Consider the following 72,089-nt stretch of genomic DNA (forward strand, 5'->3'; position numbering starts at 1 on the left):
GGAATGGTGAAGTGAAAGCGTGAAGAAAAATGTCTTCTTTCAGCCTTGGTGCTCTGTTCCTTCCTTTACATGCTGCTTAATGCTTCATTTCCCCTCCTTTTCCAGTTTTTAAAGACTTTTGGGCTTCTTAGCTTACAAAGGCACGCTCAGCGAGCATGTCACGCTGAGCAAGGGTTAGTGACTGGGCACTAAGTGGGCTTGGACACGCTAAGCGCGAGAAGAGACAAGAGCTTCGTTGGGCGGGCTGGCTGTGTGCTAAGTGTGTTGCTCTCTGACTTAACATTCTCTAGGGTTTCGTTCTCGCTGAGTGAGCTGGCCTTCTCGCTAAGCGGATGAGCCTCGCTTAGCCAATCTGGCTCATTGAGCGAGCCCTTCAGTAGCATTTCTAAATCTTCTCTTCTTTAGCCTAAAAATCCAAATAAGTTCAACATTAGTCATCCAAATGGAGTTTCCACTATATAAATTCACACAAAAATAAATTATTTACAAATCTCACCAAAGAAACCATAAAATTAAAGGTGCATTGCTACTTTTTGTCTATTTTTAATGCATTTAGTACACTTGAATAGCAATTAACATTATTACATACAAATGGAAGTAGGGTAACCTATTGGAGGCTCCCAACACACTTCCAATGAAAGGCTTTTTTGTTACAAAATTTAAAAGCAACAAAGGTAAACGTACAAGTGTCCAATTACAAGTAAATTGCCAATTACAAAATTACAAAAAAAAAGTCCTCAATTTTAGTGGTTGTTCTCTCTTTGGTGTTTCACTCAATTTGGAGTGCTTCTTGACTCAAATTGTTCGATTGATTGCACCAATCCTCCTTTCCAATTCTTTATATGACAACTCACAAAAAAGGAAAAAAAGAGACAAGGAATAACCAAAGACCAAAAATGAAATGAAAGCTAAATCAATAGAGTTTTAAAAAGACAAATTTTCAAGGATTATTCAATAATTAAAGCAATGAAAAGCACATAAAAGCAAGCTAGGACTCAAAGAGAAACTTAGAATGGCTCTAGAGTAGAGTAAAAAAAAAGACTCAAGAAACCACTAGTTTTAGCACTTGTTTTCACACTACTTTTCAATTAAAATTTTAGAACTAAGATTGGTCTAAAACAGACACTAATTATAGAATAAATTTTGAGCCAAAACAACAAGCACATTTCGTTTTCACTTTTTATTTTTATTTTTCCTAGACACTGATTTTCCTGCCAAATTGTATGATTTTTCTAATTTTTTCCTTTTATCTAAATCACTTGGTTCTTTTTTCTAATTTTTTTCCAGATGTCTAGAAAATTCAGTATAACTTTCAGCTCAAAATTCGCAGGGACCAGTTCCCAGTAATTTTTACAAGTTCGTACGTTCAAGTAGCCAACACCAGCGATTTCAAACTTCCAATTTTTTTAAGCATGGTATATTGATTGCCTTAGGTTTACTTTCAACTTTTCTATGCATGTTAAAATCACTAGGCTTGTTTACCACAACTTTAGGAGTTCAACATTCAATTAGGATCAAAATTTCAGCCAGCAATTCAACCACCAAAACTCAAATTCACAATAGACACAATCATAAGGAAACCTAAAAGTTCAAGAAAAGGTTCACAATCAAAGACTCTCTAAGAATTATGCATGAACATGTTAAGGACTAATTAACATGCAAGATTTGACTCAAATCAAATAATAGGATAAAAAAATTTCATACACTCATGAACAAATGAGTTAGACAAAGAAAAAAGAAAAAATAAAATTCAGCACAACATAAGGAATCTTATGTGACAAGTTTCAAGACTAGACATGACCTCTATGAAAAAACTATGATAGGTGAACATGCCACTCTAGATTTTGGAGATTTTCTTCTACTTGAATGTTTTTGTAAGAATTTTATGGTTCAGGTTTCAGCCACAAAAAATAGCAATACAAAACTCAAAGGAACCTAAACTCAACACAATTCATGGTTCAAGAACAAGAACAAGAAATTTGAACCATAGAAAATCAAATCTAGCTTCTATAGCAAGTTCAATCGGTGGAAATTCAAAAAAATCATGTTAACAACATTCAGCCCAAGACATGTGAGGAGATACACGGAGAAAAATGAAGAAACAACAATGGATGGAAAGGTAAAGCTAAATATAAATAGAGGTTTAAGGAGCACCTACTTGAAGCTCTGGTGCTCTGATATCACTTGATGGAAGCTTTCTTGAGAAGCTTCTATGGAGGTTGGATCTTTGAGCATCAATAAGGTCCTTCAATGGTGACTTTCAACCATGGAGAATAAGCGATGCAAGGAGAAGCTTCAACACTAAGGGAGTGTCTTGGATAAGAAGCTTAGAGAGGAAGCTTCAATGGAGGAAGAGAATGAGAGAGAGAGGGGAGCATGGAAATTGAAGGAGAAGAGGGAGAGAAGTTGAAATTTGAAGTGTGTCTCACAAGTTTCTCATTCATCAAAGTTATGACAACTGTTACACATGTTTCTATTTATAGCATAGCACATGGGAAGCTTCCTTGAGAAGTAAGGAAGGTAACTTCCTTGGGAAGCTAGAGGAAGAAAGCTTCCTTGAGAAGCTAGAGGGGGCTACTCACATCCCTCCAATAGCTAAGCTCACCCCCATGCCAAAATACATGAAAATACAATGGGAAGCTTCCTTGAGAAGCAATGAAGGTAGCTTCCTTGGGAAGCAAGGAAGAAAGCTTCTTTGAGAAGCTAGAAGAGGGGCTACTACAACCCCTCCAATAGCTAAGCTCACCAGAACGTCAAAATACATGAAAATACAAAAAAGTTCCTACTACAAAGACTACTCAAAATGCCATGAAATACAAGGCTAAAACCCTATACTACTAGGATATCCTGAACTTGTAGGGTAGGGTACTCTATAAACCTAAAATGGCCAAAATACAAGGCCCAAAAGAAGGAAAACTTATTCTAATATTTACAAAGAACAGTGGACCCAACCTTGGCCCATAGGCTCAGAAATCTACCCTAAGGTTCATGAGAAACCTAGGGCCTTCTTTAGTAGCTCTAGCCCAATCCTCTTGGAGCCTTTTGCTCATGGCTCTGGTGACTGGTCCCTTCGTAGGGAGGATTGCATCATAGTTGTTGTACTAGGGTGGGTGCATTGCACATGAATTACTCTTTGAATGTTGAATTTTTTTTTCCAGAATGATGTACATTGAGTTGTTGATTTATGTATTGTGTTTTGAGATGAACAAGTAATGAAAAACACAAAAAAAAATGACTTATTGGTTGCTATGATTGGGGAAACTGAAAGTGAAGAGAATTTGTGTTTAGTGAAAAATGATTTTTTTATGCTAATTTCAGTTTGGTAGTAAGTTTGTTGCAGATGGCTCCAAAGAAACTTGCAACTAAAAGGGCTAGGTAAACCACTGTAGGAGAATGATCTAGGACATCTCCTGCAAATTTTGTTTTGATAGACACAGATTTCGCAGGGAGGAGCACCAATACCATTTTAAGCTGATCAAACTAGCAGAGGGCAATTATCCCGAGTTCATGGAAGAGATCACTAGGAGGAATTAGAGACAACTTGCAGAACCAATGCCCAAATATGACCTTGAAGTTGTCTTATAATTCTATGCTAATGCTTGGCTTACTGGGGAGGGAGTTCTTGATAAGCGTTATGAAGTGCAGGGCCAAAGGATCCCTTATGACAGAGATACGATCAACCAATTTTTAGGGAATCCATTACTCTTGGAAGAAGGACAACAATGTGAATACACTTCAAGGAGAGACATAACTATAGGTTTTGATGATGAGGCAATAGGTTAGCTTCTTTGCTTCCCAGGCCGTGACTTTGTTTGTAGCATGGAGGGGAAGTGGTTGCGGATCATGCGTACAAATATGACCACTCTTACCCAAATTTGGATGACCTTTATTCTGAGTAATATTCTTCCAAGTGATCATAACTCTCATCTGACTCTACGAAAATGCCAATTGGTCTATATTTTCACGGAGCAAATCAATGTTCATGTGGCCTAATTGATTTTAGACGTCCTCCGCTAGTTTGTTATTACAAAACATTTTAGGCACCCACTGAACCCAAAAAATCAAACAAAGCATTGGGTTGTTTAGCTTTAATAACAAGTCTCTACAAGTTTTTTGGAGTGTTGGTCATACCAACCAAACTCATCCAACCTCCCATCAACAAATCATTCATTGAAAAATATTGCATGCCATGGCAGGTGTAGCAACTAGAGCAGTTTCAGTAGCCTCAGCTAGCAGCAGATGCTCCACCACCACCACAACAACAACCATCATTGGAGTCCATCTTAGCACACCTACAGAGGATGGAACTCCAAGTGCACACACACATTTGTCATTTGGCTAATCAACAGGCAGCCAACCATATGGCCAGATGTAGTTCAATGGAAACTTCTACCACTATACACTGCACCAGCATCGCCAAGATCCTAATCCTTACCCTTGGCCTACTACAGAGCAATTTAGAGCTACTGTTGTATGGCTTGGAGACAAGCCTATTTTTCATGAGGAGGTAGGTCATGCAGATGACCAAAGGGCTGCACATGACCAAGGAGGATGAAGACATGACATATCTTGTTAATTATTTCATTGGAGGAGACTGAGCTCTTCAGCCATGATCATCATCAAAATTTTGTGAATTTGTCTTTATGTTTCTTTACCGCTTTGTATTAAACTTCAATACTTTATTACCTTATTTACTATTTTGGATATTTACGCACTTTTGTGAATTTGACTGGTTTGTGCGTGCACTTTGATGTGTACATAGTGGTTTCCCTCTTTTTGGTAGTACACATTAGTGGATAATTTTGTTCTATTAGTGTAGTTGTAGAATATAAATAACTCTTTTTGGGACTTAAATGGAAAATTTTTCTTTGACATAACATGTTTTGGAAAAGAGTCAACAACTGGTGATTTTGAATTGGATCAGAACACAACAAAGTGATTTTTGGAAACAATGAGAATGAAAAACAATGAATTGCTTTCTCTTTTACCAAATGAATTTAGATGTTTTTTCATGGAGTTGATAAAGAACCACTTTCAAAATACTGATTTGATTTGAACATGGAAATAGGCCTTAAGCTTTAGTGATTGTGTGCAACCATAAATTTTACATTAAGTGTCCTCACTGATATGTTCTACAGTTGATTTTGCATGAATTTCTAATTGTCATAACATATGATGCATGAATATGATTTAGGCACTCTTTCTTTCTTGTACATTTTAAGCCACTGGCCAAAAAGTTATCCCAATGTATATTATTTTACCATTTGCAAGCCCTATGAGCCAAACACTTGATATTTTGTTTGAACACTAACCTAGGATAAAAGTTTCCTACCTTACCTTAGGTTAGGAGAGCAAAGGCGTTTTGTTGGGGATTTCTATCATTTGGTGGCTAATGTGATGTAAATACTTTGTTTTTAAACGTGTTTATTCATGTAAATTAAATATTGTGTAGAAGCAAGCTTCATGATGATGAATCAAGTTGATTCAAGTAGTTTTGATAATGACAAAGATGATGACAAAAAGCCCAAAGAATGATTTCAAGAATGAGTCAACAAGTTCAAGATCAAGTTTAATTTCAAGTTTCATGAGAAGAAATCAAGAAGATTCAAGAATCAAGAGAAGATTGATTTCAAGATTCAAGAGAAGATGAATTCAAGATTCAAGAGAAGAAATCAAGAAGACTTCACAAGGGAAGTATTGAAAATATTTTTCAAAAAAACAACATAGCACAATTTTGTTTTTCAAAAGAGTTTTTCTCAAAATTTTCTAAGTTACCAGAGTTTTTACTCTCTGGTAATCGATTACCAGTTTCTTGTAATCGATTACTAGTGGCAAAGTTTGATTTCAAAATTTTTTGACTGAATTTGCAACGTTCCAATTGATTTCAAAATGGTGTAATCGATTACAAGATATTGGTAATCGATTACCAGTGCATCTGAATGTTGGAATTCAAATTCAATTGTGAAGAGTCACATCCTTTCATAAAAAGCTTTGTGCAATCGATTACAAGGATTTGCTAATCGATTACCAGTGACAAGTTTTGAACAAAAATCAAAAGATGTAACTCTTCCAATGGTTTTCAGGTTTTTCTAAAGGTTATAACTCTTCCAACGGTTTTCTTGACCAGACTTGAAGAGTCAATAAAAGCCAGACCTTGATTTGCATTTGAAAAACACTTACAACCTTTACAAACAACTTTTTAACATATTCTTTTACAACCTTTGAATCTTTTTGAACATCTTCTTGAACTTCTTCTTCTTCTTCCTTTGCAAAAGTTTTCTGGTTTTCCAAATCTTGAAAACAGAAGTGTGCTATATCTTTTATTCTCTTCTCCCTTTGCCAAAAAGAATTCGTCAAGGACTAACCGCCTGAATTCTTTTTGTGTCTCTCTTCTCCTTTTTCCAAAAGAACAAAGGACTAACCGCCTGAATTATTTTGTGTCTCCCTTCTCTCTTGTCAAAGAATTCAAAACGACGCAGTATGAGAATTCTTTTGATTCGTCCCTTTTCCTTATACAAAAGATTTCAAAGGACTAACTGCCTGAGATATCTTTTGTATCCCCTTCACAAAGTTTCGAAGGACTAACCGCCTAAGAACTTTGTCTTAACACATTGGATGGTACATCCTTTGTGGTACAAGTAGAGGGTACATCTACTTGGGTTGTTGTGACTGAGAACAAGAGAGGGTACATCTCTTGTGGATTAGTTCAAGTGGAGGGTACATCTACTTGGTTGTTCAAAGAGAAAAAGGGAGGGTACATCCCTTGTGGATCTTTGCTTGTAAAGGATTTTACATGGTTGAAAAGAAATCTCAAGGACTGCAGGTCGCTTGGGGACTGGATGTAGGCACGGGTTGTTGTCGAACCAGTATAAAACTCTTGTGTTTGTTTTCTTCTTCCCTACACTCTTTAATTTCCGCTGTGCACTTTAATTATCACTTTTACTTTTGGTTAAGTTTTTATTTCTGTTCTTTACTTTCTTAACATTTTAGTAAAAGCTTAAGAAGGGTAGATTTTTAATTAGTAAAGGTTCGTTAATAATTAATTCAACCCCCCCTTCTTAATTATTCTGAGGCCACTTGATCCAACAAGTGGTATCAGAGCAGGTTTCTTGTAAAAAGTTTAACAACTTCAAGATTCATGGCCTCTTTAAATTCTTTGTTTTTCAAAAGTATTTTCAGGAATAGGTTATTCCAAGATCATGATGAAGACCAAGTCAACTTTTGTCTCATGACAAAATCTCATGAAAACGACAAAGAAGAATCTATAAGGAAGAAGTGGTACATTGACTATGGATGTTCCAAGCATATGGCAGGAGATGTATCAAAATTTACAACCATTTCTCCCAAGAAAAGTGGACATGTTGCATATGGTGACAACAACAAAGGCAAAATCATTGGAGTCGGTAAAATAGGTACGAGTTCCTCTACTCCTATTGAAAATGTATTACTTGTAGAAGGTTTAAAGCATAGCCTATTAAGTGTTAGTCAATTATGTGATAGAGGATATAAAGTATCTTTTGATTTTGAAAAATGTGTTATCAAGCATGAGCATGACAAAGATATTGAACATATAGGTTTCAGAGAAAATAATGTTTACATGATTGATTTAAAACAAAAATCTGAAAATAATAGATGTTTTCTAAGTAAAGATTGTGATCCATGGTTATGGCATAAGAGAATTTCTCATATTAACATGGATCATCTAAATAGATTAATTTCAAAAGATCTAGTTATTGGTTTACCAAAATTAAAATTTTAAAAAGATAAGTTATGTGATGCATGCCAAAAAGGTAAACAAACAAAAGTATCTTTTAAATCTAAAAATATTGTGTCAACCACTCAACCATTACAATTATTGCACATGGATTTGTTTGAACCATCTAGGGTCATGAGTTTTGGTGGAAGTTACTATGCATTAGTAATTGTTGATGACTATTCTAGGTATACTTGGAATTTATTTCTTACTCATAAAAATGATGCATATCATGCATTTAGAAGACTTGCCAAAGTCATCCAAAACAAGAAAAATCTCAAAATTATCTCCATCAGAAGTGATCATGGAGGTGAATTTGAAAACAATGATTTTGAAATGTTTTGTGATGAACATGGCATAGAACACAACTTTTTTGCACATAGGACACCCCAAAAAAATGGAGTAGTAGAAAGGAAAAATAGAGCCCTAGAAGAAATTGCTAGAGATGATCTTAATCACATTAGCTAGAAAGGACACCCCAACTTTTTTGCACCTATGAACATGGTTTTCCTCTGTTTGAGTGAATCAAGTGTTTTCTCTTATGTTCTTTAGAAACAAAGTGTGAATTGATCTTAATCACATTTGGTTCTGTGAATTTCATCTTTGTGCTTTCTTTTCTCATTGTTAAGTGATTGAAAAATGTTGTTATGATCACTTAGGAGGTTGATTCTTTACAAATCATGTTCATAGTTTTTGGTGTAGAAATATTGAAGCGCTTTTACTATACTTATACTATTGTTATTTATAGTTTTCTCTCTATACTTTGCTTGAGGACAAGCAAGATTCTAGGTTCAAGGGAGTTGATAAGTGTCATATTTTAGTTATTTTTTGGATTAGAAAGTTAGCACTTATCTTTTGATTTTAATAGTTTTCTTATAAACTTCCCTTAATTCTAGTTGTTTTATATATTGAAGATTCATCCATGCATTTCTTATGTTTTGATGGTTATTTGTTGGAACCAGAAACCAAGCTAATATGAAGAGAACAAAAGGTCAATTTGAAGAAATTCAGAGTGCCACTCACCCAGGCTAGAATTCAACTCGCTTAGGCTAATGAGATTACTTCAGCTTGAAGTAACCAACTTTCTTGGACGATTTTGTTTAAAAGTCATGCAAAAGGAGAAACCAGAAGCAGTGGAGTGCAGAAACCAGAAGAAGCAACACAAACAAGGAGAAAAAAGAAAGAAAAGTGGAGCTAGAGCTGCAGAGAAGTGACTATGAATCTCATCCTTCATAATTTCTTTTGTTGATCTTGTGCTCTACACAATGGTCGGCTAGTTTCTCCAAATGATTGGATGTAATCTTCATATCCTTCTGTATTTCTTTTGATATTTTATATATAAAAATGAATCTTTTTCACTCATTACTGGTGATTTCATTTTGTTCGTAATGCTTGATTCTATTTGGTCTCTAATTTCATGAAATCGGATTTTAAGTTTGACTGAAAAGCACTCTTAGAATTTGAACTAAATGAATTTACTCTTTACGTTACGTTGCTAGGAATAAAGCATAATATTTTGATTGCAGATGGCACGAGATTATGATTGTAATACTGAGATATTTATTTCATATGCGAGGAATCAATATTCGGTAAATATTCTTAAGATTCTCGAATGTGAGGGATCAATTTGGGGTGATTTAATGTGTGCATCAGTCATGTTAGAAAATGATTCATATGTATTGATATTATTTGGATACTGAGGGTATGAACGATGAAATCCAATCGTACGTTTCTCTTGAATTAATTAAATTCATTTTACTTGTTTTTGTAATTTTACGTATTTTTGATGCACTAATTCCGTTATTTCTGTTATTTTCGTTACTTTCATTATTTTCGTTAAACCTATGAGATTTCAATTAAATTTGTTGTACATAACTATTAAATTGTTTGCTTTTATTTGGAGGAACTATGTAACTCAAGTTCCTGTGAAGATGATCTCTTTTATAAAATTTGTAACAACGGTGAAAGGCCCTATAAAATGGAAGAGTAGGTGAATCCCTAAATAGGTTAAGGTCATTGCAAATCTTACCGAAGGTAACCCACTACCCATGCTTATCCATTTCCAATAAAATCATACTTCCTCCACAAAGTTAATTTGAGTCTCCTCGAATTGTTAAGGTGTGACTACGTTATAGGATGTACTTGGGTTAATCGCTTAAGGTGAAATCTTTTGGGCATAGTTTTAAAAATCGAACTGATCATTGATCTGACCAAGGTACTAGATTATTGGGTTAATGATCCAATTGGTGAATTACTCATTGAACCACATGACCATGTGTCTATTAAAAATTTTAAAATATTCATGACATACAAATTTCATACCATGCACTAAAAAATGATAAATTAAAACATAAATCTAGCTAAAATTAAAACATAGTATTGATACATATGGATTATACATAATTGGTATGTTTGGTTAGCTATTTAATAACAAATTAGTATGATACCTTTTGATGTGACAAAAATTATACCTTAACACAAAATAAATATTGCAAAGATTATAAATTTAAAAATTATTTTAATTCTACTAATCTTTAATATTATTAAAAATTAATTATTATAAATTATTAACACTAAATACTTCTTAAATAAATTTAATATTATTTATTTGAATTATTTATCTATTTTTATTTAAATAAAACATTAGTTCATATAATATTGTTCAACTACAAGTCATTAAATATATTGACAATAATTCATTCATTGTTATGATTTTTAAAATTAAAATATTAAAATCCCAAGTTACCCACCACGTAACTTTGGTTGTTGCTAGGTGCACCCAGCGTTATTGCTGGTAAACCCAACATCTTTTAAAAATCCCATAAGTGCCCCTACATTTTTTCCTTTTGCGGATCAAGTTGATATGCGAGTCTTCTACGGATCAAGTTGATCCGAAAAAGACTCGCGGATCAAGTTGATCCGTAGAAGACTCGCGGATCAACTTGATTCGTAGGAGACTGAATTTTTTTAAAATTTAAAAAAACGAATTATCATTAAATTAATTAATTAGTAATAAATAATGTAGATATGTTTTAAATTTTAAATGAAATTTCTAATTTACTAAGGTAATAATAATATAACATTTCTAATTTACTTACTTCCATTCATAATATTTCGATGAATTTTAAATGAATTGGGAATAAATTTTGGATCAAGTAATTTAAACATAATTGAAAAATAACATGTAAACGTTAACACTAATATTATAAACTAATATTATTAATTAAAATAACTTAAAATATACAAAATGTTTAGTCAAATACATCGTCCAAAACTGATAATATGAAAGGTGTCAATAAACTATGGTTGATCCGTGCGCCGCCTACGTCGAGACCCGGCATGCATATTGCGGTCTTCTGTGACACCCCTGGCAATCCTGAGGCATTTTTGGATGACCTCATGTGTCAATGTGCCTGGCATGACTTCATTTAGGCTGGGATGATGCTCCAACGTCTTCGCGATGGCATGGCAAGCCTCTTATTAAATTGAAAACAAATGAATTATGCAAATTAGTATTAAAATAATTCAAGTAAATGACATACATGTAACCAAATAGTAACACTTACCACTGCATGTCTGGGCTCGTCCGCATCAGAATCCGCAAGTGTCGATGCTAATGCTGGCTCCTAAGGGATATGTCTGGGCTATGTTGCAGATGCATCTCGAGGAGGATCTGATGTCTGTGGCGCAGTCATGAATGGATGCGATATCACGAAGAACCAGTCGATGCAGTCGGGCGCACACTGACCTGGCACAATACATATGTCACCTGCTGGCGCTAGATGGTCAGAGTAGTGCACCCACCTATCGTCTATGTCATCAAATGACACCCATGAATCGACAGGGTGTGCAGGAATGCACTGGACGTATCCGAACTGTCACATAACCCTCTCCAGTCTTTATCTGACAACAACAGGCCCTCACCGGAGTTGTCCTGAGAAACATGTAATCGGATGAAACTCCTGGACCAGTCAGTGCTCCGCATATGGCATCCAGCAGACATCTGGAATCCTGAGACGATCCAGGCGCTGCCTGTACGTCGCTATAGATATCTTCTTGACAGTCTTCTTTGTGGCAATCCACCGACATGCACATGATGACACCTCGTCGTAGTCTGGATCAGCATTGCACTCCGCAACAGACGGAAAGTGCTCATATATCCAACACTACAAAGGTTACATGAAAATCATATAAATTTCAAATGAACGTCTGAAATAAAATACCCTCATTAAAACATTTTTCTAATTAAATTATGAAAAATATGTTAATTACCTGTAACAACGTGATGTAACCACCAACCTGTCGATTGGTGCTGATACTGGCATCATTAAGGTGATCGTACATATAGACGAGGCCAACAGCTCCCCATGCATACCTCCTAGTCTGAGTGAGGTCACGCAGGGCGTCTAAGTGAACAACATGAACATGGGTTTCACTCTTATTAGCAAAAAGAGTGCAACCCAGAAGATGCAGAAGATAAGCACGAGCTGCAACTGTCCAGTGCTAGGTCTGACATCTGTGCTATACGTCTCGTAGCCATTGCAGGCGTACGTATAGTCCACAACAGTGTCCTGTCTCGACCATGGCTACCTCTGGTGAGACCATCAGTAACTCAACCAACTTCAGCATCGCCTCGTCGTCCAGCGTGATGGATACCTCCCCCACTAGAAGATGGAAGTCGCCAATGATCGTCGTCCAGCATGATGGATACCTCTGGTGGAAGTCATGGAAGTCGCCAATGATCGGCAGATGAAGAAGAGACGCGACGTCGTCCAGCGTGATGGATACCTCCCCCACTAGAAGATGGAAAGTACTCGTCTCCCAGTGCCACCTCTCGATAAACGACGATCGCCGGTGTCTACTGAACACGCGATCAAAGAACTTAATCCTATCCCAGCAACCATCTCCTCAATTGCAGGAATAGGCCTGCCTAATTTATGCACCTTCCTCCCATGGGAGGATAACTTCAACTCAGGACGTTCCTGAATTGAAGTATAAAGGAACAGACAATTTGTTCAAATAATATTTTGAAGTAACCAAAAACTCAATAAAAAATAATACTTAATAGATAACGTAAATTGAATATTATAAATATCTATCTGTAAGCACTGATGGGTCCCTAGGTCTACCAGGAAATCCCTCAGCCTCATCTGCAGCATCCTCTGCACCGGTATCCTATGCGTCAGCCTCATCGCCAGCTACAGCAGGCTCAGCTTCTGGTACCACTGGCGAGTCCATAGGTACCGCAGGCACATCATCGGCAACAATGACAAGTACTCGTCGCCTGCGTGCCGATGCGGTCGGCCTTCAGTGCTGGGGAGCACCGTCAGAATCATCACCATCCCCTCTCCTCAGACCTCTGCCAACAACCCTACCTAATGCACGGCCTAATCCTCTAGTCTTAACCATGATCTGCAAATGTCTACCATAAATTCCATCACTAAACCACATAATTTCAAAGGGTATTTTGCATTTTCCCTTCTCAAGGAGAAATTAGAAATTTTATGTGTGTGTGTATGTGTATGGTTTTGGAAATATTGTTTGGGAGATTTGGTGCTTTGTGTTTGGGTTTGGACTTTCAAATGATTGACCAATTTGAAGAAGACTTGATAATGGAATCGGTGGGTTTGGAGGAGTGACTCACCAAAATGTTTTATTTGCCCAATACTTATTTGGATATAGTTGAATGTGTGTTTCTGAACATTATTTGGATATAGTTTCAGCAAGTTTCGACAATTTCGTGGTTAATGATCTATTATACAACAATTTCATTAAGTTTTGGACCTAATAAGTTTATTTCTTTAAGGCATATGACAAGCATCATTCTTTGATCTGTTCTTTGTGGTGCATTCGTTGATTGCAACCTTTTTGGTTTGATATGCGGTTGGGCAGTGCTTAGGTTTAAAGGATGATTTGGATTTTAGGGAAATGTTGGATCTGGATTTTGGAATGAGTATTGCTTTGAAATGCACGTGCATTGTTCATTAGCTATTCAGTAACAAGGTGAAGTTGAAGAGGATCATAAAGTATTTGAGTGTTTAGATTAAGCTTTTTGGTATTCAAAGCAAAATTTTAGTGATAGTGCATGCCTGCTTTGGATTTTTTTGGGGGGGAAATTGTTTTTTTTTTTAATTTCTCAGTTAGGATTTTGATAGGCTGTTTTGAAGGAAAATTAAAGTAATCCAATTCCAGACACACATAGAGCTTTTGAAATCATGATTTTTGTTTTTTAAATCGATTCAAGCCAAACTTGCCCGTGGAAATTTAATGATATGCCTGGGTCCTAAAGTTTTTGAGAACAAAGAGGTAGAAGGTATCATGTCACTAAGAAAGATGTGAAGCACTTTCTAACTGGTTAATGCTTTTTACTGATACTGAAAAGAAAAGAAAAATTACAAGAGTGAAGATTTTAATAGGGTGACAAGTTTTGGAAAATTGGAGGATTTCGAGTTCAAACAAGAGAGTGAAGCCTTGGTGCAATGCAATTGTAAGGTTGCTTCCTTATGCCTTGTAGGACATAGGTTTAAATGCTAGAAACAACCTCTTCATATGTTGGGGTATGTGTACATGTACACTTCTGAGAACTCACTGGGCTCTCTTGCATTGAATCCAATGTTTTTAAGTTCAAACAAGGGAAGTAGGAATGCTCTAGAAAGTCCTTAAAAAGGATTATAGGGTTCTAATTTTTTTAGCATCCTTTTGGGATTCTAATGAGTCACTAAACTTAAGGGTTTCAAACACATAAGTAGGAGAAACTTTGAGCAAAACTTAATAGTTTGTGTTCAAAGTAAAGCTGCAACCATTAGTTTGTGTTCCTATTTTCAATTGCATATTCACTACCATACAGGATATAAATAAAGTAATAAACCACTAAAACCTTCAAAATACAAATTCACACCAAACAAAATATCTTAAACAAACATTATACTTTCATACATTAATATAAACCAAAAAACCTCAAAACCAAATTTCAAAACAATAACTTAAACAACCATTATACAATATCATACTTCAGGCTAAAAGCTTCAAAAGTAACCCTAAACCCTTATTAAAAACCATTTTTCATTAATTATAACCTAATTTAAACTTTTTAAATTTAAAAAAGCTTCATGCGGATCAAGTTGATTCGCAAGCTTCGTGCAGATCAAGTTGATCCGCATTAAGCTTGCGGATCAAGTTGATCTGTGTGAAGTGCGCCTGAATCCTACCAAATGCGGATCAATTGAAACCTACCCTATGACTACTACGGATCAAGTACAATGCAAACGCGGATCAGCCAAATGCATACGCAGATCAACTACCCTAAGCACTACACAAAAACACCACAATGGAAACGCAAACGACATCGAGGGAGAAGAGTGCATACCTCGACAATTTTGACACGCTGAAGAAGAAGAAGAAGAACAAAGCAACGGGCCAAGAAGCGGAGGAGAAAACGACGCTGCAGAACAGAGCTGGGTGGAAGAAGAAAACCAAGAAGGAAGAAGGAAGAAGGTCGCAGAACAAGAAGAAGAAGCGCGAAAGAAGAAAAGCCTCGTGGGTGGGTGTAAAACTTTTAAAAAAATAAGCAGGGGTATTTTTTACTTTTACCCTTAAGTGTTGGGTGCACCTAGCAATTCCCCGTAACTTTTACCAAGAATAGTGATAGATTTTATTGGAACTAACACCTATCCTTTTGAACATTTTATTGAATCCATTATTACTTTTTTTTAACATAACAAAAACCTTTCACCTTCGTTCTTCTTCCTTCTTCATTACCAATCTTGTTTTTCATTTTTCTCTTTCTTTCCCATATTCTTCCTTTCTTATTTTCAATCAGACTTGTACGTGAATCCAACACTTCTTGACAACAAATTCATACTAAATCGGAGTATCATTTTGTAAAAGTACTATGAATTGGCAGTTCGTTAGTTTGAGTTTCATATTTTGTTTATGTGGTTCAACAATGATGGTGGACAGGAGCTACGACGGTGGATAGTGGTGGCTCAACGATGGACAAAGGTGACTAGTTCGATGGCAAGAGTTTTAGTCTTTTAGGGACTAGGGTTTTTCTCTTCTCTATTGATTTTTTATGATGTTTGTTTGCTTGTTTCTTTCTTTCTCTTCTCTGAGTTTCTCTCTAGCTTTTTAACGTTTGAATCAGAATGGTCAAACCTAGAACCCCGTCGAGTTACACCCAATCACATCGGTTTAACTGCAAGTTTGATTTGATGATTGACTCGAACATATTGATTGACCAAGTGTGATTAGACTGGTTTTATTGACCATGTTGATACTAGTTTTAAAACATTATTTCCTAGAGTAAAGAGTCAGCATGACATAACATAATAATTAGGCATGTGCATTAATCATAATTGTGACTTGAGAATGAAGTGTTATTTGATGAGTTGTAATAGAATGTGATTGTTAGAAAAGTGAAGGATTTTTTGTTGAACTTTGATGATCGTATCTTTGATATAGGAGTAGATCTTGATGTAGTAGGAACATGTCACTCATGGTTGATGTGGACTCAGTGGTGGATTTAGGGACAAGATCTGACCCTTGGTCTTTTTATGTTTTGTTTTAGTGGGGACTAGTTTAGGGTTTAGATACTTTCATGGGACCCATGTTGTATTTATTCCCTTAATGGGACCCTTTGTGTTGTGTTTGGAGATTTTGTTTATGATTTTTAATGATGTAGTGCCTTAAGGCACAAGTATCTTATATCTCATGACTTGAGAACCTTTTATGTGTGGTGTTTATATGACATGCCAATATTCATGAAAAAATTATATGTATTTTAATTAATTAAACTAATTCAAGAGTTTTAAAAGGACTAAAAATAAATATTTTCACGTTGAAGTCTTAGTGATTCATGTAATGACATCCAAGGTTGTTACAGAACGCACCACCACCATCTCCTCCATGGATTGCCAGAAGTCCGCATAAGGTTCCGACAAGTACTTTGTTAGATTTGGAATCAATCGTGCTGGTAGAAAGGATTGAACTCTAACTGGCGGCAACAACCTTTCCCTCTCTCACACATGACCTCGAAGTGCTACTTGATAGAGCATTTAGTTTAGTATTTTCCTATTCTTCTTAGCTTATTTGACCTTTCTTTGACACTTATTTTCTCACCTTAATTTATTTTTGGTCTAAGGCAAATAATTGGACTTAATTGATAATTGTTGCTTATTTTTGGGACTTTGTACTTACTTAATCTATTTGCCTTATTCAGAACCTACAGGATACTATAGAACTTCAAATGGATCATATGAGTAGTCCCTGTAAAGCTAAGGAAAAGAGTTTAGGGACAAAAAATATACTTTACCTTAATTACTATTATATTTTTTTTATCAATATTTCATTTATTAATGTTTCATAATTAATTAAAGTGTGAGTAACAGGTACAAATGTAAGCATTTAGGTACTCAACGGGGAAGGATATTAGTATTAAAATTAGGCTTAAATGTAATTATGATTCCCCTATTTTGTTCAATCTGTGATTTTGGCCTCGCCATTTTAAAATTAAGACATTTGGTCTTTTTATTTTAAACTTACGTGATTTGTCCTTCCATTTCAAAATAGACATTTAGTCCTCCTATTTTAGAAAATTTGTAATTTTGGTCAAATTCTCAATTTTGTCTAGATTTTTTTTCTTTTCTTTTGGTTCAATTAAGCCCTAAACATAACATATTCATTTAAGGTATCATCAAGAAATGATTTAATTAATTACAAAATAAGAAATAAAATGTAGGCAATATTAAACATTAAATCAAAATTTTAGATTTTCTAAAATACGGGAACCAAAATTACGAATTTTTTAAAATAGGGAGACCGTATATTTGTATTTTGAAATAGGGGGACCAAAATTACGAATTGAGAAAACTAGAAAGACTAAAATTATATTGAAGCCTTAAAATTATTACTCATGTGGATATAGGTCCAGGTATAATGATTTTTCAAAGCACAAATATGAAAATATGTACTATAATACCATATTCATTGTCATCTCTATATGACCAACCGGTCACCAAAGCACAAGTTTACTATTATGTGGAGGAACAACCATAATTTAATAGAAAATTTTAAATATTTTATCTTTTTAATTAATACTTAAAATTATTTAATTGACAACGTATATAATAAAACTTTTGTTAGTCATTTTTAAATTAATTTTATTAATCAAAATAATTTTTGACATTTTAAAATTAAAATTTTCAAATTTTTATATTTTAATATCTTTATGTATTTTTGTTATCATTAAAATAAATTTATGTTGATAATTACATAATATTTTTACTATTATTAAATGAATCAATCAATTAAAATAAATTTAAAATTTTCAAAATAACTTTGTTTTAAATGAAATGTAAAATTTTAAAAAATAAAAACAACAAAAAGTTTTTACTTTATTTTATAACTCATATTCGGAGTTATAACTTATAATGTTAAAATAATTTTTAAATTAGAATAAAAAATCAACAAAGATAACGAAAGCCATAGTTTTTAGCGTCTGATTGGAGTTGATAGTGACGTGTGTGCCTAGACCTCTTTCAAAATACCAAAGGCATGCATCAAAACGCCCGTACGCTCCAAGTAGTTTTTACTATTATTCTGTATTCAACGGGTCAAGGCAGAACCAAATAAAGAAAAAAATATAAGAAAACAATTTCACGTGTGATTAATCAGACCAACAATTCAGAAATAATAATAATAATAAATCAGACCAACAGTTTGGTAGGTATTTAAAATGGACATTTTTGCTCATCATGATTTACCATTTACCAGAACACACGAATATCTTACCCTACAAAGTACAAACACGTTACACCCCTAAATCTTTCTCTATCTACACGCCAAAAATTCAACTATATATATGGCTGAAGATGTTTGTCCAGTGCAACTTGAGGATAGGACCAGAGGCCAGAGCACTAAAGTTGGTCAAGTTCTTCAACTTGGGTAGAAGCCTCTTTTGCCTTTTGATAAAATACCCCTTTGGGGAAGATTGATTCAAAAGTCTAAGATATGGGGCAGATGTAGACAACTGAAAATCAAGTAAAAAAATTTCGCCGGCTTAGACTTTAATTTCATCATGTCAATCTAATTCTCATATATTTAATTTAATATTTTTCTTCTTCTCTTTGTTGTTCTCTCCACTCCTTCCATTCCATCATCTTCTACCCACACCAAAAATCCTAAATGAACCCAAGACAACTCCTCCTCCTCCTCCTCTTCTTCTTCTTTTCTCTCTTAGAGCCCACAATCACTTTCTCCTTAGACGAAAGATTCGAAGCCTGCGTGCCCAAGACATGTGGGAATGGGCAGAACATAAGCTACCCGTTTTACATCCAAGGCAAGCAAAAACCCTTTTGCGGGCAGCCAGGCTTCGAGCTAACGTGCGGTCACAACGGCTTCCCAATTCTGACTCTCATGTACACCCCATACACAATCCACCAAATTTTCTACCACAACAACTCCCTCCGACTCTCCAACCCCATCTTTTCACAACCAAACGCTTCTTCTTGTATTGGCCCCACTCAAAACCTCACGGTCGGAAGGTACATATTCCGACTGGCTCCAAACCAGAGGGATCTGTTCGTCCTATACGGCTGCGACCCAGCGGTGCTTCCCGAAAGGGTGCGGGAGCGAATGATCGGGTGTTCTGCGGCGGGGAACGAAACCACGTTGGTTGTCGGTTTGGATAAGGATGATCTGGATTTGGTTACGGCGCGGGAGAGTTGTAACGGCGGTGCGGTGAATGCGACGGTGGAAGATTTGAAAGGAGGGGTTCGAGAGGCGCTGTGGAGAGGGTTTATGTTGATTTGGAATGCGACTAGCTGCAGGGAGAGCGAGAACAGTGAAGGGAGGTGCGGCTTCGACCTCGACCCTCTCGTCTATGCTTTTCGGTGTTACTGTCCTGATAGGCCTCATGTTGTGAAATGTAATCCAGGTTAGTCTCTCTCTGGCTCTCACTTTCTCAACTCAATTTACCTCTATTTTTCTTACAATTTTATTTTGTGCTGAAAATAATGGCCAACCATCATTTTGCTAAAATATAGTAAATATCTAAATATTGTTAGGACATATTAATTTTGTCTTAAAATTTTAGTTTGACTATAAGCAATACAGGTTAGCTTCTCTCACTTTATCACTTTTATTTAATTAAATGATTGAATATATATGATTAATATGTTAAAGTTAAAATTAGATTGTTTAAGTAGTATTTGAGTTTGATTCACAAATAATTTTTTGACAGATTTTATTTACTTGTTTGATCGAACTTAAAATTAATCATAATTTTTTTCCTTAATGAACCTAAAAGATAAAGATAATTTTTTTTACCATTTTACTTCTTGCACTTTTGGACGTGTGTTATGTTTAGTGGTGAAAATAACGAGAATTACTAAGGTTATATTTGGAGTGACCTTCATTATGCGGTATTGCACATTCCCACACGAATCCAACCAATTTTACAAAAGACATCTTGAGATCCTTTTGGAAACCTGGTTTTGAGGACCCCAACGGGAACTCAAACAGGTATCAATCAAGTTGATTGGGTTTAGCGGAAAGGGTTATTAGACTTCCATAATATGATAAATTTGCTTTGAATTCTTATTTAGAAAATTATTCATATTTAGTATTCGACCCCATTGAAAGAGATGTTTGCACTAGTACCTGACCATATGTTAAACATTATTGCTTCTAAAAAAGGATACCTATCAAAACTAAAAAATAATAATTAAGAATTGATTTTTATTTCAGTCAAACTTGATTTTGTAAAAGTATAGATGTTTAATAAAATTAATTTTGTCTTAAAAATTTAGTTTGACCAGAAACCATAAAAGATTTCTTTTTTCTTTTTGGTTAAAAAATTTATACTAAAATACTTTAAAAACAAAGACATTCAAAAGTAAATTACATCTCTAAAATATTAATTTTACAAATCAATTTAATTTATAATCATTTTGTAAATGTTGATCCAAATACACCATTACTTATTGATAAAAAAATCACCATTACTTAAGTTTATTGGGTTGTTGAATTAGAATGGGGTTGAAGGTTCAGTTGTTTTCAATGCCGATTGGGTTAATTGCTTGCCATATTAATTGTATTGCGGATGCCTTTTCTAGAAAAATATTTGGTCTCCCTGGTTATAGGTTTTGTTAGATGTGGGTTTGGTTTGGTCCTCCCACTATTTGTTCTTTTCAATTTTCCTAGTTTTTTCCTATAAATAATACAAGGGTGTGAGGCAAGGGATTGATAGATTTTCCGGTGCCAGCCTAATTGGGATCGGTGGATCTATTTTGATGCCTGGCATACTCTATCTTCTTTTTTTTTAAAATGCCGATTGAGTTACTCATTGCTGAATTCGAATGGGTTTGATAGTTCAGTTACTTTCAATGGCAATTCATTATGACTTAGATTCTCTCGCCAGATAAGAGTAAAGCATACACTCATACGAACATGTCAGCTTGTATATTTTATATTTTAGAAAACTATTCAAAAATTATAATACATCTTAAAATTCTCAAAAAGGTTCATAACATATTCAGCTAGTTAGTTCGACTGGCCAGGTTATCATTCACTCCGAAAATTAGCTGTTATGCTGAGTCACGCTGATTTCATAACATTTTCGTTCTAACAACCATCCAGTAATATCAACAATTTCCTATAACTATAACTTTAAGACATACCTTTTCTGAAAAATAATTCAAACGAAACATGCATTGGATAGTTGTATGGTAGGACAATTTATGTGGTTCAAGTTTCAGAATTGAGCTTTTTAAGTTTTCAGCTTTTCTAGTAAGTGGAAAATAAAGAAGAGTAGGACTTCTCCTTTTGTGATGGTCGGTGTGTGGCCATTTAGGAACGGTGGTTAAGCCCAAGCTTTTCTTTTGGATCTTTTTTGTCTGCTTTGCAAAGAAAGGTATCTAGAGGCCCACCACATATATAAAAGAATGAGTTGTGTGAAATAGGATGTACACAAGTTAGGTCGAGTTTGTCTTCAAATAATTTTTTTAGCCAAACTTTTCAAAAATCATTTCATTTGAAGAGCTTAGATTGAATTTGACTTGAACATTCCGAAAATTCGATCCAATGTGTTTAGGTTGAATTCACATGTTATCAAAACCTATAAACACTCCAATTTTGTATCTTTGAGAAAAAAACTGGTATAAAATAATACTACAAGTAAAGTGTACCAGTACTTTTGGATTTTAATGAGTTAAGATTATAATATATTTTAGGTTTTATTTTTAATTTATCTGTGATTCGGATTTATTTTTTGTTCACATTTAAATATTCTCATAGTTTCTTAATTATTAAAATTAAGTTTTTTTGCTTCAAATTTGATGAATAATTAATATGCAACAAAGGTGTAACATAATATTGGTTTTTTTATGTGAAACATCTTTACCGATGAAAATTTTGTACGTGTAGACGGTGTTTATGCCTATATAAATAATGTTTTTTTTTTCATAATTCCTTACTTCAAAAGAAAATAGGACAAAATAAATTAAAAGCTTAAAGTCCAAGTCCAAGATTTGGATCGATACATAAAATCAAAAGATGGGAGAAAAACAAAAATATGTATTAGATTCTTACCCCTTTTTGGCCCTCCTTCTCCTACTTTCTATTCTCCATACAAGAACACTCCAGATTACTTTTTCCCCAAAACCAGTTCCATGAATTGGGATTTACTGTAATTGTTCTAGGAACTCTCCATCAGGAATTTATTGGAGAAGGAAAAATCATTAAGAGGAAGATCAGCCAATAATTTTTTGAGATGAGGTGTTGTTCGTTAAAGATAAAAGACTTGGATAGACACTTCCAAACAATGAATCAGAGATTTTATCTTCTCAATGGTCTAATGATCCTAGTCTAAAGAATACTTATGCGGCTTCATTACCAGAAGAAACACAACCAGAGTTAAACAAAATGGTAGCAGCTACTCAGATGGATTTTTCTACAATGTCCATGGGACAAATCCATCAATTCACTCTAGAGGTCGTTGACAAACTATGTAGACAACACCGGTATTTCTCTGATATTAAGAACAGAAAAGCCAAGTATAGCAAAGCATGCAAAAAGTCTTTCTTGGAGATTAAATGTAAAGAGAAAGCTTGTCACTGCTCACTAAAGAAAAAGAAAGCCCTACCAACTAACACTAAGAGGAAGAAGATGCCATTAAAGTTTTTCAGAAAAAACCAGAGGAAAGAAAGGCTAGGGGACAAAGATGTTTTATCTGCAATCAGTCAAGACACTTTGCAAATGCAAAGAATTGTCCCAAGAAATTAGAAAAGGTCGTCAAGCTAATTTCTCATCTTCAGATTGGTGAATATGATGATATAGAATCTCTGTATTCAGAACAGAGCGATCTAAATGAAGAAACTGAGTTGGCCATAAATCAAATAGATTCTTCTGATGAAGTGTCTTCAACTTCTCCTATCCCCATCTTCTCTATCCAAGAAGAGCCGTCTATAAGGCCTGCAATTCCTCAACCCTGCGTTGAGATTCAAGTGCTAGCAAACAAGTTCGAAAAACCTATCAAAGTCATCACTTTCATAGACACTGGAGCCCAACAGACTATGATGGATCCGTATATTCTTCCCCAAGAATACTGGAAAAAAGAAGTGGATTACTTTGTAGCAGCTGATGGGAAAATCTTCAGGACCGATCTAGTTACTCATGCTCCAATAGGCATCAAGTTTTTCCCTGATTGTATCATTTGGACCAAGGTCATTGGAAGTAAACTGCCCGACAGAGATCTCCTCATAGGAATGGATGTCTATACTACTGCCAGTAAACTTCAATTACATTCTACAGGGATCAAATTTAAAAGAAATTTCAAGCCTTTTTAAGAAATGATTAGGCTTTTTTTCTTTAGCAAAAGTCCCACCAGAAGTTGGAGAATTTAAACAAGAAATTTCTTCTTTATGTGCAGATGGTCATGAAGATTTCAAACATCTATATCCTTTATGGAAAAATAAAGAATACTTTGTTGATCTGTCATTTTGATTAAATGAAGATATCAGCCCAACAAAGGCAACGCATCCTGGAATGTCACCTTCAGATTTACAAGCAACTAAACAAGAATGCCAAGATTTGCTAAGGCTAGGTCTAATTGAACCAACCCAATACATTTGGGCTTGTCAAGCTTTCTATGTGGATAAAAGAGCTTAAAAACTGAGAGGAGAGAAAAGGTTGGTTATCGATTATAAATGTCTTAATCATTTTCTCAAAGATGATAAGTTTCCAATCCCGAAGGCTTCTTCACTCCCAACCTTGATCAGAGAATCAAACTTATTTTCAAAGTTTGATTTAAAATTAGGTTTTTGGCAACTTGGCTTAAAACTAGAAGATCAGTATAAAACAGAAGATCAGTATAAAACAGTCTTTTGTGTTCCGAATGCTCAGTACCAATGGACAGTCCTTCCTTTTGGTTTAAAGGTATCACCCTTTCTCTTCCAGAAAGCCATGACTAGATTTTTTAGCCTATTTTGGAAAACATCATTGTTTACATAGATGATATCCTTTTCTGTTCAAAAGACATTGTCTCTCATAAAAACTTATTGAATCAATTCTTTGAGATAGCCAATCAGTATGGCATCATGCTCTCAGAAAAAAAAAATCCAACTAGCTCAATCTCAAATTGATTTCTTAGGGATGCATTTTTCTCGAGGAACCTATCAACCTCAGCCTCACATAGCTCAAGAGCTGTTAAATTTTCCTGATGAATTTCTCACAGTCAAACAAATTCAAAAATTCTTGGGAATTGTAAATTATATCAGGGATTTTATCCCAGAGCAACCCAATATACGAGCTCATTGTCAAAACTCCTGAAGAAAAATTCTTTTCCATGGTCAGAGGAGCAAACAATAGCAGTTAAGTGAAACAGGTCAAAGGATATTGCAGGTTGATGCGAGTGACCATTATTGATGAGCTATTATGATAGAACAAGAAGGAAAGTGGAATTACTATTGTTGTCATGCTAGCGGACAATTTAAAGACGCTGAGAAGCACTATCATACTACATTCAAAGAGGCATTGGTAGTAAAAAATGAAATCAAGAAAATTGATTTTCATCTAAGAGGACATCAGTTTCAAGTACACATGAATAATTCTTCTTTTCCAAAAATTTTTGAATTCAAAAACAAGATGCCTCCAGATCCTCAAATTTTAAGGATTAAAGATTGGTTCTCCAGATATGATTTTCTATTAAACACAAAAAAGGAAAGAATAATTTGATTCCTGATTTTTTATCCAATCCGAGCAAGACTATCAAGGTGATAACTTCTACTCACTCCTTCTCTTTGATATTCATGGTAAAACCCTTAGCTGAAACAACCAAAACCATTAGGGATTTCCCTCCAGGGTTGGTTATCCATACTCCAGTAGAAATTCTTCAATATGCTAAGTCACTTCCATTTCCTTCACGAAACCATGAGATTCAAATATACTCCTGCACAAATATTTGACCCTGAGATACCCTTTGGAGCCATATTTGAACTTTTTTGTGAGATTGGATGGGATTTGTGTGAACTAACCATATGGGCTATTTGGTGTAATATAGTTCAGTATTCTATTCCCATCGCCTTAAAGCTCCTGATGATATACCATATCTTGACAAATCCATATAAAGATGAATATTTTTTATGGACAATGTTAGAATGGTTTTCTCCTCTAGCTTGGTGGCATATGAAGCTAAAACAGATTCTAGACACTGATAGAAAAAGAGAAATCACAGAAGATCACATGAAATATTTGGTTTTTATTGTGATTATTCGCCATCCTTATGTTATGGAACAAGGATAACTTTGGTCTAGAAATGAAGCTCAGATTTAGGAAACGTTTGAAGTTTATCCTTTAGATGTAAGTTATAGGATCCAGTTGGCAAGACACCTCTGTGAGATTAATAATTATTCATGCAAACCTCTGAACCTAGACCTACCAAGTTCATCCCAATGGCCAATTGATTGTTATCCTTCTGACAGAATAATACTTCAAAATGATGATGACAGTTAAATTCGCCCAGATATTTATGTTTCAGATCCTGCGTTCCAAAAGGTGGAAGATCTAGTGGATGACAATCTCGCTTTAGAACAAGACTTGGAGGACTACAATGCCCAATTGATGGAAGAGTTATTACACAAAGATGATAAGACTTCCATACACTAGATGATAATAAGGATAATAAGGATATTGGATAAGACTTCCATACACTAGATGATAATAAGGATAATAAGGATATTGCATTTTGTGTAATAACTCTTCCATTAATTGGGCATTGTAGTCCTCCAAGTATTGTTCTAAAGCGAGATTGTCATCCACTAGATCTTCCACCTTTTGGAACGCAGGATTTGAAACATAAATATCTGTGCGAATTTGACTGTCATCATCATTTTGAAGTATTATTCTGTCAGTAGGATAACAATCCATTGGCCTTTGGGATGAACTTGGTAGGTCTAGGTTCAGAGGTTTGCATGAATAATTATTAATCTCACAGAGGTGTCTTGCCAATTGGATCCTATAACTTACATCTAAAGGATAAACTTCAAACATTTCCTAAATCTGAGCTTCATTTCTAGACCAAAGTTATCCTTGTTCCATAACATAAGGACGACGAATAATCACAATAGAAACCAGATATTTCATGTGATCTTCTGTGATTCCTCTTTGCCTTTTAGTGTCTAGAATCTGTTTTACTTTCATATGCCACCAAGCTAGAGGAGAAAGCCATTCTAACATTGTCCATAAAAAATATTCATCTTTATATGGATTTGTCAAGATATGGTATGCCATCAGGGGCTTTAAGGCGATGGGAATAGAATATTGAACTGTATTACACCAAATAGCCCATATGGTTGGTTCACACAAATCTCATCCAATCTCACAAAAAAGTTCAAATATGGCTCCAAAGGGTATCTCAGGGTCAAATATTTGTGCAAGAGTATATTTGAATCTCATGGTTTCGTGAACGAAATGGAAGTGACTTGGCATATTGAAGAATTTCTGTTGGATTATGGATAACCAACCCTGGAGGGAAATCCCTAATGGTTTTGGTTGTTTCAGCTAAGGGTTTTACCATGAATATCAAAGGGAAGGAGTGAGTAGAAGTTATCACCTTGATAGTCTTGCTCGGATTGGATAAAAAATCATGAATCAAATTATTCTTTCCTTTTTTGTGTTTAACAGAAAATCATATCTGGAGAACCAATCTTTAACCCTTAAAATTTGAGGATCTTGAGGCATCTTGTTTTTGAATTCCAAAATTTTTGGAACAGAAGAATTATCCATGTTTACCTGAAACTGATGTCCTCTTAGATGAAAATCAATTTTCTTGATTCCATTTTTTACTGCCAATGCCTCTTTGAATGTAGTATGATAGTGCTTCTCAACGTCTTTAAATTGCCCGCTAGCATGACAACAATAGTAATTCCTCTTTCCCTCTTGTTCTATCATAATAGCTCCCCAATAATGGTCACTCACATCAACCTGCAATATCCTTTGACCTGTTCCAGGAATTATCAAGGCTGGAGGATTTTGAGTAATCTTCTTGAGCTCCTTAACTACTATTGTTTTTCTCCTCTGACCATGGAAAAGAATTTTTCTTCAGGAGTTTTGACAATGAGCTCGTATATTGGGTTGCTCTCGGATAAAATCCCTGATATAATTTACAATTCCCAAGAATTGTTGAATTTGTTTGACTGTGAGAAATTCATCAGGAAAATTTAACAGCTCTTGAGCTATGTGAGGCCGAGGTTGATAGATTCCTCGAGAAAAATGCACCCCTAAGAAATCAATTTGAGATTGAGCTAGTTGGATCTTTTTTTTTGAGAGCATGATGGCATGCTGATTGGCTATCTCAAAGAATTGATTCAATAAGTTTTTATGAGAGACAATGTCTTTTGAACAGAAAAGGATATCATCTATGTAAACAAGGATGCTTTCCAAGATAGGCTAAGAAATCTTAGTCATGGCTTTCTGGAAGAGAGAGGGTGATACCTTTAAACCAAAAGGAAGAACTGTCCATTGGTACTAAGCATTCGGAATACAAAAGACTGTTTTATACCGATCTTCTAGTCTTAAGCCAAGTTGCCAAAAACCTAATTTTAAATCAAACTTTTAAAATAAGTTTGATTCTCTGATCAAGGTTGGGAGTGAAGAAGCCTTCGGGATTGGAAACTTATCATCTTTGAGAAAATGATTAAGAGACTTATAATCAATAACCAACCTTTTCTCTCCTCTCAGTTTTTCAGCTCTTTTATCCACATAGAAAGCTTGACAAGCCCAAATGTATTAGGTTGGCTCAATCAGACCTTGCCTTAGCAAATCTTGGCATTCTTGTTTGGCTGCTTGTAAATTTGAAGGTGACATTCTAGGATGCGTTGCCTTTGTTGGGTTGATATCTTCATTTAATTTGAATGGCAGATCAACAAAGTATTCTTTATTTTTCCATAAAGGATATAGATGTTTGAAATCTTCATGACTATCTGCACATAAAAAAAGAATTTTCTTGTTTAAATTCTCCAACTTCTGGTGGTGCTTTTGCTAAACAAAAAAAGCCTCATCATTTCTAAAAAGGCTTGAAATTTCTTTTGAATTTGATCCCTGTAGAATGTAATTGAAGTTTACTGGCAGTAGTATAGACATACATTCCTATGAGGAGATCTCTATCGGGCAGTTTACTTCCAATGACCTTGGTCCAAATGATACAATCAGGGAAAAACTTGATGCCTATTGGAGCATGAGTAACTAGATCGGTCCTGAAGATTTTCCCATCAGCTGCTACAAAGTAAGCCACTTCTTTTTTCCAGTATTCTTTGGGAAGAATATTCGGATCCATCATAGTCTTTTGGGCTCCAGTGTCTATGAAATTGATGACTTTGATAAGTTTTTCGAACTTGTTTGCTAGCACTTGAATCTCAACGCAGGGTTGAGGAATTGCAGGCCTTATAAACCGCTCTTCTTGGTTAGGGAAGATGGGGATAGGAGAAGTTGAAGACACTTCATCAGAAAAATTTGTTTGATTTAAGGCAAACTCAGTTTCTAAATATAGAGATTCTATATCATCATATTCACCAATGTGAAGATGAGAAATTAGCTTGACGACCTTTTCTAATTTCTTGGGACAATTCTTTGCATTTGCAGAGTGTCTTGACTGATTGCAGATAAAACATCTTTGTCCCCTAGCCTTTCTTTCCTCTAGCTTTTTCTGAAAAAATTTAATGGCATCTTCTTCCTCGTAGCATCACTTGGTAAGGCTTTCTTTTTCTTTAGTGAGCATTGACAAGCTTTCTGTTTACATTTAATCTCCAAGAAAGGCTTTTTGCATGCTTTGCTATACTTGGCTTTTCTGTTCATAATATCAGAGAAATACTGGTGTTGTCTAACATAGTTTGTCAACGACCTCTAGAGTGAATTGATGAATTTGTCCCATGGACATTGTAGAAAAATCCATCTGAGCAGCTGCTACCATCTTGTTTAACTCTGGTTGTATTTCTTATGGTAATGAAGCCACATAAGTATTCTTTAGACTAGGACCATTAGACCATTGAGAAGAGAAAATCTCTTATTCATTCTTTGGAAGTTTCTATCCAAGTATCTTTAACGAATAACACCTCATCTCAAAAGATTATTGGCTGATCTTCCTCTCAATGATTTTTCCTTCTCCAATAAATTCCTGATGGAGAGTTCCTAGAACAGCTGCAGTAGATCCCAATTCATGGAATTGGTTTTGGCGAACAGCCACTAGATTGTGATACCATTCCTTTAGAATTCCCGTCATTCGACAATAAAATTATTCAATTACTTTGTAGGGATCTGCATCCTTCATGAATTTTGTATCGAGCCATGCTCCCATCTCAACGAGTTTTTTCCTCCATTCTCTTGGGGGAGTTTCATCAAGAGTAAACCAAGGTCTTGCATTTGGTTTGAAAGATGAACTTCTTGAGACCAATGGGTCTTTTTCTATGGGAGAGCCATAGAATGGTTCTTTTGTGGAACGAGTCATCAAAATGTTTGAGATGTTCATATACCCAGCTTCTTCATCTTCATCAGAATAAGACTTTTTGCTTTTGTCGAATATTCCTCAGTTTGCTCTTTAAATTCATTGGATTTTGCTATAGAATCTTCTGATTCGGTCAAAGTTTCCTCAAATTCTTCTGAATTTTCTGGTTGAACTCCTGATTTTTCTCTAATTGATAATTGGGAATAAGGATCTTAAGAGTCTTGAAAGTCATGGGGATCTTTTCTTTGAGTTCCTGATTTTGTGGGAGATTCAGCTGACTCTTGGGAAGAGATATTTAATTTTTTGGGTTCCTTTTTTGGTTCTGGTTTTTTCTTACAAGCAGAAGCTGTAGGTAAAGACCATGATGAACTAGCTTTGGGGAAAAAGTAATATGGAGGGTTCTGGAATGTAGAATAGAAAGTAGGAGAAGGAGGGGCCAAAAAGGGGTCAGGATCTATTACAGATTTTTGTTTTTCTCTCATCTTTGATTCTATGTATCGATCCAAATCTTGGACTTGGGCTTTAAGCCTCCTTATTTCTCTTTCTTTGGCATCTAAAATTGCACCAAAAGTAGTATTTTTCCATTCGTCTTCAAGACGAGTAATCTCTTTGGAAAGTTGATGATATTGCTTTTCCGTCCTTTCTGACAGATATTGGAACTTTTCATCACCTGTGCTTACTTGGGTATAGATCTTGTCAATATTCTCATCTATCCTTTTCAAAAGATGATTTTGGGCTCTAGGATTGTTAGTCTGCCAGTTTAAGACTTCTTTAGCTTGGCTAGGAGATTTAAGCTTCCCTTCTGGTCTTACCTCTGTAGGAAATTATGTAGGGCTTAGTTGAAACCTTTGTTACTGGGTCTGTCTTTCTATCAAGAGATGGAAACTCTTGTTCATAGGATGTGGAAGAAAACATCATACAAGGTATATGTGCCTCAGGGATATTCAAAGAGAGATGATTTAATCCAAGAATTACAACCATTCTTTTCTTTTTCTAGAAAGGATGTTCTGGATATTTCTTTTTTATTCTCGTCCATGGTCCATTTTTTGGGTCACTTCTTCTTTGTGGTGGTGGTGGAGGTTTAAAAGGCCTGAGTTCTGGCTTCCTGAACCCTTCATCCTCATCATCTGTCTCGTCGTCTGTGTCCATGTTTATTGCAGGAACAGTCCGAATCACACATTTCAGGAGCAATATCCCAAATAAAGTGTCCATCCACTTTATCTGTATGTATCACCCGTCCATTTGCTTTGACTACAAATATCGGCATCTTATTGTCTTCTTTAACTTTAGGCTTTATCATTAAAGACTGAAAAACCTCAGGAGAGTTGCTAGTACTGGCTCCATCTAAACCCTTGAAGGTTGTGGTTACGATCCTATCTATAGATCTTCTCAAAGTGGCCTGAGAGGTACTAAGAGGTTTAGTATTCTCTCTAAGCTTCTCATAACTGGTCTGCCATTGAAGAGGGATCAGCCTTCTTCGTCAAATTTGTGCGTCTCTTCTCTTCTATCTTTGCGATTGCTTCCTCTGAAAGTGCTGCATCCAAGCCTTGATGAACGAGCAATGCATTCATCTTCACCCGCCATAGGCTGAAATCATCTATTCCACCAATGAATTTTTCGATCTCCATTCTTGCGAGAGCCATGGTTTTGTTCCTTCTTTCCCTTAGGATCTCAATTCAGCTCTGATACCACTTGTTATGAATGAAGAAGATGAATTTGTTGTGAAAAGAAAATAATTGGGAACAAAATGGAGCTATGTATTCTTTTATTAATAGGAAAACAAAACTTATGTACATGTGATAGCATGCCTTAGAATAACAAAAAAATAATTACTTAAGCCTGTCAGCTAACCCCCCTAACTAACCAACTAATATTAGACCAAATAACAGTTGTCACCATAAGATAGAAGTCAACTTTTGGAGATAAATGATACCAATCTTTCCTTTTAAATTTATTGGAGAGTGGCTGCTTTTTGTAGAATGCTACAATTCCAGTTCTTGCGTATATAACAATCACTATCTGAGAGCACATGTTAAGTGAGGTTGTGAAGAATTAGACTTATCTTTGAATGAATGTGCCTAATTTAAGTTACTAATCTGCTATTTTAGCAAGCTTGCTCCTTGGGTGTCTTTCTTATCATCTCAAATAAAGCTATGACTTGTTTATTAACTATTCGACACTCAGAAATAGTACACCGCATTTTTTTTTCTTGTATAATTTTGTCATCATACTTATATTTCTTTATTGCTCAATCTGATTCTAATATTTCTTCAAACTCCTGCTGCAGGGACAAAGTGGCTGAGTAAGGCAGCAAAAATAGTTATAGGTAATAATATACCTTGTACACGATGTTTATATTTAGCGTGTGCCTTGAAATTTATCGTCTTGTACAATATATTTCATTAGCTTGAAAAACCAAGCATTTAATGATTTTTTCCTTCTAAACCCCTGATTTAGGGATTCTTTCTCTTAAAAGTATGACAATTGAAAACGCCTTTAAATATTCATTTGATTCTATCAATGCAATATGGATATTTTCCCGAGTCATGCACTTTAATAGGAAAGAGCATATGCTTTAAAAGTATAGCATCTTCAAATCTATATTTGCATATGTGAAATGTTTTCATATAATCTTCTATTAATATTTCCTTTTGGCCTCCTCCCATAGGTTTAAGTGTTGTAATCCTATGCATCTTGATGATTGGGTTGCTCCTACATTGCAAAAGAAAACACAGTTCCTCAAGTGGTCAATTCCAAACTTGGGGAGGATTTTGCTCTACCCTGATCTTTCTAGTGAAAATGGCTTTTGAAATTATGTGATTCTAATCTTCTATTGAATTGAATATTCATTTGTTTCAAAAAACTTGGGGATTAAATAAAGCAAATGTTATGTAATTATATAGTTTGTATTCAGCAAATTGTGTAGTAACTTTCCAAAAATTGATTTTTCTCTCTGTTTTCTCTAGTTTTTTCTTCTTTTCTTGTTTTCATTTCTTAGGGAATCCTTCCCCACATTGTATTATGTCTTCCCTTCATTTTTTTTGTTTTCTTTTATACTAATGATATCATCATATCATGCTTTTTGTAAGAACATATTTACAACCTTCGCGATACAACCATCCTGGAGTAGAATAACTGAATAACCTGTGGTCACATATTAACAAATAAAAAATTAAACCTAATAAATACATGATTTATGTAGTGGTTGTTCCTGGAACACTGGTAGTGCTTGAAGGCTGTTAGATAGCGTGGCTTGGAGGTTTCGATGGTCCTAGTTCCTAATAGTAGTTTGAATGAGACTGTGTGATGTTGTTAGTGACGTAAAAGAGGAAGTAGATGAAGACGAGATTAAACATTTAAAAAATGACTAAAACAAGGTAAAAAATAATTCAGAACTAAAATTGAAATTTCAATTTTATGGAGACAAAATAAATTTTAAATTTTATGAAGACAATTCAAAAGTTGGAAATTATCTAGAGATAGAAAATTATGAGATATATGTAATATTTGTCATGTGTTAATCATGTAGATGTAATGTGATTATTTCACATCTATCATTTGTTATACAATTTGTCAAGTGATTTATACATGTCACATAACGCAATCATCATTAGATACATAAGCAATCGGACTTATAAAGTTAGTACTATAAATTACTTTTATTGTGTTTTAGAAATTAAAATACTAAACTCGAAGATTCTAAATTATAGATACAAAAGTCAAAATTGATCAATTCTACAAAAATTTAAAACATATTTAAATTTTATTTAAAATATTTTATTTTACACTTGAAGCATATTGCTCTAAATGTTTAAAAATGTGATTTTTTTATAATACTAGAAATGTGATTTTTTTATAATACTAGCTAGGGGTCGTTGAATATCCAATCACTTACGTGTCTACTTAATATAAGTATATCCATCACAGTAAAAAATAATTTTTAATTGAATTTTTAAGGAAGTGTCATTGTTGGAGTGGGTTGTGTGACACTCCAACACCTAAAAATTGTGCATGCTTTACAGCTTAAAAGGGGCAGCACATTTTCTGGAATCAACAATTATATTTTCTTTTATTCTGAATATTCAAATTTATATTCTCTCAACTCCTAACTTGACTATGATATTCCGCTTAATATAATCATCCTATAACTATACAAGTGGATGACAAGATAAATGAAGCTTAGATTCACTCATTTTCAACTAACAATGAGTGCTGAAAGCTTGTTAGGCAAGAATGGATTATGTATCACTAACTGATAATAAGCCAAGTGATTAAGAACTGGCATTAGGCGTAGTGGATTTACTTTCCCGACTATCAGGAACGGATATTGGTGAAGAAGGTGGCTTCCTATTCTTCAACAATCCAGCTTCATCCAATTCTGTTGAGGTTGTTACATTATTATTATGTGAAACCCCAGAACCATGAACTGCTTCTTCTAGATGCTTTAGCTCATCCTTCCCACTTTCAATTCTCTTCAATACCTCAAGGACTTCATCCATGGAAGGTCTCAATTCCCTGTCCTGTTGCAAACATTGAAAGGCCAACTCTGTCGCCTCAATTATCATCCTCTTCACCTCTGTGTCTGAATCAAAACCCAGATAAGGGTCAACCAGTTCACTCAATGCCCTTTCTTGGATCTTCTTTATGGCTAGATTAGACAAGTTAATTTCATCCTTATGCCTGTTCATGTCAACAGCTGGCATAGATGATATTAGCTCAATGAGCACAACTCCAAAGCTATACACATCACTCTTGCTAGTTAGCTGGTAGCATTGGTGATATTCCGGGTCAACATAACCCGGGGTCCCTTGTGGTGCTGTGGAGACATGAGTCATGTCATTGGGGAATAGTCTTGAAAGGCCAAAATCTGCAACTTTAACATAGAAACTGTTGTCAAGGAGAATGTTGTTAGTTTTGATATCACGGTGAATGATTTTAGAAGCATGAAGATAAGCCAATGCACTAGCTGTCTCTACGGCAATTTTCATTCGTAAGGACCACGTTAGTAAGCCAGGCTTTGCCAATTCCCCATGGAGATGGCTGGCAACTGTGCCATTTGGAATGTATTCATACACAAGCAGTAGTTCACGGCTCTGACGTGAAGTGCAGCCATAGAGTGACACAAGATTTCTGTGGCGCAAACGTGTGAGGATCTGAATTTCATTATAAATAAAACATTCGTATATAATAAAACATTAGAGCATGTTAAACATATAATACTTAAAGCTGAATTTATATAAATAACATTACTGCACAAAATCGCACACATTATTCACACCCATTCAAGTTTACACACTCCATAAAATAACATCAACCACAATTGTTAACTCAATGAAATTCAAACACAAGCGTTATGCAACAATTATACTAAGACTCAAGCCTATATGCAATGTGGTACCATGTCAGTGAAAAACAACACTGAGGCACTTAGAAGTACATGACAAAGCACACCACACAATGGGTATACTCGGTCACTCTCACTAAGTAACATCATAAGGTGACCAGTCAGGGTTACTCTATTTTGCGAGAATTCCCCAACCACATGGGATCAACATGAGCTTAAAGGAGCACTCAAACCGAGTATCTTTACCCCCAAGTCCTAGACTCCGAAGAAACCTTTTGGGCCTCACCGTCCTGATTCAGGTCCAACCCCTAAAATATTTTTTTTATTTGCACGCAGACACTGTTTATGAGTTATATAATACCCACGACCTCACTCTTATATTTCAAACATATTTAACAAATTGTGCTATAGTTTAACCCTTCAGGATCCTAACCAGGAATCCTACAATTTCCTTTAACACTGCGCATAAAAGTTCTCTCAAGGTACACCCTGGTCGGGTTACTGTATATCTCATAACTCACATGACAAGTAATATCACTAGAAATATCAATCACACACTCATTCACAACCATGTTTCATGTCTACAGTTTAACATTTCACACTCTAACTAATTACAAAATATACTCAATAATTAGATAACAATGTATCATAATAATAATAACATATAATATTTAACTTCAAGGCTTATAAACAAGTAACTATAAAATACACGTAAAATATATATATAAGTATATTATATTCAAAATATATAACAAAATATATATTAACGTAAACGTAAACGTACATATTATATATAACATATAAAAAGTATTAAATATATATTAATATAAAATAATCACAATAATATCAAATATATCATTAAGTAAATACAAATTATATATAACAATAAAATATATACTCATATTGATTTCTATGAACAACATGTATACCTATATTTTAAATATATTTCAACTAAGTTGCCAACATCAAGAAAATGCCTAATTACAATGTGAATACAACTTTAGTTAATTTCTTTAAATGATTTTAGCCAATTCAATTATCCAACAATCCCTACACCTATGACTTTCATGACGAGAAATCACCCACGTGAAATAAAATATAAAGTTTGTAAAAAAAAACAGTATCAATATATATGTACACGTATACACTGCGGTGTAAAAAAATAATTATCTGGACACAATATACATTAGCACAGGAACAAGATTGAAAGGCCAACATATCTGGTACAAACAAAATCACCACCACACAATTTTTATGCTAATTATAAAGAATTCTAATTCCTAAGGTACACACCTAACACAAGAACACATCAATCCTACAACAAACTCGCAACAGAACACATCAATTCTACAACAAACTCGCAACAGAACTCATCAATTCTACAACAAACTCACAACAGAACACCAATTGGTTCATCAAACACACTCAATCCGTGATTAAACATGAAAACATAATTAAATTCATAAACACCCCAAAATAATCCAAAAATTGATCCTTTAGGGATCCCTACACATGTTCATTCTAATTCCCAAGCGTGAGTAACTCATCCCTTACCTCGAGGTAGTCGCTTAAATGTTCTCTGTTAGCAATGGTGGCGTCTCTGGTGCTCTCTAGAGCTCCTCCTCTGATTGCTCTGTTAGGGTTCTTGTGCGTCAGAAAAGAAAAAGGGACAGAAGTGTTTTGTAAAAGCTGCTCTAGGTTAACATTTGGTTTATATAGTGGAGATTTATGACCTAATTATATTTTATTTATTTATTTATTAACTTATTACTGTATTATTTATTTATTAACAATTACGGCTGTTACAGTGTCCACTGGATCCGAAGCGCCTTTAATCTCTCTGACTCCAATGGTCTAGGATCGTTAAAATACTGCATTATGAAATAAATGATAATAAATTAATAATGTAATACAAATTATAAAAAATCAAATTTGTTTGAAATAAACGTATCGCTTCCCAGTTATTCCTGAAACTTCCTAAAATGATGGTGCTCATCCAGTGCATGACATAATAGCCACACTCAGTGCTTCCTTTTTGTCTATTACACTAGATACATAATGATTTTTGGATATTAATTAAACAATTAGTGTACAAACACATTAGAAGTGTATATAAGTGGAAGTTTTATGTAAATGATGTACCTTGATGACAATCCACCTAGCAGGAGCCTTTGATTTAGGTTGTGGAGCATCATCAAGACCTTTTAATGCACTGTTCCAGACAAGTAACAATTAAAAACTGGTGTTGTTGAGGTATTTGAATGCAAATGCATTGAAAAGAATACTGACCTGTTAATTATCCCCTTAAGGTAGTTGTCTGGCCTATTATGCAATGAACAAAACCAGACAACTAGGTGTTCCTTGGGCGCGATGACCACCATCTGCCAGTGTTCGCTGCAATGGAGACAAATATGGGTTAGTATATTAGTAAACATTAATTAAATTCAGTTATTTTGTGTCACTTACCCATTCAGGTAGGCTCCAAGGTAGACATCGTGTTTTGAACTCTGCATCCAACTCTTTATGTAACTTTCAATCTCAAACTGCGATTGCCTAAACCTCTGAATGGACTGTGGCTCGAGGAATCCATACAGATAAGAATTTCCCGCTCGCATACTTATTTCAGTCAGATACCTGTTTATGTTAAGTCAAAGTTGAATATTTATGAATTGAAAGCAATAACTTAGGTAATTAAAAGTAATCTAAAATGACTTACAAAATCCACAACTGTAACACTGATATGCTGAGACATTGACCACCGTGTGCGATTTTGGAGAGGTCTTCGTGCTTTATGTAGAGTGGGAAGTCTGGATTAAAGATCCCGAACACGGTGGCATCCCATGTAACCTGGTAAGGCCTCAAGAAAAGCTCTGGGATGGTCAATGTCATCAGATAAAGCGGATCATCGACCTCCGGATCCAGCTTTTGAGGTGGTTTTGCCGGAGACACATCTGCCTATTCATGAAACAAAGTTAAATGACCTAATTTGAGGCACGCTGAATGAATTAATTCAAAAAGAAGAAACATATAATAAGAGTAAAGTACCTGCTGTGATAAAGACTTGACCAAATGTGTCGGCCAAGCAAGGAAGGTGTGAATTGCCTGCCCCACTAAGGAAACCTCATCAGTGGGTACAGGAACGAGAGCATCTGGATCTTTAACCTCATCCACACCCACCTTTACTTGCCCAGGAAACAAAGGAGTGTTATGAACAATAGTGGATCCCTCATAAACTCTTCCTAGGGCAACCAGGTGGGCAGGAATTGCTTCAATGTACAAGTCGCACCTGTCTGAGTCACCTGTCTCAGCATCATTTCCTGAGGGATCAACACAACTCTCCTTTGTGCTTACTCGAGGGACTGAGGGACCAACCAGAGGCTCGGGAGGCAGTGTAAGTCCCTGAGATTGCATCTGGGACTAAAACTGGGACTGCATCTGACTGAATGATGCCATGAGCTGCCGAGTCACTTTTTCTATGATCGAATCCTCTAGCTGGTCTCTGATTTGCTGGGTCAGCTGCTGCAATTCTTCAGGAGGCAGTGAGGAAGAGCTGCGGGACTTCTGTGGAGCTGATCCGAAGTATTTCTTGATGGTGACATTGGCTCCAACAGCACGAACACGTCCAGGGTGCTTTGTGTAGAAGCAAAGCTTCATGGTGAATCAAAGGTGATTCAAAGGTGTTTTGATGATAACAATGATGATAACAAAAGATGATGACAAAGGTGATGACAAAAAACTCAAAGATCAATCAAAGAACAACTCAAGTGAATCAAGAACAATTCAAGGGTTCAAGATAGAATCAAGAAGAATTCAAGACTCAAGAAGAAAGTTAAGAGTCAAGAATCAAGATCAAGATTCAAGACTCAAGATTCAAGAATCAAGAGAAGGCTTAATCAAGATAAGTATGAAATTTTTTTCTCAAAAATTGAGTAGCACATGATTTTTCTCAAAACATGTTTACCAAAGAGTTTTTACTCTCTGGTAATCGATTACCAGATTGTTGTAATTGATTACCAGTAGCAAAATTGTTTTGAAAAAGTTTTCAAATTGAATTTACAACGTTCCAATTAATTTCAAAAAGCTGTAATCGATTACAATGTTTTGGTAATCGATTACCAGTGCCTTTGAAAGTTGAAATTCAAATTCAAATGTGAAGAGTCACATCCTTTCACATAAAAGCTTTGTGTAATCGATTACACTGATTTGATAATCGATTACCAGTGATTGTTTCTGAATAAAATCAAAAGATGTAACTCTTCAAATAGTTTTTGACTTTTTCAAATTGGTTTTTAAGTTTTTCTAAAAGTAATAACTCTTCTAATGGTTGTCTTGACCAGACATGAAGAGTCTATAAAAGTAAGGCTTTGATTTGCTTTTCAATACACTTTTTTACACTTATTCAATCAATCTTTTACAAGCCTTGAATCTCTTTGAACTTTTTCTTCTTCTTTGTACCAAAAAGCTTTTTGAAGTTTTCTGGTTTTTCTAAACCTTGAAAACTTGTGCTATTCATCTTTTCATTCTCTTCTCCCTTTGCCAAAAAGAATTCGCCAAGGACTAACCGTCTGAATTCTTTTTGTGTCTCTCTTCTCCCTTTTCCAAAAGAATGAAGGACTAACCGCCTGAATTCTTTTGTGTCTCCCTTCTCCCTTGTCAAAGAATTCAAAATGACACAGTCTGAGAATTCTTTTCATTCTTCCCTTTCCCTAATACAAAAGTGTTCAAAGGACTAACCGCCTGAGAATTCTTCTGTATCCCCATTCACAAAGTATCAAAGGTTTAACAGCCTGAGATCTTTGTCTCAACACATTGGAGGGTACATCCTTTGTGGTACAAGTAGAGGGTACATCTACTTGGGTTTGACTGAGAACAAGAGAGGGTACATCTCTTGTGGATCAGTTCTAGTGGAGGGTACATCCACTAGGGTTTCAAAGAGAACAAGGGAGGGTACATCCCTTGTGGATATTTGCTTGTAAAAGGATTTTTACAAGGTTGAAAGAAATCTCAAGGACCGCAGGTCGCTTGGGGATTGGATGTAGGCACGGGTTGTTGCCGAACCAGTATACAAATTCTTGTGTGTTTGTTTTCTTCTTCCCTACTCTTTTACTTTCCACTGTGCATTTAATTTCCGCTTTTACTTTCTGTTAAGTTTCTCTTCTACTCCATATTCTCTTAACAACATAAGTAAAATCCTTGGAAGAGTAATTTTTTAATTAGTAAAGGTTTAGGAATAATTAATTCAACCCCCCCTTCTTAATTATTCTGAGGCCACTCGATCCAACACTCTGGACATCCAATAGCAGTGGTGAGAACATCCTGACGTCCACGGGGGACGAAGGATCCCTGTGTCGCCTGCTCCTTAAAGGAATCCTGCACAGAAAAGACACATTTGTATATGGCATTCACAAAATTAAGAAATATAATTCTAATGGTTAGTTGAAAATGACTTACGATCTTCTCAGCGATTTCCTTTGCGGCCTTAGTCGTCATCTCCCCTGTTTTCTTGGTGCGGGCCATCTTCCTCTTCACGTGGCGTCTGACGGGGGATGGAGGGTCGATGACGCCATCAACGCTTCTTGACTATGCAGCTTCATCCAACTTCTTCTTGGTCTTCTCAGCTAGGAGCTTCTGCTCCAAATATTCATAACCCCCACGAGATAAAACGTGGGGCCCAGTGTTCTGTTTCTGGATGGCCTGTGCCTTTTTCCGCACATCCTGCAAAAATAAAACAATAATGTTTCAAATTGCTAGAATGAATTATAACAAGTTAATGTTTTTTGAAAACCAACTTCAATGGCAAGGTACATACCTCCCAAGAAGGGTCTCTGCGAGTCTGGCAAAACTGGGCCCATTTTTCCTTGCTTATCCCGTATTTCTCACAGACAGTGTCGTCCACACCATCCTGATCGGCTGCAAGGGCTCATTTCCTCGTGAGGTCTGATTTAAACTGCCTCCATCTCTCCCCGACAGTCTGAAGTAACTTCTTTTTTCGTCCTACTGTTAGAAACCTCTGGGATTTCAAATTCCGCCTGACAATAACAAATAAGGTTTATTTGTTACAATATTGTATTTTTTGGCTATTAATTAAAGAACATCAAATTAAAAAAGAAAAATACCTGAATATCCTCCCAAATCAAGTCCTTTTGAGTAGTAGAGACCTTCTTCCAGTTCTCGTACGTGACGTCCACCTTATCACGTGCCACAATCCCCTAATATGTCCTTAATTTCTTCCTGTGGGGACCGTCGGCCTTGCTGGTAGTAGGATCAACGTGGACCACTGGTCTCTCAGCACCAGTTTTGGATCAAGTGGCCTCAGAATAATTAAGAAGGGGGGGATTGAATTAATTATTAATGAACCTTTACTAATTAAAATTTACCCTTCTTAGGCTTTTACTATGTTGTTAAGAAAGTAAAGAACAAAAATATAAACTTAACCAAAAGTAAAAGTAGTAATTAAAGTGCACGGCAGAAATTAAAAGAGTAGGGAAGAAGAAGACAAACACACAAGAGTTTTATACTGGTTTGGCAACAACCCGTGCCTACATCCAGTCCCCAAGCGATCTGCGGTCCTTTAGATTTCTTTTCAACCTTGTAAAATCCTTTACAAGCAAAGATCCACAAGGAATATACCCTCCCTTGTTCTCTTTGAACAACCTAGTGGATGTACCCTCCACTAGAACTGATCCACAAGAGATGTACCCTCTCTTGTTCTCAGTTACAACAACCCAAGTAGATGTACCCTTTACTTGTACCACAAAGGATGTACCCTCCAATGTGTTAAGACAAAGTTCTCAGGCGGTTAGTACTTCAAAACTTTGTGAATGGGGATACAAAAGATATCTCAGGCGGTTAGTCCTTTGAAATCTTTTGTATAAGGGAAATGGAAGAATCAAAAGAATTCTCAGACTGTGTCGTTTTGAATTCTTTGACAAGGGAGAAGGGAGACACAAAAGAATTCAGGCGGTTAGTCCTTTGTTCTTATGGAAAAGGGAGAAGAGAGACACAAAAATAATTCAGGTGGTTAGTCATTGGCGAATTCTTTTTGGCAAAGGGAGAAGGGAATGAAAAAGATGAATAGCACAAGTTTTATTTTCAAGGTTTGGAAAACCAGAAAACTTTAGAAAGCTTTTGGAAAAGGAAGAAGAAGAAGTGATGCAATCCTACCCCGCAAGGGCATTGGCTAGAAGACTCCAAGTAGATTGGGCTAGAGATCCAAGGAAAGGCCCTAGGGTTCTCATGAGCCTTAGGGTAGATTTCGAGCCCATGGGCTAAGTATGAGCCCGCTTATCTTTGTAAATATTAGAATAGGTTTTTCCTTTGTCTAGGCCTTGTATTTTGGCCATTCTAGTAGTATAGGGTTTTAGCCTTGTATTTCGGGGCATTTTGAGTTGTCTTTGTAATAAGGACTTTTTTTGTTATTTTCATGTTTTTTTGTCATGGGGGTGAGCTTAGCTATTATAGGGGGTGTGTAGCTAAGCTATAGCTTCTCATCTCAAGGAGGTGAGCTTAGCTATTAGAGAGGTATGTGTAGCTAAGCTCTAGCTTCTTTAGGAATCTTCTTAAGGAAGCTTCTCAAGGAGGTGAGCTTAGTTATGAGTGGGGTGTGTGTAGCTAAGCTCTAGCTTCTCAAGGAAGTTTTCTCAAAGAAGCTTCTCAAGGAAGTTTTTTTCAAGAAAGCTTCTCAAGGAAGCTACCTAGTCTATAAATAGAAGCATGTGTAACACTTGTTGTAACTTTGATGAATGAGAGTCTTGTGAGACACAACTCAAAGTTCAACTTCTCTCCCTTTTTCTTCCTTCAATTTCGTGCTCCCCCCTCTCTCTTTCTCTCCCTCTTTCTTTTCCTCCATTGAAGCATCCTTCCAAGCTTCTTATCCAAGGCTCATCTTGGTGGTGAAGCTCTTTTTTTCCATGGCTTATTCCTTAATGGATGGCGCCTCCTCTCACCTCTTCTCCTTTGTCTTCCGCTGCATCTCCATGGTGAAAAATCACCATTGAAGGACCTCATTGAAGCTCAAAGATCCAGCCTCCATAGAAGCTCCACAAGCAAGCTTCCATCAAGAAGAAATTCAAGAGGATGTTCAAAGAGATTCAAAGGATGTAAAAGATTGTAATTAATGTCTTTTAAATGCAAGTTATGGTCTTGCTTTTATAGACTCTTCATGTCTGGTCAAGAAAATCATTAGAAGAGTTATAACCTTTAGAAAAACTTGAAAACCATTGGAAGTGTTACATCTTTTGATTTTTATTCAAAACTTATCATTGGTAATCGATTACCAAATCATTGTAATCGATTACACAAAGCATTTTTGTGAAAGGATGTGACTCTTCACATTTTCATGTCTGGTCAATAAAATCATTAGAAGAGTTATAACCTTTAGAAAAACTTGAAAACCATTGGAAGTGTTACATCTTTTGATTTTTATTCAAAACTTATCATTGGTAATCGATTACCAAATCATTGTAATCGATTACACAAAGCATTTTTGTGAAAGGATGTGACTCTTCACATTTGAATTTGAATTTTAACGTTCAAACACACTAGTAATCGATTACCAAATCATTGTAATCGATTACACCATTTTGAAATCAATTGGAATGTTGTAAATTCAGTTGAAAGCTTTTTGAAAACAATCTTTGCTATTGGTAATCGATTACAATAAACTGGTAATCGATTACCAGAGAGTAAAAACTCTTTGGTTAAAGGTTTTGTGAAAAATTCATGTGCTAGTCAATGTTTAGAAAAAACTTTTTAGTACTTATCTTGATTGAATCTTTTCTTGATTCTTGAATCTTCAACTTGATTATTCTTGATTCTTGATTCTTGAAACTTGAATCTTGAAACTTGATTCTTGAATCTTGAAATCAAATTTCCTCTTGATTCTTGAAGTGTTCTTGATTCAATCTTGAACTCATTCTCTTGGGCTTTTTGTCATCATCTTTGTTATCATCAAAACTCCTTGAATCAATCTTGATTCAACATCATGAAGCTTGCTTCTACAACCAGGTGGTCTAGTAGACAAGGATCATAGACGTGAGGCTTTGCATGTCCGCTTCATGGTAGGTGGCGAAGCTGATGTGTCGAAAGGAGGAGGAGGAGGAGGAGGAGAAGGAGAAGGAGGAGGAAGAGGAGGCGAGGCAAGTGGAGAAGCCATGATCCTTTATACAAAAAAACAGGGTTAATAAACATTACAAAAAACAACTGTATGACTTAAGTAAATCAATCTAGCAAAATTAAATATATAAATAGAAAATTACATTAGACGATGTTAATTAATTCCACTATGTAACTAACCATTGAGCTGGCAGTAGGGAGGGTAGAGTAAATGTCATTTAGTTCTATGGCATATAAGGCTAGGGAGTGCGGATTGGAGAGGTTAGGCTCAGACTTTTGGGAGGGAATTAAGTGCCCATGACATTTTCTTTTTCCATTAAAATCCTTTTTCATCAATCTTCAACATTCAGCCACTAAGGATTAAATAGGTTTTTAGTCCATATAAATATGACTTCATGTAGTTTTGGTATTTCAATTTTTTTTTGTTAGTATGGGTTCTTGTAAACTGTTAAGATATTGTACATAATTAGGGGAAAATGAAATATTGTACTACATAATTAGGTTGATTTGTTTTCTAATTATTTCCATACATAGATAGGTTGATCCTAATCCCTAAACTTAAGGGATAGATTCTTGCTCACTATATATAAATATTGCACTCATTATCATAAAAAATATCCTAATCCCTAACTCAAGTTCAGTTCATCATGCAAAGCCATAATTAGGTTGATTTGTTTTCTAATTATTTCCATATTGAGGTGGTGCATTCTGGAAATGATTGTGAATTCTATAACCTGGTACTAACCACAACCAGTAGCCACTAAATGGCACATACCACTTTCTTAACTGCGAAAATAAACATACCACCTACTCTTGTAACAAAAGCATCACATATGGTAATGTTGGATTCTACTTTCTTTTGTAATAGGAGATATACTTCAAACAAAATTACACTAGTTTTGTCATCTATATGGATGTACATGATGTTATCTAATTTTCCATTTACACTACATTGTTTTAGCTCAATCTCTATATTTGCTAAGTAAGTGGCTAAGTGTGGGGTTCATACAACATTGTCCTTGTTAGCTTGTCAGTGTGTGTGATCAGCCAATTTGTGCACTGATCAGTGTGCGTCATCACTCATCAGGAAATTTGTGTACAATTTCTAACAATTTCATGTGAGATTATCGAAACTTCTCAAGTCTCTGCCAGCTTGAAGCTTCTAGGACTTTAACAACTAGCTAGCAGTTGTATTTGGCTGTAATGTTTTAATATAGGTTTTAATACATGCTTTACACATATACATGTTTATATAACAAGTAGTAACAATGTGCTTTACCTGGACTTTATATAATGAAACAGCTTCCACAACAACAACAATGGACAAACCAAGTTCAAGTACAACAACTTAATTCAGCTTCACCTGGAGTTGATATAATGAGTAATGGCATTAGAAGAACTCAAAGCCAAACCAAGTTCCAGTACAACAAACTAATTCAGCTTTTTCTCAACCAAAGTATGTCAAACTACTTGTTGGATATTAAAAATGTTAGTTATTCATGTGATAGGCAAAGAGAGTTGTAAGACGATAATTCTGGTTTCTATTGATGATTAAGATATACATCAGTTGTATATGAATTAAGCAGGGGTCATTTTAACTCAATTACATGATTAAAAGATACATAGGCAAACCCAAAAGCTGGGGAGCTATAGATCTATCACACTGAGTGGTCAAAATAATCTTATGACAAAATAATTTTCACAAGGCAACTAATACAGAAAGGGTAACATCCAGTGTAGTTGCCTATGAATTGTAGCCAAATATTAAAAGTTACTAGACAGTAAGAAACATGAGTTTTATGCAAATAAAGAGTTTAACTTTCTGTTCGTGAAAATTGTCATTTTTTTTGTTCTTTAAGAAAGGTGTTTTTTACTATTTCTTATGATTTTTACTAAGGAATAATTCCAGCACACAAAATACAAGATAAAAGAAGATTTTACTACACTCACAATAGTAGTTATTCATCTTTTACATGTTCAACTTTACTAATTTCTGTTGGATAGAAGTTTCTCCATTAACAATTCCATTAGACTGAGACAAAGCTATTGTTGTTCTAACAATCCCATTAGACACAAAAACACCAATGATATTACTCCATGTGTTGTTATTTGTTAACTACACTTGAAAGATGCGGGGAATCCACTCATTATAAATGGAAAAGTTACAACAAAACAATAAAATGGATCAAGGATATTGCTCATGTGAAATACCAGTAAGGTTGTGAGCAGAGGTCAAGTTTCGTGAAGCACATAACACTGTCCAAACCTGGAACCAGAACAGAGATTGTTAACAGAATTTACAAGTATTCCAGGTGCATTCTATACAGATAAAACAGAGTGATAGAAACAAAAATGAGAACTAAAACACCAGAAACCAATAGTATATCCATTTATAGTTGTTCAACTGAATATATATTGGCTATACCATATGTTAACATATATCCACAAAGACAAAATATAGAGAGGTAAAAGCACATATCCAAGTACAAGTGACTCAAGGGTGGAAGGAAAAAATTCACATCCCAAGCACAAAACCAAAATCCACGTTCATTCTTCACAATAAGTTTCAATTTGATTAAGAAAAATCAGGGCATAGTTAATCCCAATTTGGTTCATTCTTCACAAAATCCCAAGCACAAAACCAAAATCCACGTTCATTCTTCACAAAATCTGGTTCTACTTTCAATAATCACTAATCAGGGTTAAATAGAGTTGATTATAAGAGATAAAGCATTCTAAATAACAAGAGTTTCAGCTTGGTTGGTTATCTGAATCACTAAGAATTACTAGTGATTGAATTGAACCTACAAATACAATACACTGCATTGAGAACCAAAATTAGACCACCAGTGTTGCATAGGGCGGAAGGCACGATAGGGAATTTTGTAATCAAATGAGCCTAAGATCTAAATTGGGCAGTACATATATAAATAAAATGAGCCGGTCCAAGAAACTAGATTGGAATCAAGTAATCAATAATAATAATCAAATTTTTACCTATGGTCCTACCGAATTTGTGTGACGTTTGTCATAATCAAGAGATATCTAATCCTTCTATCTGATACTTAATTAGTCCTAAGCTTTGAAGAATTCAGAATTATGATGCAGTGAGGCATGTATATATAAATGTTGATTCTGTATAGTGTGTATTTGAAATTTGATTGATTTGTTTGCACATCCTATGTATAACACTATAAATAGAAAACAACACAGATTAATAAACATTACAAAAAAACAATTGTATGACTTATGTAAATGAATCTAGCAAAATCAAATATATAAATAGAAAATTACATTAGACGATGTTAATTAATTCTCCTTCATCATGATCATTATGATTAGCATGAATGTCGTCGGCTTCTTCTTCTCCGACAACGTTAGGAGTGATTTGTGTGGACAAAGGACTAACATAGGTATCCTGTATGAATCATCATCTTCTACATTAACACAAATTGTTTTGCCCTGTAGAACCACGCACCAGCTTTCATCACAAGGGTCTTGCACATAAAATACTTGTCTAGCTTATTTTGCCATGATGAAAGGGTCATTGTGGTAACCAAGTTTCTTTAGGTCTACCAATGTCAATCCTATATCATCGGTGCACACATCGGTGTTGCTGTCAACCAATTTACATTTAAAAACACAAACAGTAAATTTCACATAGTTAAGCTCCCAAATTTCATCAATGAACCCAAAGTAAGGGATGGAAGCTACACAGGGATTGGCGTCATGCACACTTGCGAAGTGTTGAGATTCAGCCCTTAGGGTGACCTCACTGTTCTGCATTGTACTTTTGTCGTCGTGTGCTTTTGTGTAAAATGAATACTTGTTTAAGTTGTATCCTTGCCAAGTTATAACATTTCTTTTAGGCCCATCTGCTAGCTTTCTTAATGTTTCTGAAGCATTTTCATTTGCAAAGATTGTATCTTTAAACCAATCACAAATAGTCTTTTATGCTTTTTCAACACCCAATTCTTTGACATTTTTGGATTATTCTATTTGACTAAAGCTTTATGCTTAAGTATGTATGGCAAAACTTCATTATTGTTTTTCAAGACATACAAGTGAGCTTGTAACAAATCTTCTAGACTTGGAGTGATCACATGCAGTACTCTTGAACCCTTACCACCCACTCTGTTATCATGCCGAGACTCAGGAAGGCCAACAGGTTTAGCCTTCTCAATGTATTTTGAACAAAATTCAATGGCTTCTTCTACAATGTACCTCTCAACAATAGATGTTTCTGGACAATATAGATTCTTTGTATACCCTTTTAAGATCTTCATGTATCGCTCAATTGGGTACATCCACCGCAAATAAATAGGACCACAACATTTGATTTCTCTGACCAGATGCACAATCAAGTGAATCATGATGTCAAAGAAAGTAGGGGGAAAATACATCTCCAACTGGCACAGTATAATTGCAGCCTCATTTTCCAGCTCATCAAACTTGACAGGATCAACGACTTTGCTACATATGGCATGGAAGAAAAAGCACAGGCGAGTTATGGCTAACCTGACTTTGTTTGGCAAGATGTCTCGTATAGCCACGACTAACAATTGTTGCATCAACACATGACAATCGTGAGACTTTAACCCTACAAGCTTAAGCTCATTCAACTGCACAAGGCTCTTAATATTTGAAGAGTATCCTTGTGGAACCTTCACTCGACGAAGACACGGACAAAAACTTATCTTCTCCTTTTTGGACAAAGTATGACAAGCTGGGGGCAAGTAAATTTTCTTCCCATCAGACCTTGGATGCAATTGTGATCGTATCCCCATCTTAGCTAGATCTTGACAGGTATTTAGCCCATCCTTCGTCTTACCTTGAATGTTAAGGAGCGTCCCAATCACACTGTCACATACATTTTTCTCCACATGCATAACATCAATACAATGTCTAACATCTAGATCAGACCCATACGGCAGATCAAAGAAAATAGACCTCTTCTTCCATATGCAAGTCTTACTTTTATCCTTCTTTTGGGTCTTTCCAAATACAATATTCAGGTGTTGAACCCGCTGGTATACCTGCTCACCAGTCAACGGTATCGGTGCAATATTGTGCTCTTGACTTCCATTAAAAGCTTTTTTCAGTCGTCTGTAAGGATGATTGGGTGTTAGAAAATGGAGATGCCTACTATAGACTATTTTTCTTCCATGTTTTAGTTGTATGTAGCTTGTGTTTTCTTCACAGATGGGGGCATGCATGATGACCCTTAACACTATAACTGCTGAGATTCCCATAAGCTGGAAAGTCATTAATGGTACAAAAAAGCATTGCACATATTTCAAACGTTTCCTTGCGAAACGCATCTAACACTAAAACCCCCTCATCCCACAACTTTCTTAGGTCTTCAACCAACAGAATTAGATAAACATCAATGTCATTTCCTGGCTGTCTTGGGCCCGATATTATCATAGACAACATCATGTATTTTCGCTTCATGCATAACCAAGGAGGCAAATTGTAAATTACTAGCAGAACTGGCCATGAACTATGTTGAGTGCTTAAAGTTCCATATGGATTCATTCCATCACTGGCTAGTCCAAGTCTAAGATTTCTTGGCTCTTTCCCGAAATCCGAATACAAACCATCAATCTTCTTCCACTGTGAGCAATCAGCCAGATGACAAACCATCCCATTAGAAATCCTTCCATTTGCATGCATGTAAGGTCTTTTGCGTCGTCCTCGTTAGCAAAAAGACGTTTAAACCTTGGAATGATTGGAAGATACCACAAAACCTTCACTAAAGGGCCCTTGTTGTAGTTTTCATCAGAACTGCTTTCCTCTTCATCCTTTACTTTGTACCGTGAAGTCCCACAGATAGGGTATTTGGACATTTCTTGGAATTCATGCATGTACAGTATGCAATCAATGGGGCAAGCATGAATCTTCTGATAGTCCATACCCATTAGACATAGTATCTTTTTTTTCCTTATAGTAAGTTTTAGGCAGCGTGTTGTCCTCTGGAAGCAGATTGTGCACTACCTCAAGCAGTGAGGAAAAACTTTTGTCACTCCACCCATACCTCACCTTCATATTAACCAGACTTAACACCGCAAACAACAGGGTTAAGGAATTATTGCACCCCATATACAAAGGCTTCTTTGAATCACTCTGCAATCCTTCATACACAGGGGCGTGTGGTTGCTGGAAAGACTCTTGTCCAAGGTCACAAATCATGTCCTCCAAGCGATCTCCCATTTCTACATCAAACGGTTCAGATTGGGACCCACTCTGCATGTCTGTCACTTTCACCATGCCATATCCACCTCGTGTAATTCTTCTTAATCCCTTCACACAATAGATGCTCCCGTATGTCGTCCAGTACTTGTCGTCTTCCGTTCAAACAGTTGATGCAAGGACAATAATATTTTCCTTCTTCATTCGGTCAACCTCTTTCTGAAGCAAATTGCAAGAATTGCTTGATGCCATCCTCATATTCTGGGCTCATGCAACTTTGATTCATCCAACTTCGATCCATTTAAGCAATTCCATGCATGAAAATCTCACTTTTTTATTTATAGGTGTGGCCCTATCCCATTTAGGAAGACTGTCTTTTATGTTAGCTTCAGACGTCAGGGTTAGCATTATTTTGAAAAATTTGACTAAATTTCGGCAGCATTTCATATTGGTCTCCAAGTACACGATATGACATCGGTGAAATTAATTTCCCGATAATCAAGTATGCACTCAGAGAAAACTTGAAATGCATTGTACCGAAATATCATCAAATTAATCAAAATAATAATAACCTTAACGAATGAATCTAACATAAAAATACCAGTCTCCCCAAACTATCCAAACGGACAATTCAAGAATAAATACAATGACTAATGCAAACTGTCCGCAAGAATCATTGCATTCAGTCTCAAACGGGAATCTAAGGTTCACTCAGCATGAACAATAGTTGTTTATATAGCAAATTACATTGATGACGTACAAGAACATACAAAATCTAAATTTCGATCCCAGACAAATATCGACATCAACAGTTGTTTGTATAGCATGTTACATTCATGACATAGAAAATCTAAATTTTTCATGGAAGCTAAAGAAAAGGAAAGCGCATACATGAGAAAGAAAGTGTATGCGTGCTGATGTATCATCATTTTCTCATATTTCTTAACCCTTTTTGTCACCATTTTAATTACTGATTAGCCTTAATTGTCAATTTAATTATGCAGTTTTATCATTTGGGCCTACTGGATTAATTTTGTATTTTTTATTTAATTTCAGGAGAATTATAAGCAATTGGGTTTGAATCCAGAATTGGGCTTGGACTTGAAGAGAGCAGACTATTTTATTCTACCAAATCTTATCTTATCTAGATTTTATCTCATCTAGATATTATTTCATCTAGATTTTATCTTATCATATCTAGATTTTATCTCGTCTAGATCTTATCTAGATTTTATTTCATCTAGATATTATTTCATCTAGATTTTGTTTTATCTTATCTTATCTAGATTCTATTTTATGGGCTTGGACTTAAAATAGATTTGTATGCTTTGGGGCTGAGAACTATATAACAACACCAAGGTTCTAGTTTTAGGCTCTCCTCTCTTTCTTCTTTTCATTTTAGTCCTTTTCGTTTTAGGGAGAAAGAATAATTTTAGGTTTTGCAATTCCAGTTTTTACTATTCACGCAGCAATAAAATTTTGTTTTATGCTTCAATATATAATTTCGTTTCTACTGATTAATGGAAGGCTAAGTCTCCAGCGTTGTTTTCTCTTGAGGATCAAGCACAACTCTCTTTGAGGTTTTATTATTTCTATTGAATTCTTATCAGTTTTTCCTCTTCACCAATTACTCTATATTTGTTGCTATTAATCCATGCATGCTTAGTGCTTGATTAATTGTCTCTGCGCTTAATTTACGTTCATGCTTAATGATCAGTTTCATTCATGATTAATTGGTGTATGTGTTACTTAATCACATAATGAATGCCTTATATTAAATTTCGCTTAGTAATTTAATTTAGGGTTGGATTATGTGATTGAACTGATAAAGGATAAATCCACGTAACCTAGGATAAGAGACTTGCTTGTGAATCAAGGGGAAATAATGTGTTTTAATTCTGATATTTTCTAATTCAAATTTACTTGCTGTTTAATTTACAAAAACAAACAACCCCCCAATTCGTTACTATTTTATTACTATCTGTTATGAACGTTTGGTTGACCATTGCTCGTTGGGAGACGACCTAGGATCACTTCCTAGATACTGCATTTTTAATGTTTATTTGATTCGGGTACGACCTCGATCAAATTTGGCGCCGTTGCCGGGGAGCAGTGGGCCAAAAGTTCATTATAGTGTTTAGTTATCTTATTTTGTGTAGCGTTCTGTTTTGCATTTCAGTTGCATTCCCTGTTTAGTGACTTTTTTAACGACGGATTCAGCGACTGATTCAACCTTTTGTTTTGCTGTGAACAGTGCTGAATAGTGATTAGCGACTGGGAATTAGCGATAGATTTTGCAATTTAATTAACGATTTTTGTTTTGATAGTTAGAGTTGTTATTTTTAGCTGAATTTTTGTATGGTAGCTTCTTTTGATCCATATTTTGTGTGAAAAATACCAGGAGCACTTGGTGTGGCATTATTTGAGAGAGACAAAAAATTTTGGAACTTGTTTTTAGCAAAACTTAAAACGGCCATAACTTTTGCTCCGGGTATCAGAACGACTATTGTTATATATGCATTTGGGGTAGAAAAAATTTCCCATACTATGTAAACCGTTGAAGCCGGTTGGGGACTCCCAAACTCCAAAAATCAGCCGTTTACTAAGTTTTATTTTTTTATTTTTTAAGTATTATTGCCTTATTTTTCTAAACTTTGCTTAGGTAGTTTTCATAGTTAGACTTTGAATTTTTGTTTGAAAATTTTTGTGCTATCTTTTCATGATTTTAGGGTGTTCCTCACAAAATTTCAGCTTATTTTGATATCGTTTGAGTATAGCTGTAGTTTTATCCCCTTGTTAGGTGCTTGACTAGGGGCAATCCAGGTGATTTACAACCCTTTGATCCTGAAATAGATAGAACCTTTCATGGATTAGTTAGACATAGTGTGCATCCTGGTCATTTTGTGCATTTTGAGCATTTTGTTGAGGGTGATTCTGAATATTTTGATTTTGAGCATTCCACTACTAATTTTCATACTGAGAACATGGCTCAACCTCTACCTCGTGAGAGGACACTTAGGGAGATGGCTGCACCTGATTTCCCTTATGAAAGCTTGTGCATTCAATATCCTGATGAGGGGTTTCCATATGTTCTCAAGACTGGACTAATACATTTGCTACCCAAGTTTCATGGTCTTGCAGGTGAAGATCCTCATAAACATCTTAAGGAGTTCCATATTGTTTGTTCCACCATGAAGCCCCCTGACGTCCAAGAAGATCATATCTTTCTAAAGACTTTTCCTCATTCTCTGGAGGGAGTGACAAAAGATTGGCTATACTACCTTGCTCCCAGATCTATTTTCAGCTGGGTTGACCTTAAGAGAGTGTTCTTGGAGAAATTCTTCCCTGCATCTAGGACCACTGCCATCAGAAAAGAAATTTTAGGCATCAGGAAAGATTCAAGAAATTGTGTGCAAGTTGTCCCCCCCACCAGATTTCTGAGCAACTCCTTCTTCAATATTTCTATGAGGGACTTAGCAACATGGAGAGGAGTATGATTGATGCTGCCAATGGTGGAGCTCTTGGTGATATAACCCCTGCTGAAGCTAGGAATTTGATTGAGAAGATGGCTTCCAACTCCCAACAATTCAGTGCAAGAAATGATGTTATTGTCCTTAGAGGAGTCCATGAGGTGGCCACAGATTCATCTTCATCTACTGAAAATAAAAAGCTTGAAGGGAAACTTGATGCCTTGGTCAACCTAGTAACTTAGCTTGGCATAAATCAGAAATCTGCACCTGTTGTAAGAGTCTGTGGTCTATGTTCTTTTGCAGATCACCATACAGATCTTTGTCCTTCATTGCAGCAATCTAGAGCCAATGAGCAACCTGAAGCTTATGCTGCAAACATTTATAATAGACCTCCTCAGCAACAAAACCAACAACAGCTGAATAATTATGATCTTTCAAGCAACAGATAGAATCCAGGTTGGAGAAACAATGTGTTTTAATTCTGTTATTTTCTAATTCAAATTTGCTTGCTGTTTAATTTACAGAAACAAACAACCCCCCCCCCCCAATTCGTTACTATTTTATTACTATCTGTTATGAACGTTTGGTTGACCATTGCTCGTTGGGAGAGGATCTAGGATCACTTCCTAGATACTGCATTTTTGATGTTTATTTGATTCGGGTACGGCCTCGATCACGTGCCCAGAGGCAACATGCGTGCACCATGAACCTTCAAGGGCACTTGGGGACCTCACTGGAATCAAGAAACACTTCTTTAGGAAACAAGAAGAGAATAAATAAAAGTGTGACAAGTGCTCCAAATGCTATGTGGTTCAATCACATTGGAAGCATGGTTTGAACCAGATCTAGATGAGCAAGATCAAGTTCACTGGGTAGAAGAGGAATTGCCAATAGCTTGTGGGAAACATAAACTTGGCATCACTGATACCACTGAAGATCATCTGATGTTGTCTCATCTGATTGTTTGTGAAAAGATTGGGCGCTGTACTTCTAAAGTATATCCTAGAAAGGGAGAAAGTTGGGCTCTTTTTAAAAATTGGGATATCAAATTGTGTGTGTCTGCCTCTTTGTCTGTGTGTGTATGTGTGTCTGTGTGTGTTTGTGTGTCTCTGTGTATTTGTGTGTGTGTGTGTGTGTGTGTGGCTGTGTCTCTCTCTCTCTCTATGTTTGTGTTGTCTCTATGTGTGTGTGTGTTTATGTGTCTCTGTGTCTTTATGTGTGTGTATGTGTGTGTGTGTGTGTGTGTCTCATTGTATGTGTGTGTGTGTGTGTTTGTTGTAACACCCTGATATATATATATATATATATATATATATTATAAGTAATTATGTTTGACGTTTGATTATTTGTTGCGTTATTTTCATCCGTAATTATTTTTAAGGAAGTTAATTTAGTTAATAGAGGGGTGTGGATAGATAAGGATCTAGCTTCTCAAAGAAGCCTCTTGAGAAAGCTTCTCAAAGAAGTCACGAGGAAGCTTCTGGAGGAAGCCTCTTAATGAAGCTTCTAGAGAAAGTTACATGAAGCTGCCTCGGTAAAAATGCTGCCAAGTCTTCGTTAACCGTTGAATCTTCTCGAAATTTGGTCTGCAACTTCACAAGACACTTGTCCATGATCTGACCGTTGGGATCTTTGAGAAGATATCTGGAGTGTGCTAGACGCCTCTTAATGAAGCTTCTAGAGAAAACTACATGAAGCTGTCTCGGTAAAAACGCTGCCCAGACTTCGTTAACCGTTGGATCTTCTCTACATTTGGTTTGAAACTTTACAAGACACTTTTCCATGATCTGACCGTTGGGATCTTTGAGAAGCTTCCGTTCCCGAGAGCATCTCTTATTTAAGCATTTCAACCTTTGTTTTCGTGTAGCTTAGGAAAAACGTCATTTCTTCTTCTTTCTTTCTTCCAAAGCCATTTCTAAAGTTCCAAGAACTTTCTCCATCACCCACATCCACCATTAGCCACCACAAACAATCATTGTTCTCAATTGAAAACCCACACCGAGAGGAACCCTTCAACCGAAGCGGAATCTTCCAACTTGGCTTGCGGTTCCGGTAGAGAACGAAAACCCTAATCTGACCTTTCTTTTTTTTTCGAGGTAACCATGATTCTATGCTTGTTTCTTGTTAGTTTCATCTTGTCTTTGCATTTTTTCTTACTTTGGAACCGCCATTGCATGTCTTATGCTTCCTTTGAAAAACCTTAGAGAAAGAGACTTTGTAAACGTTATCCTTTCATGAAATGCATGTTATTTTCATAACCTACACTGAACCCCGGTCACATTGGCGTGGTCGGAATTTCCAAATGATGTTCCTTTGTAAAACCTGAAATTCTCTCAGCTCTTTCATGGAGTGATGTGGGTGTTTGACCCAGAGCACTGCTACTAGCTTTGTTTTCTGAAATCCATACTAAGTCTCCTTCGTTTTGGCATGGTAGAGCCTTGTGTGGAATCGACGAGCAAGGACAAAAAAGAATCCTTAAGTGACGCGACGAGGAATCCACGGGGTAGCTCACGATAGGTGAGGGGAGTTTATTATAAAATTTACCGTTTTAACACCATATTTAGGGTCAGGGAACCTAGCTATGAGGATATCTGCCTGTTCCTGTTGCATGCTGATTTTTCTTCAAAGAAAATTACGTTTTAACTAATGGGATGCGATATATATATCAAGACTATTAATTGTTGCTGAAGGCCCAGATTAATTTGAAGACCCATAATAAATATGTTTTATTTTTATTAATAATTTTTATTTATTGTTATTTTGGCCCAAACTGTTTAGAAGGCTCATGTCTATTTTTTTCTTTTGTTCAGATACACTATAAGTATTGGTTTTTGTTTTCAATAAAAAAGACTTTTGGCATTTGATAAAATTTGGTGAGAGCTTCTCTCTGGGTTCCTTGTTGAACCAATCTCAGACTTATCAAGGAAATCCTTGTGGCGTCTATCCTAACTTATCTTCCTTTACTGGAAGTGGGGTCATCCAAAACTCCGTAGCCTGTATCAAACGATCCACTCCAAGTCAGGTTCAGATCAGTGCGTGTGTGTGTGTGTCTCATGAGGGTGTGTGTGTGTGTGCGTGTTTGTGATTAAGGTTTGTGTGTGTGTGTGTGTGTGTGATGAGGGTGTGTGTGTGTGTTTGTGATTAGGGTGTGTGTGTGTGTGTGTGATGAGGGGGTGTATGTGTGTGTGATTAGGGTGATGAGGGTGTCTGTGTGTGTGTGATTCGGTTTAGAGCCATTATCAGTTGGGAAACACAGGGAAGCCTCTCCATAGTATGAATTTTGATGAGATTCATAAAAATGTGATCTTAGTTGATCAGAGTGGACAACTTCTTCAAGACCCTTCATCTGATCATAATAATTCATTTATTCTTAGTAGCAATGGTAGTTTGAATAATGGCACATTGAGCAAAAAAACTAATAATGATAGTATTAGTGAGTGTTGGAGGAAGTTTGTTCTCTAAGAACAAGTGAGCAGGTCTATGGACACCCCCTTGAAGCAACAACCTAGTTTGGGGGAAAACCTAGAAAATTTTCTAGCTCCTGCAGCTGTGATCAATGTAGGAGATCATCAAGATCACAATGTTAATGTTGTTATTGGTGGTCATACTCATCATCAGAACCTGATGGGAATGGATCCAATGGTGATGCCTTTACATTAGGAACATTGGTTGCAAATGCAAATTCCTGCAGCTATTAACATACACCAACATCAGGAGCAACAACATCATCATCAATAGATGAATTTTGGGGGGTGTGAAGATTTCAGTGTTCCTAAGTCATTATTTTTTGAGAACCAAGTAATGGAAATTGGTTACTCAGAAAATTTAGCGGTTCAAGGAACACATTAATAGGTTAGAGTAAGCGAAGTGTCACTTGCAGAAAATGAATAGCCAGCTCAAAAAGCTGAAGGTACACTCAGTATTCCACTTCTCTATCTACAATCCTTTTTCACCATATGTCTCAACAGCAAACGAGTGGTGTGGGTGGTAACTCTAGCATTGCATTGCTTGCCCAAAACTAATCAAGGGGCAAGTGCACAACTGGCCAGCATAGGTGCCAAGGTTGAAATGCATGGTGGGATGTTAGGATCCCATTTCAAGGTATAGAATGAGTCTCGCATTGGAAGTATGGGATTCTGGTGTGGATATAAGGCCCTGAGCTCTCCAACTATAACAAATGACTTTTGTGGTGCGGTCCTCCCAAGGAGAATATCATAGGCCAACAAGGACACATGAACTTTTTAGCAATAAGATAAGCAGATATTTGGGTGGGTATTAGATATTTGGCTTCACAGCTGGGAAAAAATGGATACTCTCTTATTCCTTCAAATTTGTAAATTGCGTAGGTGCCTAGGTTTAAGGTACAAAAGATTTTATCCACACAGCATTACCCACTGATATACTAATTACTTACCTTTCTCAAATTTGGTTAGTTTTCCCCTACTCAGCCAGGACATAGGTAGTGCTCTCACCGTTTCTTAATTTCCTTATAATAATAATAATAATAATAATAATTACGATTATTATTACTATTGTCGCTCTGTTTTTTGGTTTTATTTATTCAGATTTATCTACGAGTACTGATTAATCCAGGTCTCTTTGACGTGCCATCATTTTCTTCTATTTTCTAAACCGTTTGCACCATTTTAATTACTGATTGGTCTTAATTGTCAATTAATCAGGCAGTTTTATTATTTGGGCTCATTTAGCTAATTTGATGTTTTTAATCTAATTTCAGGAATTAATGAAACATTGGGCTTAATCCGGATTTTGGTTATGGACTTGAAGAGGGCAAATAAAGCAGCGCTTACCTTAGTTAATTTCTAATTAAGAAATTTCACAATTTTATTTTATGTTGTTCAGTGTTTATTTCGTTTTGGGCCAGAGTATTGTAATAGGGCCCAGTGACTTTGAGTGACTCTTTTTAAATAGTAGCCTTGGGATTCGTGCAAGGCTATTCTGTTTGCTATTCATTATTCAGAGCTTTTGTTTTAGGGTTTTACGTTTTCTGCTTTGATGCTACTGTTCACGTAATGCAATTTTACATTTTCTGCTTCTAATTACAATTTCGTTCTTGTTTCTTCTTCTACTTTCAATTTCGTTTCTGTCCAATTTACGTTTCTGTTCATTTACGTTTCTGTTCATTTACATTTCTGTTCGTTTACGTTTCTGCTTCATGTTTCATTTATGTTTTCTGTTTGAATCTATGGAAGGCTAAATATTTTGGTGTTGTTTCCTTTTGAGGATGAAGCCCAGCTCTCTTTGAGGTTTCGTTTATAATGTGGTTTCCTGGCAGTTTTCCCTTCAACAGTTAACCCAAATTCGTAAACATTAATCAGTGCACGCTTCGTGTTTGATTAATTGCCTCTGAGCCTAACTTGTGTTCATGCTTAATGGACGAAGGGCTAACTGGTGTATGTGGTGCCTAATCACGTATTGACAACCCTAAGTTGATTTTCGATTAGTAAATTGAAATAGGGTTCGATTAAGTGGTTAACTGTTAGGGACAAATTCTCCATGACCCAGGATAAGAGAATGGCTTCTGAATCAGAGGAAACAACCCGTTTTTAATATTAGTAGTTTCATATTCCAGTTTACTTATTTTGCTCTTTAATCACAAAACAAACAAACCCCCCCAATCGTTACTGTTACTGCGCAAGTATATTATGAACATTTGGTCTGTCATTGCTCGTTGGGAAACGACCTAGGATCACTTCCTAGTTACTGCATTTTCATGTTTATTTGATTCGGGTACGGCCTCGATCACTCTTGTAGTAGTAGTAGTTATCTAGGAAATCTCTCATGTTTGTCTTTCATTCTTTTTTTAATATACAGAGTACTGATCTGTAGGATCTTTTTGTATATGTTTTTTTTTAATACATAAAGGCTTATGGTGAAGAGAAACTCCTCTTATTTTAAAATCTGAGTAAATAACCATCCTAAGTGATATGAAAAAAATTATGAGTAAATTAAAAAAGGATCTTTCAACTTCTTGTGAATTTGAAGTTAACCTCCCAAATTTTTTCTTCATAGCATATTAACAGTTAGATCTAGCCTAATCATACTTGCTGATTCATTGTGGGTGGCTTTTGGTAAGTAATATGCAGATGGAGAGATTTTTACAGATTTTGTTTCCACAAATATGCCGAATTTTAAATTGAAATTACTTAAAACTTTTTTTTTATGACTAATCACTTAAAACTTCTTGATACAACCAAAAATTAAAATAGATTAATTATTTTGAGTCTTTATAATTGTAATGAATTGAGATTTTCTAATTTAAAGAATAATTTTTTTATTGTTCTATCCTTGAATAGAATGGAGAGGAAGGAAATGAATAAGAATTTTTTTAAAAAAAAATTATGTGTTTCTGATTAAAAAGAAATTGTGTTTCTGATTTCTTGTTGGAAATATGTTATCATATACGATGATAAAAAAATAATGTTTTTTAAGGATTAAAAACGGTTGTCATCTCATTTACAAATAATAAAAACGTTTTTAATTCGGGATTTTATTAGCATTGAACTTTGTAATTGATTTTAAAACATTTTTAATTCAGGATTTTATTTAGCATTGAACCTATAAAAATCAGTATGCATGCATCAGCAAAGGGTAATTGTAATTGTGTGAAATTGTGCTAACCCTTTTTCCCCCATTGATCAAGATGGCTGGACTTTTGGGATATAGGAGCCTTCCACCTAAGGCAAAGAATTTGGTAGTTGTTGGGGGTTTGACAACTTTTGTCTTTGGTGCCTACTTCTACACCATGAGGGCTGTTGGAGGCACTAATGAACTGCAGGTAGCAATTGATAAGTTTGAAGCTAACAAGAACAAGAATGTGGGTGATGCCAACATGCGATCAAAGGTCTAAAGCTTGTACAGTAAAGCAATACTTTGGGTGTATTCACTGTTTTGGTTTGGGATTAGCTGTTTTGGTTTGGGACCAGCTATTTACTTAGCTATTTATTTATTTAAATAAAACAAGTAAGAAGAATAATGGAAGGCAATCATCAGATGAGAATGGTAGATTACTTCACTTATCCCCTTTCCCCCCTTTCTCTCTATATAACACTAACCATTTTCTTCTGTTATTGTGTGTGTATGTGACTTGTCTTTTGATCTTGTAGGCTATACTTGATTCAACAGGTTCCTTAGCTAAGTTTTCCTGTGAAGTGGAAATAATAGAGTAGGTGCTCGACATCCTTTTCACATGAAAATAAAAAATCTCATGCAAATATCCCATTTTCCGTCTGAAATTCTTTCTCATGTATGTCACTTGGTTTAAGTAATTTTATTTATTTGTTATAGGTGTGAACGACTTCCAAATGGTCGTTTTTATACAGAGGTGAAAATTTAACTGATTTATCTATGTACTTAAATATACTTCACTGCTCTAGTTATAATACTTTATTATTGAAGATGAAATTTGAAAAAAAAAATTGTCTCTCTCTCAACTTACATCTTTGTTGGCGGGACTTCTTTTAATTGTTCTTTCTCTATTTTCTAAGAACATTTCTCTGGTGTGATTCTCCGTATGACAGGAGATTCACACAATATAAAAAAATTCTCCTATCTTTAATATGCTTCTTTTCCAAATCTAGAAACTACAGGGTCTAGGATTTTTTTACTTGAAACAAAGACAAGGAACAAATATTTGATTGAAAAACTTGCTTAGGAGGGTAAAAATAATTTTGCTATGATACTAATTGTCTACACTGTTCTCACATGGTAAAAATATTATCCCAATCATTTTCTGACAATTTTGATAAATCCATAAAGCAATTTTTTGAAACTTATAACTATTTCTTGTTTATATCATATGTGCTTGCTAGAAGGACTTGAGAATATTGTGGACAATTGACAACTTGTACAAGTTCACTCTAAGAGTCAGTTGTAATGGTGTTTGTTTCTCATTTTATTTTGTCACTGCTGGGCTAGTGTTAGTGGTCCTAGGATACTTTGGAGGCTCCTAAGAATTTTCTATTTTAACCTGGATTCTATTAAAATAGACTTGGTTTTTCTTTAATTTTATTTTAAATTTTTTCAATGTTTAAGAAAGTGTTGTTACATGCAGATTGAAAGTCGTAGGAGATTTTGTATCATCCGTTCCCGGGATCAAGATGAGTGAGTTGTCTCTGGGTGTTTCATGAATTCTCTAGTTGTTGATCTGGCTATTTTCTTTCATGGAAATATGGCTCTATTCTTTAAATGTTTTATGTAGGTATCTTGTTGCAAAGGTTGAATGGATACAAGATATTTAGCCACCAGAAGGAACAAGTGAAAGAGAGACTGTAAGTTCACTAAAATTTTGTTATGAATGTGTTTGTAAGCTCATTGTCATGTTGTGGCGTCCCTAAATTAATGATTGGTTTAATAGTAATAATTTAAATAACAAAAACCATGGTAAATTTTTTTTTTCTTTTTCATTTCTTTCTCTTTTCACCATAACTAGGTTTAGAAGGAAAATCCTCACTACAAAGTCCTGAATGGCCAGTTCACAACTCTATTCGGAGTCATTACTTTCTTACCGCTCATAATCTCTAAACTATTTTGCTGTTTCAAAAGGAAGAATGTACCAGCCATTACTTTAGGTCGTCACATGAAAATAAAAGAATAAAATACGGTCGATAAACTCTTTTACAAATAAATTGCTAATGTTTTCTTTTCAAATAACAAGATTGATCCATAAGTGCATTCATCATTTAAAGTTGTCCAAAATATGGGAGTTTTACAAAATACACAGTGTCATCCAGAGCAAAGGTGTCCATAGTGGTGGCTTCAGCCACATGTATACAATCATCAAATTCCTATACAACAGGTCTACCCATACAAAAGCAAAAGAGTAAACCTAACAGTCAGTCCTAGATACACCCACCCTCAAAAAGTATATAAAACTAATCCATGGAACTGTCCACTATGATGAAGAGCCTCCGCTGATTGCCATCTCCCCCGGGCCACTATCCTCCGTAGAATCTGCCTCAGATGCCGACATGACTTCCTCGGGAGAATCCACCTCAGGAAGTGGGTCCTCATCGCCCTCTAGAAAGTCAAGAGCATCCACAGCAGGCTCAGGGGGTAGCTCTTCAAGATCCTCCTCAGGGTCTTCCTCGGATGATGCTACCTCGATCACTTGGACGAGCTCCACTAGACGATATGGTGTAGGCGTGGGTAGTATCCACTCCACCGTGCGCTGAAGCGTCCGTGCAGGTTCATCTGGATGCACCAAAGAAGTAGCTGTGAATCGAATGGTGCCCCGAAATCGGCACCTTGTGTTGCCTTCGAGGGTCTCCCAGGCTCCCTCTAGGCACTCCATCTCTACTCGATCATGGATTAGCTGCGCCGCCATCACGATCTACAAGGAAGAAAAGAAAGGGGTAGACTCTTTCACAAGAATCTAAGTATGCCGCAACACAATGCTTCTCATAACCATTACATGCAAGTAAAAGGGGTATCTTAAGGCTTTTCATCTCTGGTAATCGATTACACAGCCTTGGTAATCGATTACCAGAGGCTAAACTTGAATTACACAGCCTCAGGACATGAAATATGCAAAAATGCACTGTGTAATCGATTACACATACCTGGTAATCGATTACCAGTGACCCATTCCTCTGTGTAATCGATTACACAGGCTGGTAATCGATTACCAGAGGCCTCCACAGTGTTCCAGTTCCTTTCTGAAGCCTGGTAATCTATTACGCCCCGTGGTAATCGATTACCAGAGACCATCCTAGTCTGCTGTCTTCATTTTTAAGCCTTGTAATCGATTACCCACCCTTGGTAATCGATTACCAGAGCCCATATCTCACATATCAATCAAGTTTCACAGCTGGCCAGCCACCACAAGCCTCCTTGCTTTGTTGTCTTTGTTCCTTTTATCTGTTGACTGCCAGGAGCTCGCCTGTTTAGGTACATCACAGGTTCTCACTGACCGACTATGCCCAGGTTGGGTCGGGATTGGTCAAGCTTGGTTTTGGGCAATAGCACCCCACCTGATGTCCCCAAGGTCTCCTGACCCCCGCGACATATCTCCAGGTACCACTCTGTGGTCAACGAATAAAAGCAGGAAGTTTCACCCTTCTACACTTCCTCATCTCAAACTTGTAGGATTATGGGGTACCCATCACATGTGGTACTAGGTGGCGGTCGGGCGATGGTGCACAACAAGTTTTCCACATCCACAAAGCGCGCATAAACCCACCATCCCCTGTTGCCCACCTCCAACTGAGCTCACGTACTCCCACGTAGCCCATATCCTCGTTTCTCTCAACACCGGGTCCCCATCAATCCTCCCAAGCTTCCACAACATCCAAGCAAAACAACACTCAAACAGCACAAGCTATCACAGCCAATCAAAACAGAGCAAAGGCAGAAAACTCTGCCAAAACACCAACCAAATCACAGCTTTTCTCACTTATAGACCCCAGTAACAATTCCTTCGTTCCGGTTCATTAACCGTTGGATCGACTCGAAACTTTTACTGGAAGTCTTTAGTACATAAGCCTACATTGTGACCGTTGGGATCTACTAGCAAACATCCAGAACTCATTCTGCACTACTCTTTCCACAGCCAACCACACACAAGCGTTTTTCTGCACAAAGCCAAAATTCTGCTGCACCTATTTTGACAGCAAAATTCTGCATAAGTGCAGATTTTGAAAATCACACTTCCTCTCATCCAATCTTGCCCAAATCAATTCCTACAAGTCCCAAATCATGTATCAATCATGTCTAACCCAAAACCAAGCTTCAAAACACAGCAACACAGAATCTAGGTGTCCAACATCCCTCCATTCAATGGGTTTTCTAGGTTTGAAAAGTGAAATTGAGAATGAGGTAAATTTGAAGCAAACTCTCACCTCACACCAGTCCATAACATCAATCTAAGCTTGCTCAAACTGGATTTACACCTAAAATTCCACCGAATCAAAATTTGACTCTTCAACACCCAAATTTGCCCTAGAAATGGCTCTTTGTTCACTTTGGTCATTTGTTTTTCCCTCTAGCATAGCCTAACCTTTCTCATAAGTCCTAAATGGCATTTCAAACTAAGATTAACTCACTCAAACCTCTAAATACCACCAATTCCAGATTTGGCCTTCCAGCCCTCATAAATTCACTCTTTTTCCACTCATAACACCACATTCTCACTTTCCAACCCTAGGTTAACTCTACCATTCATCTCTAACAGTTTTCCATAAGCAATTTCAGCATATAAACATCACAAACATCATCACAAAAACCCTAAAACAGAATGGGTATGTCTAACTCATCCAAACATGGCAAGTTCAACAAGCTTTTAACAAGAGTCTTCATAAATAACTATCATGAAGCAGAAAACTAACAAAACTACCCATCATATCTCCCAAAACCCCATACCCACGAAAATCAAAGGAGAAAGAAGTCCACCCAAACCTGAAATTTCGAAGTCCCACTCGTAGCCACGCACTTCACGACTCCAAAAATGCCCTCCTTTCGCGATTTGGAGCAGAAATGAGCACCAAAGGTTGAAGCTTTGTTTGGAGCTTCAATGGAGAATGAGGGAGAAAGAAAGGCAACGTGAGGAAGAGGGAGAGCTTCTGAATTTTTCTGCTTTGGCTGAGTGAGGAGAGAGAAAAGCTTTTTGGTTTAAAATAAAGGGTTTTCTCTTTTTCTATTATTTTATTATAAACTATGCCACATGTCTCCATTTGAGTGGAGCAAGAAGGGCCCACTTTCTCTTATGATTGTGACCCATACTCAGCCACATAAGTGAGGAAAATCTGACCTTTGAAACGCTAAAATCCTGCCTTGGTTTGCGTGCCATTTCTCTGGTTCCAGTTCCTCGCGTTTCTCTGCGTCCGTCGGGGCCAGTTTTCGAAAGTACGCAATATATATATCAAAATGCTCAGAATAAAACCCCGAGCGTGGTTCAGAGGTTAGTTTCGTTAAATTTTAAGTCGCACGCAAAACTATGATTTTTAAACTAATTAATTAAGAATTAGCCCATAACCTCCCAGTTATGGACTTCTCTTCCTTAATTAGCCTAACCCGCATATCTTGCCCCCACTATTCCTACTTCTACCAAGAACATATAGGCATATACACTGAATAATACTTATATATATATATATATATATATATATAATCATTCAAAATACATCCTTTTCGAAAATTCCGGGTAGAAATTTCCAGGATGTCACAATACTCCCACCCTTTTAGGAATTTCGTCCCCGAAATTAACTACTCTATGAACAAACTTGGGTACACTTCTCTCATCCTATCTTCCAACTCCCATGTAGAATCACCCTCATCGGTTCCCCACTGCACCCTCACCAACGCGATCTCCTTTCCTCTCAACGACTTCATTCTTCGGTCAGTGATCTTCTGAGGTTGTGCTTTATAGGTGAGGTTATCCTTCACCTGTACCTCGTCCACTGCAAGTATATGTGATGGATCCGGGTTGTACCGTCTCAGTTGAGAGACATGAAACACAGGATGCAAATTCGATAAACTCGGAGGTAAGGCGATATGATAAGCTACAGGCCCAATCTTCTTCAAAATCTGATACGGACCTAGATACTTGGGTGTCAACTTCCTAGCCTTAAGAGCTCTTCCGACTCCGGTTACGGGAGAAACCTTCAAAAACACATGTTCTCCTTCCTGAAAATCTAGTGGCTTCCTCCTTCTATCATAATAGCTCTTCTGCCTATCTTGAGATGCTTTTATCTTCTCTCGAATCAACTTCACTTGTTCGTTAATCTGTTGTAGCATTTCAGGTCCAAGAAGTACTGCTTCTCCATCATCATACCAACAAATAGGAGTTTTTCACTTTCGTCCATATAGAGCTTCAAAAGGAGCCATACCAATACTGGCTTGGTAGCTATTGTTGTAAGTAAACTCAATCAATGGCAAACAATCCATCCAGCTACCTTGTTGCTCTATAATGCACGCCCGAAGTAGATCCTCTAGAGTCTGAATGGTTCGTTCAGTCTGACCATCTGTTTGAGGATGATAAGTTGAACTATGCTTTAGCTTTGTCCCCAAGGCTTCATGTAGACTTGTCCAAAATCGCGAAGTGAACCTCGGATCCCTGTCGGATACAATACTAGAAGGAATTCCATGCAACCTTACTACTTCCTTGATGTACAACTCCACTAGCTTCTCCATTCTATACTTCATATTCACCGGAATAAAATGAGCAGATTTGGTGAGTCGATCTACTATAACCCACACAGCATCATGCCCACGACTAGTCTTGGGTAAACTAGATACAAAATCCATAGATATGCTCTCCCATTTCCATTCCGGAATTTCCAATGGCTTCAATTCTCCCGATGATCGCTGGTGTTCAGCCTTAGCCTTTTGACATGTCAAACATCTTGCTACATATTCAGCTACATCTTTCTTCATGCCATGCCACCAAAAACTTCTCTTCAAATCTTGGTACATCTTAGTCATTCCTGGATGGAAACTAAGACGACTTTTATGCGCTTCTTCCAAGATCTTAACCTTCAAATCATCTAAAGATGGCACACATATCCTCCCCTTGAATCTAATTAACCCGGTTGTGTCCTTCTCAAACTCCACACCCTTATCCCCCATTACATCTAACACCTTGCCTTGCAAAAACGGGTCATTCTCTTGAGCCTCGCGTATGTGATCTACGAATTCATTGGTGATCTGCAACGCTCCCACAAATAAGCTCTTGGGTCGCATCTCGATTGCTAGATTCAAATCTCGGAACTCCTCTATCAATCTCTGCTCCAAACTCATCATAGTCGCAACATGTAAAGATTTTCGGCTTAGCGCATCGGCTACTACATTAGCCTTTCCCGGGTGGTAGGAAAGACCAAAATCATAATCCTTAAGGAACTCCATCCATCTTCGTTGCCTCATATTGAGTTCCTTCTGATCGAACAAGTATTTGAGACTCTTGTGATCACTGAAAACTTCAAAACGAGTACCGTACAAATAATGCCTCCAAATCTTTAAAGCAAAGACCACCGCTGCTAGTTCCAAGTCATGGGTCGGATAGTTAACTTCATGAGGACGTAATTGACGTGAAGCATACGCCACTACTCTTCCCTCTTGCATCAACACACATCCCAAGCCTTGCCCGCTTGCATCGCAATACACTTCAAATGTCCTCTTAGGGTCGGGCAAAATTAACACTGGAGCTATCGTCAACCGCCTCTTCAACTCTTGGAAACTTTGATCACACTTCTCATTCCAGACAAACTTCTCATTCTTACGAGTCAATTTAGTTAGGGGCAATGCCAATTTAGAAAATCCCTCAATGAATTTTCTATAATAGCCAGCTAACCCCAAGAAACTTCGAACCTCCGTTGGAGTTGTCGGTTGTTGCCACTCCATAACCGACTCCACCTTGTTCGGATCTACCGCAACCCCGTCCTTAGAAATCACGTGCCCTAAGAACTGCACTTTCTCCAACCAAAATTCACATTTCGTCAATTTGGCGAACAACTTCCTATACCTCAGGATATGCAACACAATCCTCAAGTGCTTCTCATGCTCCTCCTTATTCCTCGAATACACTAGGATATCATCAATGAACACAACCACAAACTGATCCAAGTAATCATGGAATATACGGTTCATATAGTCCATGAAAATGGCAGGAGCATTAGTCACTCCAAATGGCATGACTAAATACTCGTAGTGCCCATACCGGGTCCGAAACGCAGTCTTTGGGATATCTTCCTTCTTAACTCGAATTTGATGATACCCCGATCGCAGATCGATCTTTGAAAATACTGTTGCTCCCCTCAATTGGTCAATCAAATCATCTATCCTTGGTAGCGGATATTTGTTCTTGATAGTGACCTTGTTTAACTGCCGGTAGTCTACACACATCCTCATACTTCCATCCTTCTTTTTAACCAACAAGACCGGCGCTCCCCACGGTGATGCGCTTGGACGAACAAATTGTTTGCTCAAAAGGTCCTGCACTTGTGCCTTCACCTCTGCTAGTTCTACCGGAGACATTCTATAAGGCGCAATCGACACTGGATTCGCCCCAGGCACCAAGTCAATAATGAATTCCACTTCTCTCTCAGGTGGCAATTCACAAATGTCGTCAGGAAAAACTTCTGGAAATTCCGACACCACCGGTATACTATTAACTTCAGCGTCCTCTTCCACATACATAGAGAACAACACCATGTAAGTTCGAACATCCCCCGTTCCTTCGTTGGCCGCATCCTCTTTCAAAGATTCACTTGGGACTACATCCCCACCAAACACTAGCATCTTCTCCTTACAGTCTAGAAAGATATGGTTAGTAGATAACCAATCCATCCCCAAGATCACATCTAAATGAGCTAAAGGTAGGCAAATCAAGTCTGCCATAAAAGATCGACCCTCAACAATTATAGGACACTTCAACACATCCGAGAGGTGGTTACAGGCACAGGAGAACCGTTGTTACGTGTGTGGCAAGGTGGGTATTCAAAGCACTTTTTCTTCTTAAAAGTGAGAACACAAGGTGGGTATTTATAAAGAAAACAGTTATAACCGCCTCTAATATATTCAATATCCAATGTAATCGATTATTTCAAAGAAGTAATCGATTATATTATCATTTCAATCGATTAAAGTGTTCTTCCCAACATTTGGAAAACTTTGAAGAACAATGTAATCGATTAGATTCTTGATGTAATCGATTAACGTGTTCTTGATCACTTTTGGGAACACCTTTAAGAATAAAGGAATTGATTATAATCACCTAGTAATCAATTAAAGCAGACTCATGAAAAACTAGACATGGTCTCAATTGAACTATGTAATCGATTATGGTTAACTGGCAATCGATTAAACCAAAACTATAATATCTCTGCAAGCTACAAATACTTGTGTAATCGATTACAATCAGCCTTGTAATCAATTAAAACAGAGAGTTTTATGCACTAAATAAGTTTCTAACTTTAGAAAAATCTTCCTACCTCTACATGATGATGCATGATGTACATATGAAAAGATAGAGACTAAGATGCAACAATCAATACAAATGTCACTCAAAGAGTTTTGCATGTAAAAAGACAAAACTTCTTCAAGTTCCAAAGCTTAGTCTTCATGTTTCTCCCTTATCTCTAACAATCTCCCCCTTTTTGGCTTTGATAATGCCAAACTTGAATTGTCATTTGAGTGCATTTGGAGAGTCTTGAGAGTAGCAAATTTTCTTAAAAAACCTGAAAGTTTCTGAACAATAAGAAAAGTGTCAAATCACATCGTCGTCATCATTAAGTAGAGTTGTGTACAAATGTATGTATGAAATGCAGTTCTTCCTAATCCAATGCTAGTGCAATGCTTCTCCCTCTTTTGCCATAACAAGGCCAAAAAGTCACAACTAATCATAGAGTAAACAGACAAATATATGATGTGAATAGCAAAAAGATCATAGCATTTCATTCATAGAAAAACATTACAACTTAATCATTACAACTATTATAAGAAAGCATAACTACTTAATCAAACATCATGAAACAAGTGATCAGAGACATAAAAACATAATTAAGCATAATTAAAAAGGACAATCAGATAGCAAAAGCAAGCACTTAAAACACAACTAAGCTTTATCCTCATCAGGGTTAAGTAGGTTGTTAAGGGTCAGCCTAGTTTAATGTTTTCCAGTCGGGTAGTTATATTCTCCAACGAACTATGAACTTCAACTGAGTGCTCTTGATGAAGGTGAAGCATAGCCTCCATTTTCTGAATCATAGGTGACTTAAAAGGACTCCATTGATGTACAGGCTCTTGTGGAGCTTCAGCTTCAGCATCTTCTTCCAGCTGATTAAAGTTTCTAGTTGCCGGCTCTCTAGTCATTATCCATTCATAATCAACAAACCTTATTCCAAGCTTCTTGAGATGCCTTTTGGTAATCTCACTAGTCGCTTTGCCAAAGTCCATAATCTTATTAGAGACATCAACAATGAAGTAGTCAATGAATCTTGAGGCAAGTATAACATAAAGAAATTCATAATCCACCAAGTGATCACTCTTCAACATAATGTCTTCAATCAGCAGTACCCAGTTCATCTTGATACATGATTTTAGACCATAAAGAAACTGTAGATCATCATTTGTTACCTGAGCATGATTGCTTGATCTCAGAGTGAGAATGTAGGTAATGAGGTAATCCAACATTTTGTCTTCTGCAGTTAGTCCACCAACTCCTAAGCAATTCCTCAAGTTCCTAGCTGGGTCAAGAAGCATTCCCCTATAGGTGTGCCTCTTATTGTACCCATCAAGCATTTGATCGAACTTCTGGACTCCAAGCATGTCCAAACCAGCTAATTCCTTTCACACAACAACATCAATGACCATATCCACTCCATTTACAGTTGAGAAGAGGTTACCTTCAAGGTTAGCATGTGCACAAGTTGATGCAATTCTCCAAAGGAGGGGACCCATCACCAGAGCCATGGCTAAGAGACTCCAGGAAGATTGGAACAGGGATGTAGGAGAAGGCCCTAGGATTCTCAGGGGCCTTAGCGTAGATTTTGTGCCTATGGGCTAAGTATGAACCCACTTATCTTTCTACATATTAAATTAGGGTTTCATTATTTTTTGGGCCTTGTATTTAGGGCTCCATAGTGTAGGGAGGGTATCCCACAAGTTTAGGGTACCCTAGTAATGTAGAATTTTTTAGCCCTTGTATTTTAGGTCACTTAGACTAGTTTTTGTACTAGGGATAGTTTTGTAATTTCACATGCATTAATTGCACTATTTGATATATATCGATATATTATTAGTAATTATGTTTGATGTTTGATTATTTGTTGCGTTATTTTCATCCGTAATTATTTTTAAGGAGGTTAATTTAGTTAAAAGAGGGGTGTGGATAGATAAGGATCTAGCTTCTCAAAGAGTTGAGAAAGCTTCTCAAAGAAGCCACGAGGAAGCTTCTGGAGGAAGCCTCTTAATGAAGCTTCTAGAGAAAGCTACATGTAGCTGTCTCGGTAAAAACGCTGCCCAGCTTTTGTTAACCGTTGGATCTTCTCCAAATTCGGTATGCAACTTCACAAGGCAATTCTCCATGATCTGACCGTTGGGATCTTTGAGACGATATCTGGAGTGTGCTCGAAGCTTCCGTTTCCGAGAGCATTTCTTATTTAAGCACTTCAGTCTTTTCTTTTGTGTAGCTTAGGAAAAACGTCATTTCTTCTTCTTTATTTCTTCCAAAGACATTTCTAAAGTTTCAAGCACTTTCTCCATCACCCACAA

At 36.3% G+C, this 72,089-nt stretch overlaps 2 protein-coding genes across 2 annotated transcripts; one reads left to right on the forward strand and one right to left on the reverse strand.

The window, feature by feature from the left end:
* The first annotated feature begins 18,614 nt into the window (after positions 1-18,614).
* Positions 18,615-32,657, forward strand: LOC114398990 (LEAF RUST 10 DISEASE-RESISTANCE LOCUS RECEPTOR-LIKE PROTEIN KINASE-like 1.2). Its single transcript, XM_028361087.1, has 3 exons — positions 18,615-19,685; positions 32,032-32,070; positions 32,413-32,657. Exons 1-3 carry the CDS (start codon positions 18,935-18,937, stop codon positions 32,562-32,564), a joined length of 942 nt encoding a protein of 313 aa, XP_028216888.1. The 5' UTR covers positions 18,615-18,934; the 3' UTR covers positions 32,565-32,657.
* Positions 32,658-33,661: 1,004 nt separating this feature from the next.
* On the reverse strand, positions 33,662-34,909 carry LOC114398662 (LEAF RUST 10 DISEASE-RESISTANCE LOCUS RECEPTOR-LIKE PROTEIN KINASE-like 1.1; the record flags this gene model as incomplete). The annotated part of the gene is made up of 1 exon (XM_028360837.1): positions 33,662-34,909. A coding segment is annotated over one exon (894 nt), but the record flags the coding sequence as incomplete, so codon positions are not given.
* Positions 34,910-72,089: the final 37,180 nt, after the last annotated feature.

This window comes from Glycine soja, chromosome 19, assembly GCF_004193775.1.
Source record: "Glycine soja cultivar W05 chromosome 19, ASM419377v2, whole genome shotgun sequence".
Taxonomy (NCBI): Eukaryota; Viridiplantae; Streptophyta; class Magnoliopsida; order Fabales; family Fabaceae; genus Glycine; species Glycine soja.

Coding starts and splice junctions, on each gene's coding strand:
- LOC114398990 (XM_028361087.1), top strand. CDS start 18,935: ATGAACCCAAGACAACTCCTCCTCCTCCTCCTCTTCTTCTTCTTTTCT. Junction 19,686..32,031: donor TGTTGTGAAATGTAATCCAG/GTTAGTCTCTCT, acceptor CTCCTGCTGCAG/GGACAAAGTGGCTGAGTAAG. Junction 32,071..32,412: donor GGCAGCAAAAATAGTTATAG/GTAATAATATAC, acceptor CTCCTCCCATAG/GTTTAAGTGTTGTAATCCTA.